Raw genomic sequence first — 60948 nt, 5'->3', positions numbered from 1 at the left:
TCCACACGCCTCGGCCTCTCAAAATGTTGGGATAACAGACATGAGCCACCGTGCCTGGCCTGCTCATTTTTTTTCTGCTGTCTTTGGCAACATATCTCACGTTTTTAAAGAGTAACCATTAAGAATTTGGAAAAACTTCAGTTTCAAAATATTATCTAAATTTCTGTAACAAAAATGATCAGATTTAAAATGGTAGTTAAAATTGAAATTTGTGTGTCAAAAATAAGTATTATTTATCTATAATTTAAAATCACACATACTGAGGACCTGTTATGCATCAATAGCTTAATCACCTTATTTAATCAATAAGTGAGATGCTACCTTTCTAAAGATGTGTTACCTTTCTTTACTCTTCACAGGATACCTGTGACGTGGACTTTATTTTTCCTGACTTGGATCTTATGATTCTGGCTCCTTACCTGCACGTGGCCAAATATGAACAATTAAGAGAGCTTTGTCTTTAGAAACACTACCACCTTCTAGCTAGGTTCTCTAGACTCGCACGGGAAATATTCAATGGAAATTTTACTGACCCAAGGTAACTTACACAGACTTTGGTGGTTCACAATCTAAAGTAAAATAATAATAATAATAAAGGTAAAGTTCTGGACCTTTCCAGGTTCTCTGTGCTTTCTTTCACCTGCTGTACCATCTTTTACCTTTATTAAAGCTCTAAATGAGAACACCCTGTGAGGTCTTATGCATCCTTTCAATTCTCCAATGCTCCCATTGCAGTGACTCCCTTGAATGTCGAACTTTTAGTCAACTAGCTTGTGTTGAAACCGACCATGTCCATCCTCACAACAGGTGTAAGAAAATGGCTGTCACTGTAGTCGGGTACCTCCTCAGATATCCTCATGTAGTCATGGTCTTCCAAGGCTAGCTCTATCCTGAGGCCCAAAGAGTAAGTCCAGATGAAGACCAGCTACAGAATTTGCAGGGTCCAGTGCAAAATAAAAATGTGGGCCCCGTGCTTGAAAGGTATTAAGAAGGTCAAGATAGTGACAGCAAAGTATTAAACCAAGTGCAAGATCCTTCTAAGCACGGGGCCTGTGTGACTGCATAGGTCATCAACACATGCTGCCAGTTCTGGGCCTGACTGACTGAAGCACCACCACAGCCTGTGCTGTTTTTTAAAGACAGATCTTGCTCTGTTGCCCAGGCTAGGGTGCAGTGGTGCAAGGTCGGCTCACTGCAGCCTCTGCCTCTCGGGTTCCAGAGATTCTCCTGCTGTAGCCTCCTAGGTAGCTGGGATTACAGGTACACACCACCACGCCCAGCTAATTTTTGTACTTTCAGTAGAGTTGGGGTTTTTCCATGTTGACCAGGCTGGTCTCAACCTTCTCACCTCAGGTGATCTGCTGGCCTTGGCTTCCCAAAGTACTGGAATGACAGGCATGGGCCACCATGCCCGGCTGGCTGTCATTCTTCATAAAGAGACAGGAAGAGGCCAGGTGCTGTGGCTCATGCCTGTAATCCCAGCACTTAGAGAGGCCAAGGTGGGTGGATCACCCGAGGTCAGGAGTTTGAGACCAGCCTGGCCAACATGGTGAAACGTCACCTCCATTAACAATACAAAAATTAGCTGGGCATGGTGGTGCATATCTGTAGTCCCAGCTACTCAGGAGGCCAAGGCAGGAGAATCACTGGAACCTGGGAGGTGGGAGTTTCGGGGAGCCGAGGTCACACCATTGTAGTCCAGCCTGGGTGGCAAAGCAAGACTCCATCTCAAAAAAACAAAAACAAAAAAACAAAAAAACAGAGACAGGAAAAGAAATCTTAAGCTTCTAGAACTTTCTCACTACACACAGGAAGTCAGGCTCTTTTCCCTTTGAGCGTCACACTGCCTGGAGGGTTGGGCTGCTGCCATTAGCCGGAGGGCAATAGTGTCCCACGCCAGGCAGCAGAGAGGAGAAGGACCTGAAGGAGCACAGACGGGAGGCCCGAAGTCTCTGATTAACCAATCCGGAGGTTTCCCTTTCCACTGGACCTCATGAAAGATGAGACCATACATGTCCTTAGTGTTTAAACCAATTTAAAGTTTTCTATTCATTAGAAGTTAAACCAAAAAAAAAAAAAGAAGTTAAACCATCCATTCCAACTTATACAAAAGCTTTGAAAATAGCTATGATTATTTTCCATTCTAGAGGTGTGGAGAGGAAGATACAGGGAGATTGCCTTGTTTCGAAGTCCTAAAGCATCCTTGATAAAGCTAGGAGTTGTCCCACCTCTGCCATGTAGTCCCCCTCATCCCATATGAATGGCAGTCACCCATTGGACTTGTGCAATGTAGCAGCCCTGCTCTGAACACTGTGGTTTCTAACTCCCGACACTTCATACTTCCAAGTATGAAGTCAGAGCCCAAATCTAATGCAGTATTAGAAGCTAAGCAAAGTAATTTCTTCAGTTGCAAGGGGGCCTAGACTTTTAAAAAATGATTTCACCATTAGAGGCTGAAGTTGCAGTAAGCTAAGATCATGCCACTGCACTCCAGCCTGGGCTACAGAGCAACAATCCATCTAAATTCAAAAAAAAAAAAAATTTCCCCATTGATACAGTTTTTTTTTTTTTTGTTTTTTTTTTTTTTTGAGAGGGAGTCTCACTCTGTTGCCCAGGCTGAATGCAGTGGCATAGTGTCGGCTCACCACAACCTCCACTTCCAGGGTTCAAGTAATTTTCCTGCCTCACTGAGTAGCTGGGATCACAGGTGCGTGCCATCACAGCTGGCTAATTGTTGTATTTTTGGTAGAGATGGGGTTTCACCGTGTTGGCCAGGATGGTCTTGAACTCCTGACCTCAACTGATCTGCCTGCGTTGGCCTCCCAAAGTGCTAAGATAACAGGCATGACACCAGGTGTGGTGGCATCTGGGTTGGAATATCTTAATAACAGAAAACTATAAGAAAAATAAAGCTATGCCCAAAATATGTTATCTTTAGGACTGAGTACACAAGTGACAGAGCCCCATTAAAAATGAATATGTAGGGCTGGGCATGGTGACTCATACCTGTAATCCCAGCATTTTGGGAGGCTGAGGCAGGTGGATCACCTGAGATTGGAGTTCAAGACCAGCCTGACCAACATGGAGAAACCCTGTCTCTAACACAAATATAAAATTAGCCAGGCATGGTGGCACATGCCTATAATCCCAACTACTTGAGAGGCTGAGGCAGGAGAATTGCTTGACGTGGAGAGGTGGAGGTTGCGGTGATCTGAGATTGTGCCACTGCATGCCAGCCTGGGCAATAAGAGCGAAACTCTGTCTTAAAAAAAAAAAAGAATATGTGGGGTTCCTTGTTAGAAATATCATTACTCATGTCAAGACAGTGACCACAGAGCATTAAACCGAGCATGGGGTCCCCCTAAGTGTGGGGACTTGTGCGACTACACAGGTCACAGGCCCTTGAAGCCAGCCATCTTCAGTCAAGTATTCTTATTGAAAAGCCAACTGCATTAATTTCCTGTGGCTGCTATAACAAATCGCCACAAATGGGATGGCTGCAAACAACACACAGTTATTACGTTACAGATCTGAAGGCCAGAAGTAAAAAGTGAGCTAAAATGAAGGTGTCAGAACCATTGGCTTCCTCTGGAGGCTCCAGAGATGACTCGGTTCCTTGTGCCTTCCAGGTTCCCAACAGAGCTGGCATTCCTCCCCTCCTGGCTCCACATCGAATAGCCTTCTTCCCTGTTTTTTCTTTGTCACATTGCCTTCTCTCTGACTCTAACTCCTGTGCTCCTCTGTGTTAGTCCATTCTTGCATTGCTGTAAGGGAATACCTGAGGCTCGGTAATTTATAAAGAAAATTGGTTTATTTGGCTCACAGTTCTGCAGGCTATAACAGAAAGCATGGCATCAGCATCTGCTTCTGGTGAGGACTCCCGAAGCTTCCAATCACAGTGGAAGGCAAAGGGGAGTCAGTATATCACATGGCAAAGCTGGGGCAAGAGAGAGAGGAATAGGTGCCAGCCTCCTTTAAACATCAGATCTCACATGAACTAACAGAGTGAGAACCCACTCATCCTGGAGAGGATGGCACTAAACCATTGCTGAGGGATCTGCCCCCATGCTCCAATACCACCCAACAGGACCCACCTTCTACACTGGGGATTACATTTCAATGTGAGATTTTGAGGAGACAAACATCTAAACTATGGAAAACTCTTGTGATTACCTTAGATCCACCTTATAATGCAAGTAATCTTCCCATTTTGACAACCTTAACTTGATTACATTTGCAAAGTTCTTTTTGCTACACAAAGTTCCAGAGGTTAGGGCATGGACTTCTTTGGAGTTTCATCATTCAGCCTATGATACGAATACAACCCACTTTTTAAATGTCCAGCAGGCTTTTGCTTACCAAAGCAGTCAAGATACACAGTGCCATGAAATCACAGAGTTGGAAAACACTTTAACTTCTCTAGCCACTGGAAATTTCCAACTGAATAGCTCATGGTCATATAAACTTGTTTCTAAAATGGAACTTTTTTTTTTCTGCCCACTCCAGTAATCCTCTGAATGCCCTGTATCAGGAGGTGGTTCAAAGATCTATTTATTTAGGCAAGGCAGAAACTTAGAGTCATCCTAAATTATTTCCTCTGCCTCATGTGCCACTTCCACTCTCACCCCCATTTCTGATTAATCACCAAGTCCTGCTGATGTATAACCTCAAAAAATTTCTATAATTTGTTTAAATCCACCATTGTCAAGTTTAAGTCTTCATTATGTCTTCTACCAGTGGCCCTGCCTCTATTATCTCTCCATTCATCTTCTACAGATTTGTAAAGGAATATTACTTACAGCACTGATCAAACACCAGAAAACTGGAAATACCTTAAACATCCAGGAACAGAGAACCATACACATAGCATAGTCATAAAATGGAATCTCATATAGCATGGAAATGAATTAGATTATGCACCTCAAAATAGATATCAAAAATATGATGTTGAATCAAACAGTTTGCAGAATGTGCATGCATTATAATTATTTTATCTTTTTTGTTTTTTTAAAAAAAATTTATTTTCTGCATGTATTATAATTACATATAGGTTGATAGATACAATTATATGTTGTTTGTTGTATTATATAATGTGCGTATATATTTTTTATGTGTTTAATTTATACACACGTGTATGTCTATAATCACATATATCTATGTATGTGATACATACTTATATAAGAGTACTATTTTCCTGTAATCCCAACACTTTGGGAGGCTGAGGCAGGTGGATCACTTGAGGTCAGGCGTTCAAGACCAGTCTGGCCAACAGGGTGAAACCCCATCTCTACTAAAAATACAAAAATTAGCCAGGCATGGTGGCACATGCCTGTAGTCCCACCTACTCGGGAGGCTGAGGAAGAAGAATTGCTTGAACCCAGGAGGCAGAGGTTGCATAAGTCAAGGTTGTGCTACTATACTCCAGCCCAGGTGACAGAACGAGAGTCTGTTTCAAAAAAAATAAAAATAAAAAGAGTACTATTTTATGTTTAAATATACATATATATCACATCATGCTTGAAATTAACCACATACAATAGTACTCTTAAGATAATATATATGTAGTAAAATACATAAATATTCATCAAAACAGTCATCACAAAATTTAGCATGATGGTGTTCTCTAGGAGAGAAGGAGTATAACGTGACATAGAAGAAAGACAGCTACCTTTAAGTATTTCTTCAATGTTTGTTTTATTTTAGAAGAAAAGGAGAAGATTTAAAGTGATACGGTAAGACGTTCATATTATCTAAAGCTAGGTGAAGGCTATGTGGATAATTGTTAAATGCTCTTACGATATTTTGAAGTGACTCATAATTAAAAGGGAAAAAGAGTGCTTTAAGAAGCATGAAATTCACCATGCAGACTTCCAAGGATCTCTCAACATAAATAATGGCTCCATTAAGTCAACCCAAAACAAAGCTTGCCAGTCATTGGGCCCTGCTGTGTACCTGAATCTCCCTTTGGCTTTTGATTATCTCATTATACGATGCAGAAGACAGGCAAGGATCACCAGAAATGTGAGGAAACACTCCCACTTGAAAGCTAGAGAACAAAGGACCTCAGATGAAAAAAAATCCTAAGTAGCATCCTCAGCGAGATTAGAGAATACAATGCATTCATAAAGTGCAAGATTCTATAGAAAAGGAGAAAACAGAAGACAATGAGATAAAGAGTCAAGGAAATTATGTAAATTTTGGAAGATAAAGCAATCTTCCAGAAAGTAAATGGAAATGGAAGAAAAGTAGAAAAAATGAGAGAAGAGATTGAATGATGGAGATCAATCCAGAAGTTTCAATATCTGAATAATAATATTGTCATGATTATAATGATGATAGAAACAGATAGTGTAAAAATAAAAATAAAAAAAGAACAAAAAGGTAAAAAAAACAAGTTCCAGAATTGAAGGGCATGAATCTCTACATTGAAAGCTGCATTAATTGCACAGAATAATAAATATGTATTTATCCATATCCAGATACAGCATCATAAATGATAAACACAAAACTCTGTAACAGTTTACCTACACAGGAAAGAGAAACAGGCATCAGAATTTTCACTCAAACTGAGCCAAGAAGACAACAGAGCTCTTTATTCAAAGGTTTGGAGAAATATTTTCAACCTAGAATAATCCACTGACCTAATGTGAGGAATGAAAAAGATATTTTCAGGCTGTAAGGCTTCAGACAGCTTATGTCCTACACTACTGTTTCTTAGTAAATTATTTGAGATATTTTCTGGCAAAAAGAAAGTAAGTAAATAAGCCAAGGGATTCTGGTATCCAGGATTTTAATACAGAAAAGAGAAAAGTCACGAGGGAAAATCAAAGGATGACCCCTGGGGAGCAGGTATAGCTACCCATGCAGATGACCACTGGAAGGAGAACACGTCTGCTGGTAATTTGTGGGTTGGGAGAGAACAAGGGGAGCTTTTTAGAATACTCCATTTAATAAAGACATTGGAAAATTTTGAAAATATATTTCTGTATAGTAATTTAAAAAAATACCTGCATACAGAAACTCCCCATGAAAGTTAGAAATTCAACAATAAATAGTTTCATATGTTTATGCTTATTTATTTTTGGAGATGGAGTCTCACTCTTGTCACTCAGGCTGGAGTGCAATGGCACCATCTCTGCTCACTGAAACCTTGGCCTCCCGAGTTTAAGTGATTCTCCTGCTTCAACCTCCTGAGTAGCTGGGATTACAGGCACCAGACACCACTCCCAGCTAATTTTTGTATTTTTAGTAGAAACGAAGTTTCACTATGTGGGCCAGGCTAGTCTTGAACTCCTGACCTCAGGTGATCAGCCCACCTTGGCCTTCCAAAATGCTGGAATTACAGGCCTGAGCCACCACAACCCGCCAGTCTCATATACTTATAATTACAATAATGTAACTACTTTGACTTCTACTTTTATAATCCACATAATGAAGAAAGAGGCAATGATTCAGTGACGCTAAAGAGCAGAATATGCATGTTCAGCCTTGAAGATGTAAAAGTAGAGAATACAGAAGCAAGAGATGGAAGAGAAGAGGACTGAAGGAAAGACACTGGGCTGGGGGATTCTCTTACAAAGATAGGAGCAAAAGATGCTGTGTCTATAATGAAAAAAAAGAAGTTTTAATATATTATTTCAACCTTCAAAGGAAACCAAAAGAGAAAAACAAAGAGAAATAATTATATAAAATAATTTCATGGAGGGGAAGTAATGATTAATATAAAAGAAGCAATTCTTTGTCTATCATAACAGAATAATTGCTAAAATTTATAAATCAAAAAAAGAACATTATACAAATATTATTTAGCCATATGGAGCTAATTCTCCTATGCAATAGCTTGAAGAATTAAAAGTGGAATTAAAGACCCTTCAATGATGTTTGCTTGGCATTGTAGCAATCTTCAATCAAAACTCATCAAATGAACGGATGCTTCAGAAGGGATTGAGTAGTAGACTATTACATTTTGTCTTCCCATTCCATTTAATTTTTTAACCACATGCATGGATGGCTTTGAAAAAAACTATTCATTATTATTTATCAATACTTTAAAAGAATTCGTTATGCTTAAAAAACAGATATGTTTTGGTTTGAGAATAAAATTTATATAAAATACAGATTAAAATGCAAATTACATTATGCAGCACTGAAAACACACTGTTTTCATGACTAGTTATTTAGAACTCTAGTATTTTTACACTTAAAATTAAGTGGTTTCTAATCTTTATGAATTTTCATGACTTTATTTCTAAATGATAAGAAAGAATTTCATGCAGGTATTTGCAAGCACTTCTCTGCAAATAAAACACTCTTGGTGTAGACGGTCTTTATTTCCAAAAACCTCAAAGCCAAATTGGATATAATTTCTCTTTATATTTTTTAATTGCTGGAAAAGTCTTCATCTTCTACATATGAATTTGGATCACATACCTGGAACTCAGGTACCTAGCAAAAAGTTCACCTTGAGGCATGAAAATGCTGAAAATTGTAATTGTTTACTCTCATTTTCTTGCATCAGTATTCTCTTTGCCTTTTTATTTTGTCTATTACTCAGTATGGATAGTCATTAAAAATGATGATAATGAAGTAGTTCAAAACTCCATGCTGATCACCATGATGGTAGGGAGTACACAGCACACCAGGTTAAGTGTTGGATTCTGAACATGCTTGTCTAATCACCATGAACCATAATATGCATGCAGAGCACTCAAAGCTCTCTTCTTTTTTTCTGTTTTTGAGACAAGAGTTTTGCTCCTGTTGCCCAAGCAGGAGTACAGTGGTGCGATCTTGGTTCATTGTAACCTCTGCCTCCTGGATTCAAGTGATTCTTCTGCCTCAGTCTTCTGAGTAGCTGAGATTACGGGTGCCTACCATCACACTTGGCTAATTTTTTGTATTTTTAGTAAAGACAGGGTTTCATTATATTGGCCAGGCTGGTCTCAAACTCCTGATCTCAGGTGATCCACCTGCCTTGGCCTACCAAAGTCCTGGGATATTAGGGATGAGCCCTTTGCCCAGACTCAAAGCTCTTTTAAAGACAGCGAGAGAAGATACATCACTCTTGATTCTGAGATTCAAATAAAAAATCGTGAGAGCATCTCTCTTGTAGTAGGAGATGCAATGGACATCACTTTATTTCTGGGAATTTATGAAGGAGTGGTGTTGGGAGAGAAAGATTAATTCTTTTTCTTCTGAAGACTTCTCTGAGTTTTTGCTTCTGCTAAATTATTTGAATTTGCAAACCATCCACTACATGCTGTTCATTTTTCTTTTTTTGAGACAGAGTCTCACTCTGTCACCCAGACTGGAGTGCAATGGCGTTATCTCTGCTCACTGCAACCTCCACCTCCTAGGTTCAGGCAATTCTCCTGTCTCAGCCTCCAGAGTAGCTGGTACTACACGTGATTGCCACCCACCTGGCTAATTTTTGTATTTTTAGTAGAGGCATGGTTTCACTATGTGGGCCACTACCTGCCTCAGCTTCCTGGGTAGTTACAGGCATGCAGCACCATACCTGGGTAATTATTGTATTTTTAGTAGAGTCAGGATTTTACCATATTGGCCTGGCTGGTCTCAAGTGATCTGCCTGTAATCCCAACACTTTGGAATTACAGGTATGAGCCACCCAGCCCAGCCCAGTCTTTCTTCCTGAGCAGCTATGGTGCCCAGTAAGAAATTGTAGGAAGGTCATGATTAAGGAGAAGAGAGGAGAGATAGATTTAGGGAAACAATTAGCAGACTATGCTACCACTGGAATCTTTTTTTTTTTTTTTATCCAACAAAGAAATGTTTAATTATTTGATGCTGATACAGGGTTTTTTTTTTTTTTAATTTAAAATGAGACAAATCCTTTTGTGCCTTTTAAGGTTTCCTTTTAAGCCACATGCCTATATTCTATTTAAAGAATAATTTTTTAAAAATAAAAAGAATAATTTAAGAACTGTATACATAGGGGCAAGCCATATGCTGCACCAACTGGATCATAGATCCTCTTTCCCCAAGGGCAGCCCATTCTTGGTTCTTACCACTGGAATCTTAAACTAATTATAGGTTTTGGTGGGTTGTCTAGCAACATTTCAGAGAGTATTTCAAAAAGAGAGGATTAAAGGGCCGCAGTGTCCATATATCTAGCTAAAGTAGGGTTCTATCAAGGAGAAAGAGAAAACACATTGGGTAAAACCTGGCAGCTTCCAACTTAACTACAAATACTACATTTTATATATCAGATTTTTCCTAAAGAATCAGGGAAACAGTGAAAAAACTATTATATTGCTCATTCTTAAAGGTCTGTTACCACTTAACTCCTGGAAATTTATCATAGAAAGCACCTTAGGGTGTTTTCTCCAGACCTCACCTCCTCTCTCTATGCTGAACTTTTCTCTCAAGTTTTCCTAACCTCAAATTCCTGGAAGCCAAAACTACAAAAACCGTAGAAGAAAATCTAGGCAATACCATTCAGGACACAGGCACAGGCATATACTTCATGACAAAAATGCCAAAAGCAATTGGAATGAAAGCAAAAATTGACAAATGGGATCTAATTTAATGAACTACATTAAACTAATTAAATTTCTTCTGCATAGCAAAAGAAACTACCATCAGAGAAAACAGACAACCTACAGAACAGGAAAAAATTTTTGAAGTCTATCTCTCTGACAAAGGTCTAGTATCCAGAATCTACAAGGAACTTAAACAAATTTATAAAAAGAAAACAACCTCATTTAAAAGTGGGCAAAGGACAAGAACAGATGCTTCTCAAAAGAAGACATACACTTAGCTAACAAACATAAAAAAAAGCATAACATCACTAATTATTAGAGAAATGCAAATCAAAACCACAGTGAGATATCATCTCACACCAGTCAGAAGGGCTATTAATCAAAAGTCAAAAAACAACAGATGCTGGTGAGAGAAATAGAAACACTTTTATACTGTCGGTGGGAGTGTAAATTGATTCAACCATTGTGGAAGACAGTGTGGTGATTCCTCAAAGACCTAGAGGCAGAAATATCATTTGACCCAGCAATCCCATTACTGGGTATATACCCAACGGAATATAAATCATTCTGTTATAAAGATACATGTACGTGCATGTTCATTACAATACTATTCACAATAGCAAAGACATAGAATCAACCCAAATGCTCATTGATGATAGACTGCATAAAGGAAATTTATATACACCATGGAATACTATATGTATTCCATATGGATGGAATTGGAAGGCATTACCTTCAGCAAACTAACACAGGAACAGAAAACCAAGCACTGCATGTTCTCACTTGTAAGTGGCTGAAGGATGAGAACACCTGGACACATGGTAGGGAACAATAAACACTGGGGTCAGTGGCGGGAGGGAGAGCATCAAGAAGAATAGTTAATGGATGCTGGGCTTAATACCTAGGTGATGGGATGATCTGTGCAGCAAACCACCATGGCACATGTTTACATATGCAACAAGCCTGCCCATCCTGAACATGTACCCCTGAACTTAAAATAAAAGTTGAAGAAAAGAAAAAAAAAATCCTGGGAGCTATGCTGCTCTCCTTATGCTGTTTTGAATAAGCAGTAAACTCTCTGCTTTAAGTATGGCAAGTAGAATCCCCAAGGCAGGGTATGGAATTTTATTTTCCTTAATGAAGATGGTTTCTCCCCAGGAGGAATTCTAGTGCCAGTTGTTGATGAAACAACATTCTCAAGCTACTTATTTGCTAAATATATGAATCATCCACATTTTTCTTTACAGTATTCCTGGATAAACTGGAAAGATAAATTATCAGGGCTGTCATCCCTTTACTAGTAAGATATACTTGTCAAATAGTCATTGATTTAGGAAGTGCTGTGCCAGCCATTTAAGTAGCATCTCAGTATACAAAAGCAGAGGAAAATAGATGATGTTTCTTCTAATGGCTCTTACCATCTAGTGCTATCCAGTGCTGTCTAGATTTTAAGAGAACAAGTGAACACCAAGAGACCTGTCACTGACACACTCCTTTGACATAAAGCAAGAATGTTGGGCTATGTCCAAGAATGGGAATAAAAAAATCCATGCTGAATATCTACATAAGCTCAGCCTTCCCTGAGTTTTGTCATTCATGATGTTCGTGGACATCACAGTATACTGGAAGTCTTCTAGAATAAATAGTAACAATAGCTGTTACCATCTAGAAAATATGTCCAGTTGTCCAAGGCACATGAACAGAGGATGGCACTCCCCTGTTCCTTGCAGTTAGGAGGGGTCATGTGACTTGCTTTGGCTAGTTAAATGAGAGTGGAAGTCACGTGCCATGTTTGGTTGGAAGTCTCAAGAGTCAGTGCTCAGTTAAGCCAAGCTCTTCTTCCCTCTGCCTTGACAAGTGGCCACACATCAGTTGGTGTCTGCTTGATCAGTCTGGTTTCTGGACTAAAGATACCAAGGAGTCCTCAAGCAATCCCTAATGGAGATCTACTGTCAGTGAAAAGAAACCTTTGTCTTTCTAAGCTACTGAGATTTGGGAGATTTTTTTACTACTGTAGTGTAACCCAGCCCATCCCAACTGATGGCAATCATAAATGTCTCTCAACATGAGAGTCTTCTACAAAAGGTAACCCATCTCATCCTCATGGAAACCTCATGAGACAGATACTATTATTTCCATGATTTTCTCTGACAAAATTTAGAGATAAAGGAGTAGATGAATAGTTAAGTGCTAATATCCAAACCCCTGACATTCCAAGTGGGCTTTCATGCTTTGGTGACCCAAGATTCTTGCTTTAATTAATAAATGGCAACTCAACTAAAATGGGTACCTAAAAGTGTCAGGCCTCTGCCTCAGGCTCTGGGAATCTAAGGGTGGACAAGACACAAAATAGCTTACTTCCAAGTGGAAGGAAACAAAAAGAAAGACTCAAGAAAGCATACAACAAACAGGTTCAGTTCATTATGAAGAACATAAAATACAGGGATGTGACAGAATGAGGAATAATGAAATGGTCAGAAAGGCCTCTGAGGAAGTGATTTTTTAGTTGAGAGGAGAAAGAGATATCCCAGGCAGGCCTAATAGTGCAAAGGTCTTTCCCTGGAGAAGCCCGGTGCATCAGCGGTGCAGAGCCGAGTCAGTGTTGCAAGACCATGCAGAGAGGGTATGAGACGACGTGGCAGGCAGGCAGGCAGGGGCGCATCCTGCAGGACTGGAGGCTGCAAGGACTCTGGAGCAGGGGAATGACTTCATTCAGTTTCCTTTGTGTAAGAACCACTCTGGTTGTCGCAGTGCGGGTGAGAGGCTAGTGGATGCAGGGAGATGAGCCAGGAGACCCCGGCAGCAGCCTAGATCTACCGGTGGTGAAGGACTAGGTCTTGACCCCCACGCCTATCCTTTTGGAACCTACTCCAGTCTACGCAGTTCTGCGCGCCAGCGACCACTCCCTGAGTTCGACCCCACCCGAATTCCTGTTGCTGATCCGGCTCTAGGACGCTGCAGCTTTGTCCGGTTGCAATGAGTTTCTAAATGCACCCTCTCTGGTTCTGATCTAACCCCTCCAGAACCGATCTGGGGCCGGCCCCTGTCCCCCTCTCCGCTTTCCAGAACTCTGTCTAGGCAAGGGACGCTGGCGGCTCCGCCCGGATGGGCCGTGGCAGCCAGACGTGTTCTCTGTCGGGAACTATGCTCCTGCTGTGTCCCCAAGGCTTTAATGATGAAACGAAGCCCAGGAGCCACGGCTCCTGGTGGCGCTTCCAGCCCAGGGGCGGCGGGGAACACAGCGGGACGGGCGAGGAGCCACTGTCATCAGGAACCCAACCCTCGGATCTCACGCCAGCCTCGGGAGGGAGCAAATGGGAATATAAGACAAAACATTACACTCCCGATTCTTGGAGGCGCCGGGCGGGCGGGAGCGAGGGCGGCCAGGCGCGCGCAGGGCTGCCCCACCCGCGCGCGGGGTAGAGCTCTACACGCGGAGTCGGCTCAGTCGGGTGCGCAGCGACGCCACAGGCCGCGGGCGGTACTGCAGCGCGGTGCGGCGCCGCGCCGCGCCTCTCCAGGCTCTACCGGCCGCGCATGCCCAGTGTGCCGCTCGTGGCCCCTCCGGTTCCACTGCGCGCTTCCGCGGCAGCACGGGCTGCTGAGCTGGGTGTGCGCGGCCGGGAGAGCCGAGGGAAGGTGCCCGCGCTGCGGGACGGGAAAGGGAGGCTGGGACGTGGTTCCTGCCTTAGCCACGCTCCAGCGCCTGACACCCCCTCCACGAAAGGTTGCTCCAGTTAACTCCTGATTTGCAGCTGAGAAAACGTCTCAGAGACTGGCAGTAACTTGGCCAAGATCACACAGCTGGAAGGAGGGCAAATGAGATCGGGATTCGGACTCGACATCCGTAACCTCCTGCGCCCCAGGGCTGAGGCGAGGTAAGCTTGAGAACCGGGGCTGTCTTCTCGGAGCTTGGGGGCCTTTATCCCTCCTTCACAGATGTGTAAACTAAGGCTCAACGAAGTTACTAGAAACTTCTGAAATGTGTTAGAAGAAAACAAAAAACCACTTTCTGGGATCTCCTGTCCATGCATAAAGTCTTGAAGGGTCTGAGATTGACATGTATGTGCTCTGACCTGGGTGTTAGAGACCCGGCCCTTTTCCAAGGGACACTGGTGTTTTTGTCAAGTAATTTAATATTCGGGGGTCCTAGAGGCCAGAGAGAATATAAACGTGGGCAATGCAGCGTGGAAGGAAGTTCGGAGCAAGAGAAAAGATGATCCTGGCAAGCCCATAGAGAGGCCTTCCTGTGATCCTCTAGCTCCCCACTGGCAGAATTTGATGAAGGGCTCCCCTAAGACTCTCGGTGCCTAGAATAATCTAAATCCACACTGCCTTTCCTTTTCTTCCTCAAAAGAGCCCACTTCGGGCCTTTGCGCATGCTCTTCTCTCCCCCGTCCTCCATCTTCTGTAGCAGCTTCCTACTCAAGGCTTAGAGCTCATCTCCCAAGTCCCATCATTCCATCTGTAAGGTTTGTGGTCTGGAAATGAATGCTCCCTGAGGGCTGAGCCTTATCTAGTTCCTCAATCCTCTAGCCTGAGCACTAGCCTGTGCCTGCCCTGAATGGGCACTCAAATACATGGTTTTTTTTTGGTTTTGTTTTTTAAGGCAGAGTCTCACTCTGTCGCCCAGGCTGTAGTGCAGTGGCTTGATCTTGGCTCACTACAACCTCCATCTCCTGGGCTCAAGAAATTCTCCTGCCTCAGCCTCCTAAGTAGCTGGGATTACAGGCGCCCACCACCATGCCCAGCTAATTTTTGTATTTTTAGTAGAGATGGGGTTTCACCATGTTGACCAGGCTGGTCTCAAACTCCTGACCTCAGGAAATGTGCCTGCCTCGGCCTCCCAAAGTTCTGGGATTACAGGTTTGAGCCACTGCGCCTAGCCCAATACTTGTTTTGTTGAATGAATGAGTGAATGAATGAACGCTGGCTCCAAGATCTTCTACTCGATAACTGGTTCACATCTTCCCTCTCCTCTCCTACATTTACGCAGTCATAACTAGGAGGGTGCATTGGTTTCTTGGGATGGCTGTACCAAACAAACACGTATTGTGTCGGCTTAGAAGTCTGAAATCAAGGTGTCCGCGCAGGGCCATGCTCCTGCTGAACCCTCTAGCGGAGGATCCTACCTTCCTTCTCCATCTTTCAAATAACCCTTGGCTCGTTGTGGTATACTCCAATCTCTGCCTCTGTTGTTGGCTTCTTCCTTGTGTGTCTGTGTCTTCTCATGGCATTCTCGTCTCTGTATCTCTTCTTATAAAGACATCAGTCACATTGGATAAGGGCCCACCCTAATGATCTTGCCTTACATCTGTCAAGTCCCTGTTTCATATAAGGTCACATTCATAAGTTGGTGGTGGGGGATATTAGCGCTTCAAGGTATTTTTCTGGGAAACATAATCCAATAAAAGTGATCCATGGAATTTAGGCAAACTAAGCTGGGGAATAGGGAAGAAGACATGAAAGGTAGACGTAGGTGTAGGGAATGTGTGATGATTCACATTTGCGAGCATCAAAAGACTTTTGGGGACATCAACCTTAAAAGTTTCTGCTGAAGTTGTTTCTATCCTTCCTTTGCCCTTTTCCAGGCTGTCAACATCCCATTCCCAGACCCTCCACAAAGCATTTCATCTCCCTGAATTTGGGCTCCTGAAGAATAAGTTAACAGTCACTTCCTATCTGCCAGGGACTGTGACAAGTCCTGACTTGCCTTCTCTTGTTTAACGTTAACAACCCCCTTGAGAGGAAAGACCTATTGTTCACTGAATTTTACATGAGAAACTGAGGTTCAGACAGGCTCACAACTTCTATGTGCCCGAACTGGGATTTATAACCAGTTCTAACTTCAGAGAAACTCCCAGGAGACCCACAGGTACCTTACATCAATTCTGTGTGACTTAAGAGGGCAGAACTGTGATGCATAGAAGCTCTAAGGAGAGGCAACATTTTGGGCTAAAGTTTAGGAACATTTTCTCTCATGTTTAGACCTGAGATTCTCCGATACTTGGAATAGTTTTTCCTCATGTGGTTCATTTTGCCACTAGAGATTTTCAGGCATTGGTTGCTGGTATGGATTCTCAGTGCCCTTCCCAACTTAACCCTACTCTCGAGGGAGACTGAGCTGGCATACTCTGACAGGCGCTTTCTGCACATAAATATGTTTTTCTGAGAAGAGTTCCATTAGCTTCTCTGAGCCCTAGGAGATAGAAAAGCAGGAGCTTAGCAGCTCAGCGAGGAAGCTTGATCAGGACCAAGGTTAGGAGCACTGCAGCCTAGGGCAGGGAGAAGGATTTGCTCTCTGGGCTGCTGTTTCCTCTGGCCAGCTCCTGGTATTTCAGTGGCAGAGGTTTTGCCCAGCTGTTGGACTTGCAGCTGAGCCTGTCGTCCTCAAGTCTGCTCCTCCATGTGGCAGGACTGCCCAGTTCCACATCTCCGTGCAGCATACGGGCCGCTGACCTCTGGTGCCAAGAGGAAGGTGGTGGAAATCAGCCTTGCCCCTCCCCATTTTAGAGCTTTGAAATCAGCTTTAGCTGTTCATCCTGAAGAAACTGTACTTCCCGGTGACTCTGCTCCCGTGCCTCGATCTGCCCCTGCTGAGAGAAGTTTCACTTTGTGGGGAGTCACTGATTATGGGGACCCTCGCAATATGGTCCTCTTCTTTCCTCTTAGCGGCTCTATTCTAAATATGTCTTCCAGATCGTAGATGCAGGTGTATCTAGAGGGCAGCTGGCTCGCCCAAAATAGCACTGAAGTCCAGGAGGCAGGAAAGAAACTCTGGCGTTAAATGAGCTTCCCACCCTCTCCAGACTCCCAGTCATTGTCCCCTCTGACCCTCACCACGCCCAACTGCTAGAGGAGGCTTTGCGTCTCACACACGACCTTCCCCATCTTCGGAGATGAAGACACTGAGACAGGTCAGGGGACTTCCTTGCCAAAGTCCAGCAGCTAGGATGTAAAGGAGTCGGGAGAATTGGGATTTGTACCTAGGACTTCAAGGCCATCTCCTCCACTGAAGCGCTCCAAGAAGGATGAGTTTGGAGGCTGAGGACCTGAGCTCCTTTTTCACTCACCCGCTGCAGGACTGCAAGTGGCACGGGGGCGGGGGCCGAGGCCTCCCTCCAAGGGGCCGGTACAGGCAGGCACCCCGCGTGGCGGGCTGGGCCAGGACCGAAGCCGAATCCTTCTTTTGCAGAGGAGGCTCTGAGCCTGCGGCATGGCTAAGTGTGAACCTTGCAGGCTGTCGTTGGGTCAAGCTCTAAGCCTAGAGGTCGGGCTCGGCTGGGTCTGAGGCTCCGGGCTCTGGACCGCGTAGAAGCCCGGCGGGGGAGGGTGCAGCCTTAGAGACCTCAGGCGCCGGCCTCGCTGGGACCACGCCGCTTCGCACTGCGCACGCGCAGAGCTGGCGCGGGCTCCGCCCCCCGGGTAGGGACCTACAGCGGGCGCGGCGCCGCGGTCTGCGGCCGGCGGTGTAGACGCCCCTTCGCCGGTACCTGGCACCCGGATCCGGCCTGCTGGGTAAGTAGCTGAGCGGGAGGGCGAGGGCCCCGGGTTCGTTCGCGTGCACGGGACGGAAGCGCTGGCTGCGGCCGGGTTGTGGGGCCGAGCGGGGCCGGGGCCTGACGGCGCCGGGCCGGGCCGAGCGCTCGCGGCTCCGCGTGCCCGAGTGAGGGCTGGCGTCGCGGCAGGGCGGCAGCGGGAAGGCCGAACGCGGGCTCCGGTCGGCCGGCGCGGGGCACCAGCCGGGCTGGGGGCTCGAGCCGCATCTCTGCGCGCTTTGGAGCAGGGACGCGGGCCGGGCCTGGGGTCGGGGTCAAGCCCGGTGCCCCGCGCTCGCCTTTGTGCGCCGCGCCCCAGCGGACTCGGCGGGGGCGGAGGCGGAGGCGGGGGCGTCCCGCGGGGCGTTTGGTGTGGGGACCCCGGAGCGGCCTGCGCTCCTCTCCCCCAGCGTTTTGAAAGATGCCTCCTCCGAGGTCTCCTACCGTCCGCGCCGGGCAGGAAGTGTCGTCAGGAGGCCATTTTTAAAGCCTCCTGCGGGCCTCGTAGCTGAGCGTTGACGGTTTTGGTTTTCTTGGGTTGGAAGAATCCCGGCCTTCCCTCCCGGCGGGCGGGACGCTCCCGCTCCCAGGAGGTGAGGATGCGCCCGCCACGCCAGGCCTCGCCCACCGAGCGCACGGGCTCGGGCGCACTCGCCTTGGATGCTCCCTGCCATCGGGGAGCGTGCCGACAATAAACTCGAAAACCAGCCTGGCATTGTCTTTTCTTGGGAGGGACAGGAGTGGGCCCGTCTATCGAGGACCTGCTCATCTTTTGCGGGGGGCGAGGACGTAGGTTGAACGAGAAGAGACGATGAAGGTTTGAATTGTTCCAAATGCTGATGTCATTGTGCGACCTCCCCATTCCGGCCTGCCCCTCTTATCTTGGTGCCTTCGGGGTTTGGGGTTGTGTAAAGCCAGGAAATTGCAGGGTTCGAAGGAATGAAAGTTAACCAGAAAGGAAAAGCCGAAAGAGAAATGGGAGAAAACACCTAAGTCTTTATATATAAGTTGGGTAGTTAACGTATACTGTTAAAATACCTCTGACTTTAAAAATTGGAATAATGAACGATTTATCGTAACATTTAAAAAAGTGAACTACTGAAGATTATGTCCAGTTTAAAAGTAGAAATCTACGTAGCTAAACTCTAATATTGTGTTAGAATTCTTAAACTATCCTAAGTTTAGACTTGAAATTACCAAGACAGGACAAACCTGGGTCTCCAGAAGCTTGCAGTGCTCTCCAACAGTAGAGCAGAAAGACAGAGAATGGAGATGCATCTCTCACTCTTGAGTCACATATGCAAAGTTTATGTCAGTACACAGCTAGTGTTCAGAAAATATTGTTTAGAAACCAGTGTTATAGACTGTTGTCTCTGAGTAGAATACAAATAATTCTTTTTTAAAATTGTGTGATACTGGTATCATACTTTAACGTAGGATACAATTTTTAAAAATTACTTTCATTTTGGATCAGATGAGCCTTGAAAACTAACACTTTTCTATGCAGACAGTTTTGTTATGCTGATAACATTCACTGCAAAAGCAATTTGAAAAGAGCATAGGATGGCCATTATTTATTGGGACTCCTCCCTGATGTATTATGCACAACCTTTGAGGATTTTAAAAATGCAAAATGGCAATTAAATAATCCATTTCGATCTCTAGAGATTTATTTGCCTTTAAGTAAGGGGATCTGGGCCAGTTTTTGTGCAAAAGGAAGGACAAAGAACATTTTTATTTTGTCTCTGTGAAGGCTGACCTTTCATTTATTCACTCATTCTTTCAACGAATACGAACTTTATTGAGTGCCTTCCTTGGCCAAGCCCTGTGCCATTGATTGTGATAAACAAGATCATTACCAGGGAGGGTTTTCCCAATCTTGATTGTTCTCAAACTGCCTGCTGTCTACTGCATTTTCTTTGTTATGCAAACCCAGCTGACTGCGATTTCCAAGATTCTTTCTTGAAGTAAAAGCAGCTACAGATCAGCCAGTCCAAACACTGTCATCAAGGGGTGAGAGTGGGGAGGCATCAGAATCACCTAGGGAGAAATTGAAATCATGTGCCTGAGCCCCACCCCAAGAAGTGGGAATCTGATTTGCTAGGTTGTATGTTTGTCCTGGGAATCCTTTTTTTAAGTTCCATGGGTGACTTTGCCATACACCCCTGCTTGAGCAGCACTTCTGGGGCTCATTCCCCTTATCTTCAGCACTCCTTGAGAAACCAAGGCTATGCTGGTTCGAGACTTAAACCCAAGTGTTTGGCTTCTGTTGCAGGCCTCTTTGTGCAGCGCCTTGCTGGGGCCCGGGGTTCTGATGTAGAAGCCTACGCCAGGGCCTGAAGTTGTGAAACTCGTGGCACTCCACGCCTGAGAAGAGAAGGCCTGAAAGAGAAGGAAGAGCCCATGGTACTTGCCACGTTTTTGACGTATATCTGCAACTCCAAGGCTCCAGGCAGGAAGTAAGAACAGTGCTCAAGTGGCAGCAGATACTGACTATATAGCTTCATCTCACAGCTTCACACAGCAAGGTAGCAAACAACAAGGAATGTAAGATTGGACACAGTTGCTGCTGTTCACCAAATCTGTGATCTTCAAAAAGCCATCTAGCTTCTCCAGACCTGTTACCAGAGAAAAAGCAGATAATTGAAGGCTGGCTTCAAGAAGTTTGGAGGTAACATAGGAACCTGCTTATGCAGGCATTCTTTCATCTGACTTAGTCCAAGGTGCTCCAGGAATGACAAGCAGCCAGCCACTGGGAGAGCATTCTCATTATATTCTTGATAGAACATTCACTACTTCACTAATAATACCCATTTACTTCTCTTTATCTTCTGTTACACTTCCTTAAAACCAGCAGGCCACAGCAACTGTGGGAATAAAACAGTCCTGGGCAGTGCTCCTGACAGGCACTGTGCCAGGAACATACACATTTCTAAGAATCTACAAAGTAGATACCTCATTATATACCTCACAGAGAGCATCATTGATGTTTCCAAGGTCACGGGGCTAGGGAAGGGTGGAACCTTGTCTGTTTGCCCCATTACAGCCCCGGAGTGGTGGCCTCACCCCACCTCCAGGCACCCACAAGTATATAAAATCTTGTACAGGGACATTGATATTGTTGTTGCCGTTCCAAAGTGCACCCGCACCCGCACCTGTGATATCAGGTGGTCTGCAGCCTTGGCTGCATGGCTGCATGTGAGAATTACCTGGGAAGCTTTTAAAAATCCCAGTATCCCCACCGCCTCAATTACAGTGGAGTGTTTGCAGGGGCCGTTATTTTTAAAACTCCCAAGTAAATTCTGGTGTGCACTGGGGTGACCAGCTGTCCCAGGGATCTCCTTTAAAAAATAAGATTAATATCCTGGGCACATGATAGGCCAATTGCCCTAATGCAGCCAATGTTAAGAACTACTGGTTTAATGGTAGATATATTTTCTGTGTTTAATTATCTTTTTAAACTCAATCCATTTTTTTTTCCAACTCTAAATCCATTTTTTTCTGCAATTTTAAGGCAAAAAAAAAAAAATGCAAAAATACATGTCTCATTAGAAACCCGAAGTCATTTGATGTGCTTCATGACATAAAACTTTGTATTTTCATGTAATACTACCTTGGTTTTAGCACATATATTTTTTAATGTTTACCAAGAGCATATTTGCTCTTTCACATTTTTTTTTTTTTTTTTTGCATACAAACATACGTTTTAGAAATCAAGCACTCTAATACTGGCTATATTCTTCTTTGGAAAGATTTTTTTCTTCTTAATATGCTAAGGGGAAAAAAAAGCCTATAATATTACTTCCTCTGTTTTCTGATGGAGGCTCAGTTGATGGTTGCAGCAGTGTTAAGTCAGTCTCCAGAGAACTCCCTGTAGACAGGGCAGGGAGAAGACCCCCACTTCCTGCCGACTCATGAACTGTTGATACAGACCTTTGCCTCATCAGACTCATTTGTTAAGCTAACCAGTGTCTGCTTCTCTGGACTTTACTGGACTCTTCTACCTGAGAAGGGATCTTAAAAAAAATATTGACTGATTTCTTAACAAAACATCTACTCTTGGCCAAGCTTAAAGTTACCATACACCCTTTTCTCATTTATCGTCACATCAGCTGTATAAATTAGAAATATTCCCATTTTATGAGTGAGAACATTCAGCCCCAGATAGTTTAACAAGTTTGAAATTATACACTAGTAAACCAAACACCTGGGTTTTGAACCTTGTTCTTGATGTCCCAAGGTCATTCATTATTCTCTACTTTGTTAAACTCAGCTGCTTTCACCTGGAAAGCAGAGGAATTGGGCTGTCTCCTGCAGCCGCCTTGCTCCATTCTGCTGCCCAAGCAGTACACTTGGTTTCAGATGGAAATCTAGGATCCCAAGGGTGGTACATTTATCAGCAGCATTTGGATATATTTTTCATTATCAAGATGGCAATCAATTTGCAATTAAGTATCTCAGGGCAAGGTAGTTTGGCATAAAGATTATAGCACTTAATGGATTTTTTTCCTCCTCTAAGTCTGTTTACCCAGCGGTTTGCTTCTGATTCTTATTAATGGTCTGAAAAAGCTCTGAGGCAACAGTTTCTTCCTCAATATTATCCTACTGGGGAAATTTTGGCAGTTGATGTCTAATGTTGAATTTTTTTTCTTGATCAAGTTTTGTTTACTAGGCACTTTGGGGTACAGTTGTTTTTAAAATTTTGGCTACTGGGAAAAGTTAGACAAGCCTTTGCTATGGTGAAACAGACAGAAGGAGTGTAGATACAATTTGTAAGTGGCTATGCCATTGGGCTAAGTGCTTTGCATCCATTATCTAGTTTGTGTTTCCAGATCATCCTTTATCTTTGCTGATGTAAAGTGTAATTCCTTGCCTGGCAATGCACAGAGAAAAATCCTTTGCTGAAAGACCATGCAAAAGAGAGACAGGAACAGAGTTTGAACTGTAAACTTTACGACTCCATTCCATGTGATCTTCATGCATATGGCAGCTATACCCTGCTGCAGTGATGGGTATGGTAGAAGCCACATTCAAAGGAGAACTTTTGGGTCAGAATTGCTGCAAAGAGCTGCTTAAGTTTGCTTCTCCATCCAAAAAGGATGCAGTCAGTCAACTAACACGGAGCTTGCTGGGCATCTCATGAACAGAGGTCCATGTGGCATGCATGCAATATAACTGGCCGTCCACCTTTCCTTTTCACACAGCATTTATCACAGAAACACATTCATTTGCTGCAGGCATATTTTCCACTTTGGCTGAGCCTTGAGAGAAGTGGGTGAGGAAAAGGTAGTTTAGTAACTAGTTTATATGTAATTCTAAGTTGTAGTGCATACTCTTGTAGTTGGAGCATCTTTTCTATTGTGATTATAAACAGCTGTTAGCTCTTGGCACTAAAGCTAGGTGGGTGGTTGTGCCACAGAGGTAAATTATCTTTTAGGCTGTATAACCAAACACACAGGATTAAAATTATAAAGTGATATTCAGGGCATGTTCTGAATAGAGGAGTTAATTAGGCAAAGAAGCCTGTAACTTAGCCCCTCTGACTATATGATTGGTATATTTTTTATTAAAAAATGGAAACTAATTTAACAGCATATGTCAGTAATTTAATCCTCACAGTAACTCTATAGAGTAGGTACTGTTGCTGTCTTATTTTAGAGGTGTAAAAAAAAAAACTGTCTTATTATACAAGACAGTTTGCATACCTACGTCGTGTATCTAGAAAGTGATAGAGCTGGGATTTTAAACCTTACAATATTATTCCAGAATCTCTAGCTTTAAACACAATTTCTCTTCTGATTCTATTGAGCATTAGATGCTTCCAATATTTAGAAGTCCAAATACTTCCTTTTTAATAGGAACTTACACAGTCTTTTATGTTTTTTTGTTTTGTTTTGTTTTGTTTTTTTTTAATAGCCCTCGTTGTCACTGATCTGGATTCTTCCAAACTCAATACCTTTTTTTTGGTCCCCATGAGAAGTCTTTTAAGAAAACAGGGCAAGTGAGCTCAAAATCAAAAGAAAACCCACCAACAGTGAATGCATTCAGATCTGTTTCCAGGTCTTTCCTTTGAAGAAAGACAAGACTGAGTCCAGAGAGCACATGTGTGACACTGTGCCACTTGTTTTTGCTGCATAGCAGTCTTGTTTGGCTCATGCTGTACATCATTCTGCATTAGAAAATTCACTGTATGTTGCTAAATAATTTTTTGAAAACAGGCAAATTACTAAATGGACATCTTATTTGTTATGCCATAAAGTTAATCTTACTATCTTCTGTGTTTTTGAGAGCTTTCCTAAGCTATCTGAATGTCCTAGGAGGTCAAATGCAGAGGCTTTTGAAACACATGTTGAGAGTTTTCAGGGTAGGTGAACACCGACCTTGATGTTAATAGTGATTTATTGAGTGCCCTTTTAGTGCCAGCATACCCATGCACAGCTTTGTCTTCAGTGTCTTTTGTACTGCTTGGTCATCCACCCAGAGGGCCATAACTTGCCAAGAGGACTCAGCTTCACAGGTGTGTGTACTTGGGTGTGAACCGTGGAGGACGTTGTGTTGAAGGGACAGGGGCTAAGAACCTTTTACAGATATGCCGGCTGTCCCTCAGGAGTGTCCATGTGTAAATACCAACATCAGAGCCATTTTCATTCTGCCGCGCGGCTGCGTCTGTTTACCTTTGTCTTGGAGTATTACATCTGAGGTGCATTTTCCCGTCAGTAGACACACAGGTTACAAAGGCTGAAGAGAACTCCCATCTGTTCATTTTGAAGAAACCTCACATCTATTTCACTTGAACAGTGGGATGTGTCAATGTAGTAACATTGCATTATTTTGAGCATAATTTAGAAGCCAAGCAGATACTTTCAAACTGGTGACATAGTTCAGTCATGGCCCAGATGTCCTGCCTTCCCCATCACACTGCATTTGCTAATAATCATGGCTGCATGCTTCATATTGGCACTTCCTCCTATGGATTCTTAATTCAAAGTAACTGCTGAGACAGTTTTGCAGAGGACCCTCCAGGAGGACTCTGCCTACCTCATGCACTCTGGCTGGCTTGGTGTATTCTCTAGGGACTTCTGTTGTCTGGAATGCTCTCCCTTCGTTGCTGATGGACGTGATCTTACTGTCTAATCTGTCTCAGGTTTTCAAGTATTCAGTTTTAGAATAAATGACACACACATACCCCTCAACATTTTAGAAGGACTGAGAGAGAAAAATGGCAAAAGTGCCTTCTGTGATTTTTGAAGACTCCTAGAGGCTGAGCAAGAGGCTGAAACACTGAAAATGAGCCACTGGAATCCTGGTTTGGAGAATTGTTCAAATAGAGGAATCTTGTCATCATGACTTAGTTGAGAATTTCTCAGGGCTAATACAGAGGGTGTTGTATTGAAATAGTTGGTAAGCAGATTGTGGCAGGCAGATTAAGTTTATCACACACATACTAATATTATGAGGTTGATAGATAAGAGCGTAAACATACCTGTCAACTTGCATGCAAATCTTCTGAACAGACTAGAGAACCGAGGATGAGAGAAGAGGTGTGCAGATTGGTAGCTGGTTGATCAAGAGGAATTAAGTTTATTTTTGTTGCTCCAGAGTCAAGGAAATTTACAGGAATGCTGATTTCTGTTTCATTTAAGGGTAAATTGTTGATAATGAGAACTATGTGAAAATAAAATTGGCTACCTATAGAGGGAAGTGGTTTTTTGTTTATGACAGTATTAAACCATCAACTGCATGGTCAATTGGAGAAGATGGTTAAGGATTTAAATATTGCCAGAAGCTTCAACCAGTAATTTGGAATGCTGCCTTTTCATCAGGATTACTTAAGGTGCCTTTACATGCCACAAAAAAAATCTCTTTTTCTTCCTTCTCTCCTGAGACTTAGATTCACTTGTTTCAAGATGAAGTCTGGGAATGTCCATTTTTGCTCTGATTCTGAGGCTTCTCCAGGTTAAGAACTGCTGGACCAGATCTCCCTTATAACTAGTCTTTAGCCTCTGCATTCCTTGGGCTTTTTTTGGGGGGTTCCGGTTGCTGTTTTTCTGTTTTACCTGGATAGCAATGCTGACATGACGGTGTTGAGGATAGTAGCATTCTTAGATGAACAATTGTATGATTTCAAGGATCAGCAGCATCAGACTGGGCATAGAAGTCATGGGCCTTTTTTTAATAGATCAGTAAGAGACGCAGGTGATTTCTTGCTTGAGGTCACCTGATGAACGGCAGAAAACCTGGGAGTTACTTCTGTCTTCCTTCACTAAAGCCCCTGCAAGTCTGAAAATTAAAGTGTATGCCAGCTTCTAATAAAGATTCCTCTGACAGTTCTGTTGTCTTTACCAGAAATGCAGTGGAATGTGAAAGTCCTTATCTTTGCCCATGTATGTGTTTGCCAGTTTGAGGCATTCATATGTCCTATCCAACACAGGTATGTGTTTGAACATTGAGGGGTTAGATGTTCCCCCAACTCACCGCTGCAGCCCTGGAGGCCTCTATCTGCTTAATGTCTTAAGTGTTGTATGCATACTTAACGATAGGGCAAGTCTGATTGAGGGCTTGATTTCATGTTGGAAAGTGCTTTTGAAGAAGGTGGCTATCTAGTCGCAAAAGTAGAGTAGGAAAAGAAAACACTGCCAAAGAAAATACAGCTTGTCATTAGATATCATGTGGTGTTTTGGTGCTTTCCAAAGCAGCTGCCTTTGAAAGGCAGGTTTTACACCATATCTGAGTGTGTCACTGTTGTATCTCTTGAGCCCCTGTGAAGGGGCCTTTTCACTCCCCCACGTCGGTCTTTCAGACTACCTTTATATGGCTCTTGGCATGTTAGCACTGTGCCAGAAGGAAGCTACCTGTGTTTCCGCCCATCGTCATTGAACAAAACACTGGCTGAGTCCCTATGGGTGCCCCTTGACACTTGGAGAAGGACTCAAAAATCTCAAAAGTCTTCCCTTATACTCTAGCATTCTAATCATCATGGCAGCTCTGGGAGAGATTGGATAATTGTTCCCAATTCTAGTTGCCACATGAAAAATTGAGGTTCAGAAGATCTAAGTTACTTTCTTAAGTCGTGAAATACGTTTTGCAGATTCCAAGCTAGAATGGATTTTGTTAGGCTCCTGGTGCTGCATATTCTGGGGCCAAAAAGTGCCTTTAAAGATTGTATAAAAGAGTCGCTCTGTGTACATTCGAGTGCTTACTCTTCTTGTGCCCCAGGCCATTGGTGATCTCCTTTCTGCCCTCCCTTTCCCTAGCCATGTCCATGCACTGCTGGGTTGTCTTTCCTGGACCATGTCCCCTGTTCCCCATCTCCCTTGGTGTTCCTCAGAAACAGCAGGCCCACTTCCCACAGAAGTTTGCCTTTTCTCTGCTTGAAATACCTGTTTTCCAGCAGCCACAGTGCTAACTCCGGGTTGCCCCCAGGTCTCTGCTCACACACGAACTTAGCATAAGGCCTTTCCTGACTGTCCTCATCTCCACACCCAGCCCTGCAACCTCATCACAGTGGCCTTCCCTGTCCTGTTGGCCTTGCTTTATCGTATTTCTTTTCCCAGTTACCTTACCATCATTGGCAAACATGTCATCTGTTTCCCCCTCTGCAGTGTGTGCATCACCAGGATAGGGACTAATTTGCTTTTGTTCCCTGCTTTACAGCACTTTAGAATAATCCCCAGCATGTAGTAGATTCTCAATAAGATGCTGAGGCAGGCTTCCTAACATTGTCAGTATTATGGGCTTTGTACCACTCATGAAAGCAAATTAAGCATGTGAGTTAGAGAGTTGATATCCATGCTGTTAATAAGCTATAATGTAGAAACAAATGTGAACACCCAGGGCCAAAGCCCTAGCTCTACCGTACGATAGCTAACTTGTTCAAAAACTGTACTGACATTGTCCTGTATAACATTTTTGTGAACCTAGTATGAAATTACACCTATGAAAGATATGTTCACTGACACTTAAAAATGACTTTCTCTTTCCTGAATGGTTGCTATGATGTCCTTTCTCCTGGTATATCTATCTTTATTCATGATTTGGCTAAAGTGGCAATTTATAAGGGGCTGAGTTTGAAAATGTTTTCAGTTTAGGCTTACTTGCCCAACTCTGTTGTGTTATTGTTATAACACATGTCTAAAATCATATGTTGAGATTTACCATAAAATGTCCAAGGCCATTAAAATATAAGTTTGTTAATAGCTTAGCCAAACTCTTACATTAATCACGCTTTATAATTTTGTCTTCCTTTAGTGTTACCTGGAATATCAGAGAATTGAAAGCAGTCATAATTTTGGGATCATGCGCCTACTGTGGCAGTATATAAAAAAAGATAAGTATGCACTCAAGAAGTAGCTGCTCCTCTACCTATCACAAACTGTATAGAAGGATGTCTCCTAAGGATTTTATCATGTGAAAGCTTTCTGAACTTGAGTCGGCTCTTTTTAGAAATGCAGATTAAGAAGATGAAGGATGTCGGACAGCAGCTATACACTACACATGTGAACAGCGGACATAATTCCTTGACCATGTCACCCAAACAGCCTGATGCTAATGGAGCACCTCGACCAGATAGACAAGAAACACCAACCCTTTTGTATCAAGGCTCGGAGGCAGAGGGTGCCATGATGACCATTGCTACATGTGCAAAGTGCAAAAGTGTTCACAAGGTCTCTCTTCAGGATTTGCAGAAGGGTACAGGAAAGGACGGTATGTATGTCTGCTTCCAGTGCAGTCTTGGTGCGGCTTCTCCCAGTTTTCATTTTGTGAGCAATAATCCCAGTGCCACTCATGTTGGAAATAGAACTGATACCTTCTCAAGTTCTGTTAATAACAAATTTAAGGTAAGGAACTTTAAGCCAGGCAAATACTATTGTGATAAATGTCGATTTTCCACAAAGGATCCGCTGCAGTACAAAAAGCACACCCTTCAACATGAGGAGATTAAATTCATTTGTTCTCACTGCAGCTACATTTCATATACAAAAGGGGAGTTTCAGAGGCATTTGGTGAAACACACAGGCATATTTCCTTATCAGTGTGAGTACTGTGACTATGGTGCTATTAGAAATGATTATATTGTCAAACACACGAAGAGAGTACATGAAAGGGCAGGTGCAAAACGGCCAGTCAAAGTTGTTGCCAAGCCGGAGCCAAAAAGAACCGGCACTTCAAAACAAAACCCAGACCTTTTAAAAGCATCCAGTCCACGGGCTGCAATTCAAAATAAGTGGTCAGATCAACTATCAGGTTTCTCTCTCCATGCAAATAAAGACAAAATGCACAATATCATGTTGTTACCTGAACCAAAGGAATACCAAAAAGATGTAGTTTGTATTCCAAATAAAATGACCCTTTCTGAGCCAACTGAAGTCAACCTGTTTGAGAACAAAAATGTTGAAGTAGAAGTGTTATCTCCTGCAAAAGAACCTGTTCAGCCAGGTATGCCGTTGACAGTTGTTGCACCAGCAGAACTAGTTGTCCCTGCAAACTGTTTAGCCCAGTTGATAGACGTGAAGGTTGTCAATGGTACACAGCAGGTTGTTCTGAAACTGTTTCCGCTGGAAGAAAATTGCCTTGAAGCTGGAAGGGGCACTGGAGGTAATTCTGAACATATGGCGAAAGAGAAGGGTTCAGATGAACAAGAAAAAATACTTTCTGCAGAAAAAACAAAGTCACTGACAATTGATGAGAATGCTGGAAAACTTGTAGGCATTGATAGTTTTCAATCTTCCGTTCAAAAACAACTTAAAAATATGAAATGGGTAAGGTCTTATGATTTTATTATGCCAGATTCTAGTGTGCACCACCATGGAAAATCCTTCATTCATTCTGAAACAATTGAGGATTTTCAGAAAAAAAATAATTTGTATCAACACAGAACTGCTTTTCCTTCCGTTGCCTTAAAAGGTCATTCTCTAGCATCTGTATTGAAAAACAGTGTTTTACGTAGTCTTGGAGCTGCATCAAACCCTTTTCCATATAAAGCTGTTTGTTTTGCTGAAAATGGAAGAAATTTACACAGTAACTCATTCCCTTTTGCTGCATCACCTGCAACCTTTTCCTTTTCTGGAGAAAAGGGTTTATTGCCTATAAGTGAAAATGACTTGGAATCTAGAAGAAAGATGAGTATTCCTGTAAAAATGATTTCCTCTAATAGGAAGCAGGAAGATAACCAGACAGAGGAACACAAGGTGGTTTCAAATGTAGGCCAGATTTCCTCTCAACATAAAAATGAGTATTTACATATTAACATAACTGGAGAAGATAGACCTCAACAGCCTGGGGATAAGCCTTTGGAATTAAATAATTCTGAAAGGACTAATAACACTAATGATGGCCCAGTCATCTCATCAGTATTTTCTCTGAGCTCTGGATCTGAAAATGTCCCCGAGGGCATCAGGTGGAATAGCTCAACGTCTAAAATAAAGTCAATCGAACTGTTGCGCAGAAAGATAGCTCAGTTAATTGAGTCCTGTGGCAAGCCTTCATCTTTGGCTTCAAATAGTGCACATCGTCGCTCTGCAGGGCAGGCATCAAAGGTAACTTCAAAAGCTACTTCTGAAGGTATTCAAGAAATCAATGTGTCACTCACTGGCTCTGACCATCCCACAGGTACTCTTCAGAAACCTCCAAATGATGGTGGTGTTACTAGTAATAGACAACTTACTCATCAACAAATATATCCACAGTTTGCAGATGGCAGTGTTAGGAAAACCAAAAGGAGAGTGGCCAGGAAGGCTCATGTTGCCACACCAGTGTTAATCCCCAAAGGGGCTGTGCTGAGGGTTCTTAATTCCTCTGAGGATGCCCACATCATAGAGGCTACGTGTGAAGCACCTGTCAGCATACCTTGCAGTGAAACCCAGTTAAAACCAGCTCCATTTTGCCCTGTGAAACAGGCAGACTCAGACTTACAGCCTTTAGGAAGTGAAAGGGGGCCAATAGATATGTCCCAAAATCTTGAGACACCTCCGAGACCTAAACTGAGAAAAGAGAGTGCTGTCTGTAGCACCATCCCTAAAAAAACTGGCACCCTGCATGGACAGCAAGGAAGCAGTGAATTAAATAAGCAAGGGAGACTGCTTTCCAGAAATCTTTCTATAAGTAGAAATAAAACCAAACAAGTACACTTAGCCAAGAAGAAGAACAAAATTCAGGCTGAACCCAGCCGCTCTCTCAAGGATCCTTCAATTTTTCAAGTTGCAAGACAACTTCGGCTGATAGCAGCTAAGCCAGATCAGCTGATTAAGTGTCCCCGTCGGAACCAGCCAGTCATTGTGTTAAACCACCCGGATGTGGACTCACCAGAAGTGACCAATGTGATGAAGGTAATAAATAAATACAAAGGCAATGTCCTCAAAGTTGTTTTATCAGAGAGGACTAGGTGTCAGCTAGGCATCAGACGGCATCATGTACGCCTGACCTACCAGAATGCAGAAGAAGCCAGTCATGTTAAAAGGCAAATGATGTTGAAAATGAAACTCAAAAAAGTTCATAAAAACAACTACCAGGTAGTGGATTCCTTGCCTGATGACTCCTCACAGTGTGTGTTTAAGTGCTGGTTTTGTGGGCGGCTGTATGAAGACCAGGAAGAGTGGATGAGTCATGGCCAGCGGCATTTGATAGAAGCAACTAGAGACTGGGATGTGCTTTCCTCCAAGGGCAAATAAGTAAACAGTTACTCTTTGAAGCAAGTTAATCTTTTAGTTTATTCTGGTTTGGAGTCCCTCCACCAGAATAAGTAGAAGAAATGTAGACTGTAGAAATGAGAGGACTGCTAATTCTTCATTCAGAACTGTAAGTATATTGGGAGCCAGAGGTCTGAACATGAAGTATGTGATTGGACCCCAGAATGTATTTGAGGTCCCTGAAATTGTACACACACATTGATACATACGCATTTTTCTGGAGACAGCCTGTGAAACTGAACAGATTTTCAGTGGGATTTGAGAGTTTTCTTTGTTTAGCACCTGCTTTTCTAAGTACATACAGATTTTTCATAACCCATTCAGAGGGGCAGACTGAAAATGTTTTACACATGCTCTTCATATAAATGCTACTGAAGAATTAAACCTATGTTTTGGTGTGCACATCCATTCTGTTTTTCATTAACTTGCATTCTGAGTATTTGGTGCACAATGGGAATTACATTTTCTACTCTACTATCTTAAATTTGGTTGTAGAGAAATGTCCATTCTTTTACTCCCTTCCTGGTTTTGTAATACTCCCAAGTGTTCCCTATAGCACAAAGAGTTTTGCTTTTATTGGCCATTTTAAAGAATGTTTTCAGCTGTTTGCCTGAATTTACTCCTTTCACAGCAAGTGTTAGAAGAAAAATAACATTTTCAAATATTTAGCGTTTACTTTAAAATACATTGATTTATGACAATTGGGAAGGGAATGTACCTTTTTGCAAAGAAAAAAAATTACAGAAGGAAAATACCTAGAACTGTTTTCTCTTGGCCCTTACCACTCCCAGAAACATAACTTAAGTGACCAATTTAAAATGCAAGGGAACAGGCTTACTCATAGATAAAACTTGCAAAGAAGGCTTTTAAAGTTATGAAAGGGGTTGCATATGCCTTTTAGTTTTCATTTGGGATTCATGCAGAGACCTTGGGTGGATGGATGCTGTCTATTCTCTCTTCTTGAACCCTTTTGAGTCATGGACAGTAGCCTCCCTTTGCCATTTCTTAACAGGCCTAGCACAACTTCCTTGCCCACTTCTGTTTCTTCTGTGCCTTTGAGTAAGGTTTTCCGTCATGAAATTACTAGAAAATGGCAGGAGTCAACAAAATAAAGATCTCCCACTATTTTTGCTAAAGTTGTAGGAACATGATCCCTAATTTTCATTGATAGTAACTCTGACCCTGTTTCTAATTTGTCTTAACCCCATTCATTCATGCTTACCCTGCTGCTCAGCTGTCTGGGAGAAGCAACACGGGGAACACTCCTTCCACTCCCACTCTACCAGCAGATGTCAGGACTGTCGCTTATCTACACATTTGTGTTCTTTAGAAAACGGCCCACCCCCTGCACAAGCACAGCTTCTTGGGCAGATAGATGGCTTGGCATATGCTCAAGACTGGATTTTCATCTTCGCTTGACTGTGCAGCGGGGCACTGACCTTCAGGTAGAGCACAGATGGCACAGCCACGAGGCAGCCCCAAATTGCATTTTCCTCCCTCCAGGAGCTATTCCTGCCTTAGGCGATTTATGGGGTGCAGTGAATGAAACTGAGGGGTTACATCTGAAAAAGACACCAATGATTTCTATCTTACTGGGTAGTCAATTGAAGACTTTGAAGACTTTGATTTTTTTTTTTTCATATGGGAAAGTCTTAGATTCCTGTAGATGGGATTGCAATCCTTTGCAGTTTGTTCTCATTACAGATAATCAGCATTTCTTTTGTATAGTTCAATACATGATCAAGTTAATTAGTTAATTTTTATTGAAATTTAAAACTTGCATTTTTATATATGTGTATATATGTGTGTGTACACAAAATATTTTTTACCATATGAAAATTGCAGTACCTAATTTTCTGATTTCCTATTTTCTAATGATAACAAGGGCTGGAAAAATGTAGAATGTTTTTATATTCTAGAAGTTTATTTTGAAAGTACATTTTTATAAGGGTCTAATCTCACTTTTAGAAAATAAAAGCACAGGAATGATGGGGTCTGGTTTATATGAACAAGTGAGTAGAAACCCCTGTGGATCATTTTATTACTACATTTAGTCCTTGTGCATTTTTATTTGGTGATTTTGCGGAAGTAGATTTTTGGTACCATTTTACTACATAAAGGAGAGCATTCAGAGTTTTATCCATGTTACGTACTTGTACTCCTACGGCATGAAAAAAAGCTCCTGGGATGGGGAAAGGAGTGAAGAAGAAAAGCCTGTTTTTTTTTTTTTTCCTACTTTCTTTCTCTCCTATTCCTCACCACATAGTGCTTTTTACTGAAAAGCTAAACTGAGAATTGGCCTTGAATCAGGTCAGAGTGTTAACTGTCAACATGAAGTATTTGCAGTTTGCCATATCAGCTGTTTTTCAAACATCTAAAAACACAACTTGGATACTTTGATGGAGCTTAATTGCGTGAGTAGAGTAATATGTAGCAAAGCTTTTCAGGATTTTCAGAACTAGCGTACCTTTTAAGGAGTAAAAGGGTTTCTGGAAGTCAAAAATGGGAAAGCAAAAAGTAGCTGTCCTCCCTATATAAAGAGCTTTAGAAAACAGCTTAACCTGTAGGTACATGTCATGAAATAAACACATTTCTAAAAAAATGAGGGAGTAGGGGCAGACCTGTGTTGGGTATTCGTGGGTTCTTACCTTAATTTTGAAGGACCTCCAGTCACTACATTTTGTTAATACTACCAATAAAATCATTTTAAATTTATCTTTTAAAGTAGGTTTTCTTTGGGGGACCAGAAATTTTGTTATATTTACGATATTGACAAATAGAGTAAAAGCTAAAAAAAAAAACTTGACTCAAAGTGTACTTTAATAGACTATTCAAATTTTTATCCCCAGTCCAGAACATCTCATAAGCCTTCCTTAAGGGCCAAGTGCTGTCTGTTGAACTGGACTGAACACAACACATTGTTTCAAAAGTTCCAGCTTTCTTTAGGACATGCTATATAATCCATCCCAGAAATTGAAGATGTGATGCTGCACGGCCTTTGGAATAATTTTTAAATCTAAATGTCTATATGAGCAGAAATGAAACATTGTGTAACATGTTTTAAGCATTATTGTAATTCCTGTGTTAAGAGTTTGTGTGTCTGCTGCTCTGGTTTTGAAACATGTTTGTATATAGATATAGGAGTTGGCATAAATTTTGTTAAATAAAGCAACAAAAATTTTCTTTGCCCTTTCATTTCAGATATTGTGCAGATGACTGTTTATTACATAGCGTATTTGTATTAGACATTTCTGAATCAGAGGCATCATTCTACACAACAGGTGTTTTGAATTCTACCGGGGTGTGTTTAGAACTAGATGCACTGATGGGATGGTTAACCTTGCACACCGTAATATGAGGAGGCCAGGTTATGTTTCTGTTTTTGTTTTGCTTGTAAATTCACAAGAGGTGCTGGTTTGGACAGCAGTGGCAATTTTTCTGGCATGGTTAGTGGCCTCAGCAGAGAATGTATCTGGGCCTTTCACCTGCCTTCCATGTCTCAGGTGGAAGAGTTCCCAGGCAGTGATGAGCCCCTGGACCACGTGAGTGTACTTGCACTGTTGATGTCATTTCTCCAGTGATCTCTTCCACCTGAGTCCACATAACGTTTGGAATGCAAGAGTATGAGGTTATTTAAAGAGGCACTTAATTTCCTCATCTTATTCCCAAGGCCCAAGGAGTCATAAAGGGAAAGGAAGAGAATTGGACTTAGGACAAATACTGGCAGATCTGAGGAAAATGGAGATGAGTTGCTTAAGTTCAGCATTTTGACCTATTGGTTTCTGGGTTAAAATGAGTCGTCATCTTTGAATCCCATACTGTCATTTAATACCTTTGGCAGTAGTTATTTCGGGGAGAGTGGAGGTTAAATAAGGGAGCAGGAAACTGAAGAGGATCTGCATTATGCATGGAGTACCAGGGATAGCTGTAGTGTGGTGAGTCAAATAGGGAACATGGGTGGAAATTGACTTCAAGCATGTAAAGCTAAGAAGTGGCCATCACTAACACACACTGCTACAGAAAACATGTTAAAACTAAAGCTCAAGAAAATAACATCTGATTCACCAGGTTTATATGATGCCCTTTGATTTCAGTGAGACTTCATTTATCACATTACTTCATTTAGAAAATAGCTTAACTTGTAGGTACATGTCATGCAATAAATACATTTTTAACAAAACTGGGGGGAGTAGGGGGGCAGAACTGTGTTGTGTGTTCTTACCTTGATTTTGAAGGACCTCCAATTACCACATTTTGTTAATAAATGACAGGATACATTAAGCGGTATTTAGGATAGTGTTTTGGCAAGAGTGGCATTAGTAACCCCTGGTATCTGCAAAGCCCTTTGCTTTGCAATATGTAGACTCATTTGCTGTCACAGCTACACTCAGTATGAGTTGCTTTTTAAGGTTTCCACATCCATCAAATGTGAGCCAATTTGTAGCCACATTTTAAGAGAGTAAAACGAACAGATGAACTTAAAACATTTAATTTGGCCCAATACATCTAGAATATTATTTAAATATCTGCAATCAGCAAAATATTTACCGTGACATTATACACTTAAAAAAAAAATGAGGTTCAGAAATCTGGTATGTATTTTACATATACAGCATGTTTCAATTTTAATGCTAAATTTTCAGTTATAATCACAAGTAACCCTACCAAAACACAAGTTTTTAATGGAAAGATATTTTACACTACTTCAATTTTTAAAATTAAAAATATAGTCACCTTAGCCACACTCCAAGCTCTCACATGCCTAGTGGCTGCTCCACTGAACAGCGCAGAAGGGTCGATATGCTGTATTGTGAATATTTGTGTGCTTCTCTGAGCTCCTTGATGGGAAGCTTTGGATTTTATTTTCTATGTATCTGAAACTGGGGTAAGCTAGGCTAGACTTCACTCACCAACATTTAGGGAATGCCAATTCTGTGCCAGGTTCTTTATTAATGTCTAGCAGTTCTATTTCTATGTCTATACCCTGGAGAAACTGTTCACCTGGGACTTTTTGAGGTTAGCATTCATTTATTTGGCAGTTCTAGTTGTTCAACCAAAGAAATATTTATCATTCACACTACATGTCCACCATGAGTCAATAAGGGGCTCAGCTCCCCACAGTCTGTTAGAGACCTAGGCCAATGGAGGGTCCCATCTTGTAGGTGCCCCCTTGGGATCACTTGAGTGTCTCCATCACTGAGACAGGAAAGGAGTAAGAGGAGAGGATCTTGTACCTATGAGAAACACCACACAGCACTCCACTCAAAACCGGCTGCCCAGAACTAGTCATTAACCTGCCATGGTTATTGAGCACCATCTTTGCACATAGGAAAAACAAGAGAACCAGTGTATTGATAAACACCAATGATATCTAACACACTGGGTCATACGGTGCATGCTGGAGGAGTATAAAGGTCAATTGCCTATGTAGAAACCAACTTGCCACTCTGATAGTTGTGAAATGGTTACATCCTGATAAGAGCTGAAGATCTGCAGAAATGAGAATTTCAACATAATATTTGGCAATACTAAACTTGAAACAATGTATTGTTTTCATTTTCCTAATTAAGCTAGTACCCCTTTGCAAATATTTATTGGACATTTAAATTTTCTATGAATATCTTTGTTTATTGAACATTTGAATTTTCTCTGTATAATCTATATTCTTTCTCTACTCTTGAGCTATTCATTTTAAACTTGTAGAAGAAAATGTGGGCACTCTTAAAAATTGATGAAAACATCTTTAGGATTGGGCTTCTTGTACTATTTTTATTTTTTTTAAAGAAGTCTTTACCCTGAGTTTAAAAAAATAGTCTTTCTTGTTAAATTTAATATTAAAAATAAAAAAAGCTTTCACACAACAGTGCACTCCATATTGTTATACAAGTGGTCAGTTAGGGGCTTTGTAAAATCTTTTTCAAAAGGATCTAAATCCAGATTTTTTTTAATATGAAAAAATATCAAAGTCTTTTTAAGTCCTCACTCTCACAAAAGTTAATTCCACGTGGATTATTTACTCACTAGTCATAAAACCCATTATTAAAGAGTCCAAGCTTTTCCTTCTCTATGTCACACTATATCTGTACATCCAGGTTTTGTATTTGTGTGGATCTATGTCGGGTCTCTGTGCTGTGGCATTATGCTGTTTGTTGTGACTCATCTTCAAAATTATTTCTAATATAGTTTACTGGTATATAAAAAGTGGAAATACTTTTCATAGTGGATACTATAAAGATACAGTTACAGTCTTGGCTATCCTTGATTCTTTGCTCTTCCATATGCATTTAAAAAATTTTTATTATTTTTTTTCCAAGACGGAGTTTCACTCTGTCACCCAGGTTGGAGTGGAGTGGTGTAATCTCAGCTCACTGCAACCTCTGCCTTCCTCGTTCAAGTGATTCTCCTGCCTTAGCCTCCCGAGTAGCTGGGATTGCAGGTGCTAGCCACCATGCCTGGCTAATTTTTGTATTTTCAGTGGCGATGGGATTTCACTATATTGGCTGGTCTGGTCTCGAACTCCTGACCTCAAGTTATCTATCCCTGTCGGCCTCCCAAAGTCCTGGAATTATAAGCATGAGCTACCACGCCCAGCCCATATGCATTTTAAAATGCTTTTCAAACCCTGCTGAGATTTTTATTGGAATACCATTGAAATTTTAGTTGCATTTGATGAAAATCGTCATCAATGGGAACATGCTATCACCATTTAGTCTAGTAAATGTAATAAAGTTACACCAGACCAATAACATTTCACAATTTATTTCCTATATTTTGGAGAAAAGATCTCATTTGCAATAAACATTAAAACCAGATTGCAAAATCAATTTTAGTTGATTCCATCAAGAAAGTTTGATAATTTGCAAATAAGAGAGGTGAGCAACATTTCCAAGTGTAAATTCAATATATATATAAAAAAATCAGTTGGGTTTCTATGCATGAGAAATGGAAATAGCTCTAGTAGGAACGTTTCCATCACCTCTTCTCTTGAACACTTTAAGCCCTAACCAATGTAATATGAAATTAAGAATAGGTATCTCTGTATTTTCTAGGTAGACAAAAGATTAGGGCTTAAAAGAAATCAGTATTGCAAGAGGCAAAAGGGTCCTAAGATTTTTTGCCATTTCATTTAAGCGTAATTTTTGTCATAGGTTTTTGGAAGATGCTCAGTTTAAGGCATTTTTCTTTATTCCCAAATGGCTTTTTTTTACATAAAATTTTAACATTGGCCGGGCGCGGTGGCTTACTCTTGTAATCCCAGCACTTTGGGAGGCCGAGGTGGGTGGATCAGGAGGTCAAGAGATCGAGACCATCCTGGTCAACATGGTGAAACCCTGTCTCTACTAAAAATTAAAAGAAAATTAGCTGGGCATGGTGGCGCGTGCCTGTAATCCCAGCTACTCAGGAGGCTGAGGCGGGAGAATTGCCTGAACCCAGGAGGCGGAGGTTGTGGTGAGCCGAGATCGCGCCATTGCACTCCAGCCTGGGTAACAAGAGCGAAACCCCGCCTCAAAAAAAAAAAATTAACATTACATTTATGTGACTTTTGTCTCTTTTAAGAGTTCCTTTTGTTTCTTTTAAAAATATTGAATAGATTCTTCTCATGCTTCTCCTTGCATTCCTGGAATGAACCCTACTTTGTCATGATCTGTATGTATAGATGGTACTGCTAACTTTGCGGATCTAATAGAAATCTTTATGTAAGTGATATTGCTCTGTAATTTCCTCTTTCAGTACTATCCTTACAGTGTTTCATTATCAAGATCATAAGTGAGCTGGGTCACTTTCTGTATTTCTCTATTGGATGTAAATTGTTTCAGACACTAGAAATTAACTGGTCCTTGAAGTGGTAAGCCATCTCACCAATGGAAACATCTTGGGTAAGTGTCTTTAACAGAGAAGGAGAAACATGAATGGGATCAGGAAGGAGGGTTTGGAAAGTCTCAAATTCTGACTTGATTACTATACTGATTATTTTTGTTCAGGTTTTCTCTTCTTAATTTTTCTACTCTATTCAGTTATCACTAGAAACATAAATAACAGTTCTTTTGGCATATAAATGCAAGTCAGATGATGCACCTTTTATTATTGTGTGGGACACACAGATCTATATGCCATTACCTTAGCCTCATGCTCCAGCAACAAAATACTATAGTCTGGGTAGCTTATACAATAGAAATTTATTTCTCGCAGCTCTGAAGACTGGTAATTCTAAAATCAAGGTGTAGGTAGATTTAGTGTCTAGTAAGGGCTCACTTCCTGGTTCATAGAAGGCACCTTCTCACTGAGTCCTCACATGATAGAAGGAATGAATGAACTCTCTAAAGTCTCTTTATAAGGGCACTAATCCCATTCATGAAGGCTTTACCCTCATGACTTAATCACTGCCTGGAGGCATCCCCAGTTAATACCACATTGGAGATTAAGTTTCAACATAAAAATTTTGAAAGGACACAAACATTCAAACCACAGCAGCCATTGTGTATATAACCTACATCCTCCATCTATTATGAGTAAATATAGGTTGTAAAGTGAAATGTTTGGTAGATATGTGTTAACACTGTTCCAAAAATAGTGTTTTACTCAGTTCATGAATGCAGCTCATGAAATCTCTAAGAGCATGGTTGTCATCACCCTAACCGTGCTTAGAAACATGCCCTTATGTAAAAAATACAACTAGAAAGCAAATGGTGCTTGTTGTAGAATGCACCCTGACCAAGTTGTAAAGAACGGTGTCTGCTGCTGCTATTGCTAAACCTTACAAGTTTTCAAATATTCCTCAGAGCACTGGCTATTCATTGTTCACAGTGGCAGCGCCTGAAATTATCTGGGATTGGCTGACTGGCCATTGGCAATACTGGAGCATGTCTAATCCAGATTGTACTTGGGATATGCTCACATTTAGGGGATGTCGATTTCCAGAAAAACGCCCATTATACAAATAGCTGCCTGATGTCAACACTAAGCCCATATTAGTCCAAATAATAAGACTAAAATTTGAAGTGCTTTAAATATAGCAAAGGGTTATGCATACCCATGTGAAGTCTGCTACAGGTTGGACAGCACTCTGCCGACATCACCCTGGGGGCCACATGCTTCACATGGCAGAATATAAAACAGAGAAGAGAGGGCAGGAGAAAGGAACACTAGCTCTATAATGCCTTAGCCAGGAGGTGACATGTGACATGTCCCCAACATTCCATTAGCTGGAATTAGTTCAACAGCTCCAACCATCTGCAAGAGAAATCAGGAAATGTAGGGGAGCATGTGAAATATTTGCTAAATAACTTGCCACATTAACTGTCTGACTTTGCCCAAGTAACTCAGCCTTCCTGTGCCCCAATACATGTAGTATTGGCTCTAATTTTACAGCCAAAATTAGCATATTTTATGTCTCAAAGGATTATTATGAGAATTCAAACACTCAACATGGTATCTTAGATAGTGTTGGTTCAATAAGCACTAACGAACATCTTTTCTGGAGCAGGCACAGACCATCTTGACTAACAGTGAGTATGCTAGCAAAATCCTTGTCCTCATGTTGCCTAGAATTTGCTACTCAAAATGTTGTTCTTGGTCTGATAGCATCAGTGTTACCTGAATCTTGGAAGAACTATAGAATTTCTGGCCCCATTCCAACCGACTGGATCAGAATCTGCAGATGCCTGGATGGCTTGCATGCAGATGAGAGTGTGAGAAACACTGACTAAAACACTGCTGTGAAAGGAAATAAAAAGTGCTTACGGTCCAGTGGGGAAGACAACATCTTTATGTTATTAGAGGAAGCAGTGCCATAGGCAGTAATTAATGGTAGTGTGAACCAGAGGCATAAGGGGAAGGCGTAAGCAGGGAGGAAGAAGTGGGGGACTGAAAGACAGTGTCCTTGCACTGTGCACATGGGACAAAACCCCAAAATCCAGGGTTGAAGGGACGTGAACAAGATTCTGTTGCTGTCCAGTTCAGTTAAGAACTTGTTGAGCACTAGTCTCTCCAAAGTAGAATACCTGCCTACTATGGCTTTTTGTTCCTAGTTTACTGTATTGCTGGGACTGAGAGCAAGGCTTCCCAGGGCCTTGTGCATAATAAGCCTGTGATTTCAAGTCTCAGTGGAATTTGAGAAGCACCCGCTTATTGTGCATGCAAATTACTAAGAATCCCATTAAAAAGCAGATTCTGAGTCAGTGTGTCTGAAGATGTCGATGCTGCTGTTCCAGGGACCACACTTGCAAATCATAAAGTTCTCTTTTATTAAAACAGAATAAGCAACAACTTTCGGGGAAAGTAGCTTACAGCCTTGCTATTCAAACATTTTTACGTATTTCTATAAACTGACACCAAAAGCAATCATATCCTTAACTTGGCGATTTACCCTTTTGAGCCTAATATACTAAAAAATAAATTTCTTAATTTTCCCTTAAACACTAGAGAGCAAATTGTGCATCAGATTACAGGGTAGTCTGCCCATCAGCATCTCAGCAACTCAGATAAGGCTGATCCTAAGACAGCTATACCTCACCCCTCTACAGCCCTCCTCTCCAAGGCCATCTTTGAGGATTTGGCCCTTAAAGCTCTTGATGAGGTAATTTGAACCATGGACATCTACCACCTAAGAATTCTGAATACTGCTTTGTAATGACCTCCTATAACTAGCCATTGTGTGGGTGGGCCCTTGGAGATCTCTAAGCTGGTCCCCTGGTTTAAAAATCACTTGGGAAACTGAGCAGGTGCTTCAGGGCTAAGCAGGTGGCACTGGAGTCTTCATCCCCCACCCACATTCCAGCCAGAACAGCTTCAATTTTACCTATTACTGTGGCTCTTGTTTTTAATTTGTCTGCAAATGTTTTGAGGAAAAGCAGCAATTTGACCTTTTGGTGTACTCCTAATTTATCCTATAATCTTACCCCAGTTAGAATGACTATTATCAAAAAGGCAAAACATAGCAGATGTTGGCAAGGATGCAGACAAAAGGACTTTATACACTGTTGCTGGGGGGAATGTAAATTCATGCATTCATTATGGAAAACATTAGAGATTTTTCAAGAAACTGAAAATAGAACTACCATACAATCTAGAAATCTCATTACTAAGTATTTATCCAAAGGAAAGGAAATTAGTATAGGAAAGGGATACCTGCAACTCTTAAGTTTATTGCAGCACTGTTCACATAGGAAAGAAATCAACCTAAACTTCCATGAATGGATGAGTGAAGAAAATGTGGTGTATATGTATACAATGAACAGTATATTCAGCCATAAAAAGAATGAAATCCTGACATTTGCAACAACATAAATGGAACTGCAGGTCATTATGATAAGAGAAATAATCCAAGCAAAGAAAAATACCACATGTTCTCACTCATATGTGGGAGCTAAAACAGCTAATTTCATAGAGGTAGAGAGATCAGTGATGGTCACCAGAGGCTGGAACTTTGTGTGTGTGAAATGGTGGGTAGGGATAGGGAATAGAGAGAGATTGGTTAATTGGTACAAACAGATGGAAGGGATACATTCTAATGTTTGATAGTAGAGTAGGGTGACTTTGGTTAGTGACATGTTGTACATTTTAAAATACATAGAAAGGGTCAGGTGCCATGGCTCATACCTATAACCCCAGAACTTCGGGAGACCAAGACGGGTAGATTACCTGAGGTCAGGAGTTCGAGACCAACCTGACCAACATGGTGAAACCCTGCCACTACTAAAAAGACAAAATTAGCCAGGTGTGGTGGCACATGTCTCTAATCTTAGCTACTTGGGAGGCTGAGGCAGGAGAATTGCTTGACCCAGCAGGCAGAGGTTGTAGTGAGCTGAGATCACACCATGGCACTCCAGCCTGGGCAACAAGAGCAAAACTCCATCACTCCATCTCTCTCTCTCTCTCTCTCTCTCTCTCTCTCTCTCTCTCTCTCTGTGTGTGTATATATATATATATATATATATATATGTGTGTGTGTGTGTGTGTGTGTGTGTGTGTATGTGTGTGTGTGTGTATGTATATGTGTGTATATATATATATATATATATATATATATATATATATATGAGAGAACTTGAAATGATCCCAACATATAGAACTGGTAAACACTCAAGGTGATAGAAACCCTAACTACTCTCACTTGCTCATTACACATTGTATGCATGTAACAAAACATCACATGTACCCTATAAATATGTACAAATGCTATGTATCAAAAAACTTTAAAGAATTAAAACACTGGATGAGTCAATTCATTTCATCTAGCTTCAATATTATACAAATCACCATCTTTTAAAGGATTATGTATTATATTTAGCAGGAAAAAGTGTTCTTTCCAGTCTATATTTATTTTGGTAAAAATTTCACTAGGAAAGCCATAGAAAAGTATAATTTAGAACTCAGGCTTCTCAAGTAAAATGAGAGAAGATCATTATTATCAGTTGTATTTGCTAGTAATTTACACAAATGCTTTCTAAAACTGGATGTTATCCATATGTTCAATGACAGTAAGAATTAAGACTTGTAAAAAAAAAAGAGCTAAAAATAGCAATAAATATTTAAATGAAGAATTTTTAAAAGCAAAGTAAATTTTTAACCTGTAGAATGTAGGGGCAAGACTAGATCATAAAAATAATGGTGTTTGTTATTACTATCATTATTGCTGCCACCAAGTAGAGCTGGAAGGGACCCTCCTATTTCAGTCCATCTAAACCAGGTTCTCAAGTGGGCTTTCTTCTGTTTTGGCCCCAGATTGGCAGACAAAATCCCATTTGCTGGTACAGCTGGAGAACTACAAGCCATATGGCCTGAGCACACACAGGACAGGCCCTTTCTGCAGGTAGGCAGGCAGGCTGGCACCAATAGAAGAGAGCTTAGAAGCAACTAACCTTTCCATGCTCACTTCTTTCTCCCAGAGGCAGTAATTGCATGTCATTCCATTTCCAGTGGAGAAGAATGAGTGGGGATGGGCACAGCTAGGGTGTCCCTGGGTGTCATTCTAGTGGAAGACCCATCATGGAAACCACTGCAGTTCCCATGGCAACCATTGTGGTTCTCATGGCAACCACTGAGGTTCTCCACAATGCTGGATATGTTCTGCTTGTCCCATCACCACCCTGCTTATGTCCAGAGGGGCTGAACTCTATGGACTGAAATACATGGGCCCCCTTAATCTCTGGCTTCTGTTTGGGTTTGAAGGTCAGAAGGTGGCAGGAGAAAAAGATCAGGGTATGTATTCCTCCAGTTTCCCCATTGCCAAATCTCCTTGAGAAGTACTTATATTTCTCGAGCTAAGACCACAGCCAAGGGCAGAACTAGTTTTGTGAGGTAAGGTGGACACTTACACAAATTTTGAACCCTCCTTTAAATATTAAAAAATTGGACAGGTACAGTGGCTCACTCCTGTAATCCCAGCATTTTGGGAGGCTGTAGCGGGTGGATTGCTTGCTCAGGAGTTCAAGACCAGCCTGGGCAAATGGCAAAACCTTGTCTCTAAAAAAAAAAATTAAAAAATAGAAAAAATTAGCAGGGCATGGTGCTGCATGCCAGTGGTCCCACCTACTCAGAAGGCTGAGGTGGGAGGATTGCTTGAGCCTAGGTGGGTCTGCAGTGAGCCATGGTTGTGCCACTGTACTCCAGCCTGGGTGACAGAGCAAGAACCTGTCTCAAAAATAATAATACAGGATGGCAAGATGGCAGAATAGGAACAGCTCTGGTCTACAGCTACCAGCGAGATCAACGCAGAAGGTGGGTAATTTCTGCATTTCCAACTGAGGTACCTGGCTCATCTTATTTGGACTGGTTAGACAATGGGTACAGCCCTCAGAAGGTGAGCTGAAGCAGAGTGGGGCATAACCTCACCTGGGAAGTGCAAGGGGTCAGGGAACTCTCTCCCCTGGCCAAGGGAAGCCATAAGGGACTGTGCCATGAGGAATGGTGCACTCTGGCCCAGATACTATGGTTTTCTCATGGTCTTCACAACCTGCAGACCAGGAGATTCTGTCGGGTACCTGTGCCAGCAGGTCCTGGGTTTTGACCACAAAACTAGATGGCCATTTGTGCAGACACTGAGCTAGCTGCAGGAGATTTTCTCTATACCCTAGTGGCGCCTGGAACACTAGTGAGACAGAACTGTTTACTCCCCTGGAAAGGGGGCTGAAGCCAGGGAGCCAAATGGATCCCACCTCCACAGATCCCCCAGCAAGCTAAGATCCACTGGCTTGAAATTCTCACTTTCAGCACAGCAGTCTGAAATCGACCTGGGATGCTGGAGGTTTGTGGGGGGAGGGGCATCTGCCATTGCTGAGGCTTGAGTAGGTGTTTTTCTCTTCACAGTGTAAACAAAGCCACAGGGAAGTTCCAGCTGGGCTGAGCCCTCTCTAGCTCAACAAAGAGGGAGTCAGACTGCCTCTCTAGATTCCCCCTCTCTGGGGTGGGTATCTTTTAAAGAAAGGCAGTGGCCCCAGTCAGAGGCTTATAGATAAAGCTCCCATCTCCCTGTGACAGAGCATTTGGGGCAAAGGACAGCTGTGGGCACAACTTCAGCAGGCTTAAACAATCCTGCCTGCTGGCTCTGAAGAGAGCAGCAGATCTCCCAGCATAGTGCTCGATCTCTGCTAAGGGCAGACTGCCTCCTGAAGTGGGTCCCTAATCCCTGTGCCTCCTGACTGAGAGACACCTCCCAGCAGGGGTCAGTCAATAAGACACCTCATAAAGGAGAGCTCTAGCCAGTATCTGGTGGGTGCCCCTCTGGGCCAAAGCTTACAGAGAAGGAACAGCCAGCAATCTTTGCTGTTCTGCACACTCCACTGATGATACTCAGGCAAACAGAGTCTGTAGTGGACCTCCAGCAAACTGCAGCAGACCTGCAGCAGAGTGGCCTGACTGTTAGAAGAAAAACAAACAGAAAGAAATAGCATCAACAATCAACAAAAAGGACATTCACACAGAAACTCCATCCGAAGGTCACCAACATCAAAGACCAAAGGTAGATAAATCCACAAATATGAGGAAAAAGTAGCACAAAAAGGCTGAAAATTCCAAAAACTGGAATGCCTCTTCTCCTCCACAGGATCACAACTCCTTGCAAGCAAGGGAACAAAACAGGACCGAGAATGAGTTTGATGAATTGACAGAAGTAGGCCTCAGAAGGTGGATAATAGCAAATTCTTCCGAGCTAAAGAAGTGTGATCTAACCCAATGCAAGGAAGTTAAGGACCTTGAAAAAAAAAAAGTTAGTGAAAATGCTAACTAGAATAATCAGTTTAGAGAAGAACATAAATGACCTGATGGAACTGAAACACGAGAACTTAATGAAGTATACACAAGTATCAATGGCCAAATCAATCAAGTGGAAGAAAGAGTATCAGAGAGTCAAGATCAACTTAATGAAATAAAGCATGAAAACAAGATTAGAGAAAAAAGAATAAAAAGGAATGAACAAAGCCTCTAAGACATATGGGATTATGTGAAAAGACCAAACCTGCATTTGATTGGTATATCTGAAAGTGACAGAGAGAATGGAACAAAGTTAGAAAACACTCTTCAGGATATTCTCCAGGAGAACTTCCCTAACCTACCAAGACAGACCAACATTCAAATTCAGGAAATACAGAGAATACCACAAAGACACTCCTCGAGAAAAGCAAACCCAAGACACATAATTATCAGATTCACCAAGGTTGAAACAAAGGAAAAACTGTTAAGTACAAACAGAGAGAAAGGTTCAGTTACCCATCTTCTGGTGGGGAAGCCCATCAGACTAATAGCGGATCTCACTGCAGAAACCCTATAAGCCAGAAGAGAGTGGTGGCCAATATTCAACATTCTTAAAGATAAGAATTTTCAATCCAGAAATTCATATCCAACCAAACTAAGCTTTATAAGTGAAGGAGAAATGAAATTCTTTACAGACCAGCAAATGCCAAGAGATTTTGTCACCACCAGGCATGCCTTACAAGAGCTCCTGAAGGAAGCACTAAATATGGAAAGGAAAAACCCGGTACCAGCCACTGCAAAAACATACCAAACTGCGAAGATCATCAGCACTATGAAGGAACTGTATCAACTAATGGGCAAAGTAACCAGCCAGCATCATAATGACGGATCAGATTCACACAAAACAATATTAACCTTAAATATAAATGGGTTAAATGCCCCAATTGAAAGACACAGAATGACACAGTCAAGACCCATCGGTGTGATGTATTCAGGAGACCCATCTCACATGCAAAGACACACATAGGCTCAAAATAAAGGGATGGTAGAATAATTACCAAACTAATGGAAAGAAAAAAAAAATCAGAGGTTACAATTTTAGTCTCTGATAAAATGGACTTTAAACCAACAAAGAGCAAAGAAGACAAAGAAGGGCATTACATAATGGTAAAGCAATCAATGCAACAAGAAGAGCTAACTATCCTAAATATATATGCACCCAATACAGGAGCACCTAGATTCATAAAGCAAGTTCTTAGAGACTTACAAAGATACTTAGATTCCTACACAATAATAATGGGAGACTTTAACAAACCACTGTCCATATTAGACAGATCAACGAGACAGAAAATTAATAAGGATATTCAGGACTTGAACTCAGCTCTGGACCAAGTGGACCTAATAGATATCTACAGAAATCTCCACTCCAAATCAACAGAACATATTCTTTTCAGCACCACATCGCACTTATTCTAAAATTGGCCACATAATTGGAAGTAAAACACTCCTAAGCAAATGCAAAAGAATGGAAATCATAACAAACAGCCTTTCACACCACAGTGCAATCAAATTAGAACTTAGGATTTAAAAACACACTCAAAACCACACAACTACTTGGAAACTGAACAACCTGCTCTTGAATTTACTACTGGGTAAATAATGAAATTAAGGCAGAAATAAATAAGTTCTTTGAAACCAATGAGAACAAAGACACAATGTACCAGAATCTCTAAGACATAGGTAAAGCAGTGTTTGGAGGGAAATTTATAGCACTAAATGCCCACAGGAGAAAGTAGGAAAGATCTAAAATTGACACCCTAACATCATAATTAAAAGAACTAGAGAAGCAAGAGCAAACAAATTCAAAAGCTAGCAGAAGACAAGAAATGACTAAAGTCAGAGCAGAACTGAAGGAGATAGAGACATGAAAAGCCCTTCAAAAAATCAATGAATCCAGTAGCTGCATTTTTGAAAAGATCAACAAAATAGTTAGACCACTAGCCAGACAAATAAAGAAGAGAGACGAATCAAATAGACACAATAAAAAGTGCTAAAAGGGATATCACCGCTGATCCCACAGAAATAAAAACTACCATCAGAAAATACTATAAACACATCTATGCAAATCTAGAAAATCTAGAAGAAATGGATAAATTCCTGGACACATAAACCCTCCCAAGATTAAACCAGGAAAAAGTCGAATCCCTGAATATAGTCCAATAACAATTTCTGAATTTGAGGCAGTAATAGCCTATCAAAAAAAAAAAAAAAAAAAAAAAAAAAGCCCAAGACCAGATGGATTCACAACTGAATTCTTCCAGATGTACAAAGAAGAACTGGTTCTATTCCCTCTAAAACATTTCCAGACAATGGGAAAAAAAAAAGGGCTCCTCCCTAACTAATTTTATGAGGCCAGCATGATCCTGATACCAAAACGTGGCAGAGACACAACAAAAAAAGAAAATTTCAGGCCAATATCCTTGACGAACATCGATGTGAAAATCCTCAATAAAACACTGGCAAACTGAATCCAGCAGCACATCAAAAGCCACGATCAAGTTGGCTTCATCCCTGGATGCAAGGCTGGTTCAACATATGAAAATAATTAAGCATGATTCATCACATATACAGAACCAAAGACAAAAATCACATAATTAACTCAATAAATGCAGAAAAAGCCTTCAACAGAATTCAATAGCCCTTTATGCTAAAAACTCTCAATAAACTAGGTATTGGTGGAACATATCTCAAAATAATAAGAGCTATTTATGACAAAACTGGAAGTATTCTCTTTGAAAACTGGCACAAGACAAAGATGCCTTCTCTCACTACTCCTATTGAACATAGTATTGGAAGTTCTGACCAGGGCAATCAGGCAAGAAAAACAAATAAAGGATATTCAATTAGGAAAAGTGGAAGTCAAATTGTCTCTATTTGCAGATGACATGATTGTATATTTAGAAGATCCCATCATCTCAGCCCAAAATTTCCTTAAGCTGATAAGCAACTTCAGCAAAGTCTAGGATACAAAATCAATGTGCAGAAATCACAAGCATTCCTATACACCAATAATGGACAGAGAGCCAAGTCATGAGTGAACTCCCATTCACAATTGCTACAAAGAGAATAAAATGCCTAAGGATAAAACTAACAAGGGATGTGAAGGATCTTTTCCAGGAGAACTACAAACCACTGCTGAAGGATAAAACAGAGGACACAGACAGACAGAAAAACATTCCATGCTAATGGATAGGAAGAATCAATGTCAGGAAAATGGCCATACTGCCCAAAGTAATTTATAGATATAGTGCTATCCCCAACAAGCTACTATTGACTTTCTTTACAGAATTAGAAAAACACTACTTTAAATTTCATATGTAACCAAAAAAGAGCTCATATAGCCATGACAATTCTAAGCATAAAGAACAAAGTTGGAGGCATCATGCTACCTGACTTCAAACTATACTAACAGGCTACAGTAACCAAAACAGCATGGTACTGGTACCAAAACAGACATATAGACCAATGGGACAGAACAGAGGTCTTAGAAATAATGACACATGTCTACAACCATCTGATCTTTGACACACTTGACAAAAACAAGCAATGGGGAAAGGATTTCCTATTTAATAAATGATATTGTGAAAACTGGCTGGCTATAGGCAGAAAACTGAAACTGGATCCTTTCTTCACATCTTATACAAAAATTACCTCAAGATGGATTAGAGACTTAAATGTAAGACCTAAAACCATAAAAACCCTGGAAGAAAACCTAGGCTATACTATTCAGGACATAGGCATGGGCAAAGACTTCATGACTAAAACACCAACAGCAATGGCAACAAAAGCCAAAATTTGCAAATGGGATCTAATTAAACTAAAGAGCTTCTGCACAGCAAAAGAATCTATTATTAGAGTGAACAAGCAACCTACAGAATGGCAGAAAAATTTTCCAATCTATCTATCTGACAAAGGGCAATACCCAGGCTCTACAAGAAACTTAAATAAATTTAAAAGAGAAAACAACCCCATCACAAAGTGGGTGAAGGGTGTGAACAGACACTTCTCAAAAGAAGACATTTATGAGGCCAAGAAACACATGAAAAAAAGCTCATCATCACTAGTCATTACAGAAATGCAAATGAAAGCCACAATAAGATACCATCTCATGCCAGTTAGAATGCTGATCATTGAAAAGTCAGAAAACAACAGATGCTGGAGAGGACATGGAGAAATAGGACCACTTTTACACTGTTGGTGGGAGTGTAAATTAGTTCAAGCATTGTGGAAGACAGTGTGGTGATTTTTCAAGGATCTAGAAACAGAAATACCATTTGACCCAGCAATCCTATTACTGGGTATATACCCAAAGGATTATAAATCATTTTACTATAAAGACACATGCACAAGTATGTGTATTGCAGTGCTGTTCACAGTAGCAAAGATTAGGAACCAACCCAACTGCCCATCAATGATAGACTGGATAAAGAAAATTATATACAATGGAATACTATGCAGTCATAAAAAAGGATGAGTTCATGTCCTTTGCAGGGACATGGATAAAGCTGGAAACCATCATTCTCAGCAAAGTAACAGGAACATAAAACCAAACACTGCATGTTCTCACTCATAAGTAGGAGTAGAACAATGAGAATACATGGACACAGGGAGGGGAATATCACACACCAGGGCCTGCCACAGGGTAGGGTGCTAGTGGAGGGATAGCATTAGGAGAAATACGTAATGTAGATGATGGGTTGATGGATACAGCAAATCACCATGGCACGTGTATAACTATGTAACAAACCTGCATGTTCTGTACATGTGTCCCAGAATTTAAAGTATGATAAAAGTCAAAACAGTCAAAAAGAATGATACAATAAGTTTTTAAGGAATACATAATATAAAAACATGTAAATAGTAAAATAAGTGATAAAGATTGTGTGGGGAAGAGGTACAAGCCTAATGTTTCTGTATGCAACAGAATTTAAGTTATCAGTGTAAGATAGTCTATTATACTTATGAGATGTTTTATTTCAGTCCTAGGTAAGTACAAAAGAAAAAACTATAGCAGATACACAAACAATAAAGAAAAGCATTACAAAAAAAATAATAATAATAAATGCCCCCTCTGTGGGTGAGCATCAGCTCAATTTGATCTGGATTTCCTTTCTGCTCTAACAGGACAGCACTGAGATCAAGGCCTAACAATTGCTGTGTTCTGCCTCCCTCAGTGCCCAGAGATGCCCTCTGCACCATGCTGCTGTGTCTGCTGCTACCAATGAGGGAGGGAGAGGTGGTATGGCGATTCAGGACTGTTTTTTCTATTGCTTTTGTACCTCTTTTAGCTATATGAAGTTAAAACCAGGTACTGTGTGTACTCACATGATTTTTAGTTCTTATGAAGGTGTTTTCTTTCTGTGTAGGTAGGTGTTAACTTGGTCTTCTTGTTGGGGAGAGGGGACAATCAGTGGAGCTTTCTATTCCATAATCTTGCTCTGCCTTTCCCCTCTGTGCCTTTGTATCCAAGTTTCCCTCTTCTAAGGACACCAGTCATATTGGATTCAGAGTCCACTGTAATCTAACAAGCCTTCACCTAACTATATCCGCAGATATCCTATTTGTATATATGGTCACATTGATAACATTTAGGATTTTGTACTTGAGGGAACAAAATTCAATCCACAACAGTGTACATGTGCGAAGTTTCTATGGTTTCTTTAACCTTTAGTCTGCAATCTAGACTTTAAGACAATCAGACAGAACAATATGCGTCCCTTTGCCTCAATTTGGCAATGTTCGTCATCTAGGCTTCTGCGCAGGTTGTCTTATTTAGCTTTTAGTAAACTACTTTAAGATTTGCATTTTAATTTTAGTGTTACTCAGAAGCATTTGAAAATTAATCATTCCAGTTTTCTTAAACCTTTCTTTCTCTAGCATTTCCAAATCTGTGTTTCTTCTCAAGTTGCCTTCTGTCTTTCCAATCATCTCCTTCAAGTCTCCATCTCTCAGGGTTCCCCCCAAGACCACCCGAGTTTTCATGACCCACTACAAGTGCTCACAGGACCCATCATATAGTCCTACTTGTAGCTAAGATTTATCATAGTGAAGGGATACAAAGTACAGTCAGCAAAATGGGAGGGTACTTAGAGATGAGTCCAGAGGAAACCAAGCAACCTTCTAATTATGGAGTCACACAGGGCACACTTAATTCCTACTGTAAGGAATTGTGACAACATATATGTAGTATCACCTATCAGGGAAGCTCATCAGAGTTTTAAATTAGGGCCTGGTTTTATAGACAACCTCTGCCTGGCATGCATTCAGCAAAAACCACATCTTCTGCACACAATAGGCACAGTGAGCCACTCTTACTGAGAGGAAATTTCCTATAAGTGTGAGTAACTGTTTACCAGCCTGGGGCCAACCTTCAAGCAGACCCTTCTAAGGATCAGACGAGCTGTGTTAGCTCTCTTCTTCTCCCCTTCACCATTTCCCTTCTCTTCTTGCCATTCCATTGGTCTCTTCCTAAATGTTTATTTCTCCAGATGAATTAAATAATTCATTAACAGTTAAGTAACATTTAAAGTAAACTTTTATTGAATGATGGGCATTACTTGAGATAATAATTTGTTTATGCTATATAAGATATATTTTCATTTTTTACATAGTGAGAAAATTGCCAGACAACAGAGGCACATCCTGTGTTTGATATGTAGGAAGTTTTGATATTATCCAAATAGAAAAAGAGGAAGTCAAACTATCTCCTTGCTGATAATATGTTTCTATCTAGAAAACCCCATAGTCTCTGCCCAAAGGCTCCTAGAACTGATAAACAATTTCAGTGAAGTTTCAGAGTGCACAAAAATTAGAAGCACATCTATACACCAGTAACATCCAAGCTGAGGGCAAAATCAAGAATGCAATTATATTCATAGCAGAAAAAAAAAAAAAAAAAAAAAAAAAAAACACATACCTAGGAACACAGCTAATCAGAAAGGTAAAACATCTCTGCAAAAAGGATTACAAAACACTGCTCAAAGAAATCAGAGATGACAGCTGGGTGTGGTGGGGCTCACGCCTGTATTACCAGCACTTTGGGAGGCTAAGATGGGTGGATGCCCTGAGGGCAGGAGTTCGAGACCAGCCTGGCCAACATGATAAAACCCGTCTCTACTAAAAATACAAAAATTAGCCTGGTGTGGTGGTGCACACCTGTGAACCCAGCTGCTCACGAGGCTGAGGCAGGAGAATTGCTTGAACCTGGAAGATGGAGGTTACAGTAATCCAACATTGCACCACTGCACACTCCAGCCTGGGAGACAGAGTGAGACTCGAAAGAAAAGAAAGAAAAGAAAGAAAAGGGAGAAAGGAAGACAGGAAGACAGGAAGACAGGAAGACAGAAAGACAGAAAGACAGAAAGACAGAAAGACAGAAAGACAGAAAGACAGAAAGACAGAAAGACAGAAAGACAGAGAGAAAGAGAGAAAGAGAGAAAGAGAGAAAGAAAGAAAGAAAGAAAGAAAGAAAGAAAGAAAGAAAGAAAGAAAGAAAAAGAAAAAGAGAAAAAGAGAGAAAGAAAAGGGGAGAAAAAGAGAAAGAAAGAAGAAAGGAAGGAAGAAAGGAAGAAAGGAAGGAAGGAATCAGCGATGACACAAAAAATCAAACAAATGTAAAAACATTCCTTGCTCACGGATAGGAAGACTCAACATTGTTAAAATGAACATGTTACCCAAAGCAATTTACAGATTTAGTGCTATTTCTCTCAGATCAGCAAGGTCATTTTTCACAGAATTAGAAAAAAAAAAAAGATTCTAAAATTCATGTGGATCCAAAAAGGAAACTGAATAGCTAAAGGAATCCTAAGCAAAAAGAACAAAGCCGGAGACATCACATTACTGGACTTCAAACTATACTGCAAGGCTACAGTAACCCAAACAATCTGATACTGATACAAAAGCAGACACAGACCAATGGAATAGGTTAGGAAACCCAGAAATACAGCCACATACCTACAACCATCTGGTCTTTGGCAAAAATGACAAAAACAAGAACAGAGAAAGGACTCCTTAAATCAATAAATAGTGCTGAGATTACAGGCTAGCTGTATGCACAAGATTAAAACTGGGCCCCTTCCTTTCACCACATACAGAACTCAATTTAAGATGGATTAAAGACTTACATGTAAGACCTAAAACGATAAAAACCTTAGAAGAAAACCTAGAAAATACCATTCAGGACATAGGTCTTGGAAAAGATTTCAGTGGAAAGTTTCCAAAAGCAATTGCAATTAAAAAAAATTTATAGATAAATAGGACCCAATTAAATGACTTCTGCAGAGCAAAAGAAACTATCAACAGAGTAAACAGACAACTTCCGGAATGGGAGAAAATATGGACAAACTATGCACCTGACAAAGTTCCAATATCCAGAATCTATAGAGAACTTAAACAAATCAGCAAGCAAGAAGATCCAAAATGTCCAAATAGGAATAGCTCTGGATTGCAGTTCCTAGCATAAATGCAGAGGGTGAGTGATCATTGCATTTCCAAACAAATTTTTACTGCCCACACACCACGAGATTCCCGGGCAGAAAAGTGCCACAAGTCTCCAGCACAGCTGTATCAGCTGGTGCAGTGGGTCTCCCCACAAAAACTCACACAAATCCGGGTACCATTTCAGCTGGTGACTGGAACCCCTAAGAGACAGAGTCACCCATTCAACTGACAGAAAGGGGGCTGAAACAGCAAACCAGGTGATCTGGCTCAGCTGGTCCAACCCCCACAAGACCAGCAATCTGAAATCCTCTGGATTGAGAGTTTCACAGCAAGCAAAGCTGGACCAGGGATGGTCCAGCTCTGCGGGAGGGTGTCCACCATTACCAAGGCAGTCTGCTTATTGAGGCAATCTGCCATTACAGAGACAGTCCGCCATTACTGAGGCAGACCGCCATTACTGAGGCAGACCGCCATTACTGAGGCAGACCGCCATTACTGAGGCAGACCACCATTACTGAGGCAGTTCTAACTACATCCCTATAAACAAAACTGCAAGGAAGTTCACACAGCAGCTGGGCAGAGCCCAGGGCAACTCAGCAACACCTCTGCTGGCAGACTGTGACTAGGCTACCTCTTCGCTGGGCAGGGCATCTATGAAAAAAGGCAGCAGCATGTCAGGAATTTATAAAGCCCCACCTTCCTGGGACAGAGCACCTGGGAAAAAAAGGTGTTTATGAGTTCCACTGCAGAAGTCTTAATTGTACCTGCCCAGTTGCTCTGAACAGAACAACGGAGCTCACAGCTCAGCACTTGAGCTCCTATAAGGGTCAGACTGTCTCTTCAAGCAGCTCCCCAATCCCTGTATAACCAAAGAGACACCTCATAAAGGAGAGCTAAGGCTGACCTCTGCCGGGTATCCTTCTTGGACAAAGATAACAGAAGAAGAAACTGATAGCAACTCTTACTGTTCTGCAGCTACTGCAGGTGATCCCCAGGGAAGCAGGGTATGGAGTGGACCTCCAGCAGTCCTACAAGAGGGGGGCCTGTTAGAAGGAAAACTAAGAAAGAAAGAAATAACTTCATCAGCAACAAAAAGGACGTCCACTCAGAGACTCCATCTGAAAGCCACCAACCACAAAACCACAGGTAGATAAATCCACAAAGATGGGAAGAAACCAGTGCAAAAAGGATGAAAATACCCAAAACCAGAACGCCTTTCCTCCTCCAAGGGATCACAACTCCTCACCAGCAAGGGAACAAGGCTGGATGGAGAATGAGTCTGATGAATTGACAGAAACAAGCTTCAGAAGGTGGGTAAAAACAAACTTCTCTGAACTAAAAGATCATGTTCTAACCCAATGCAAAGAAACGAAGAACCTTGAAAAAAGGTTTGACAAAATGCTAACGAGAATAAACAGCTTAGAGAGGAATATAAATGAATTGATGGAGCTGAAAAACACAACACAAGAACTTCACAAAACATAAACAAGTTTCAATAGCTGAATCAACCAAGAAGAAGAAAGGTTATCAGACTGAAGATCAACTCAATGAAATAAAATGAGAAGGCAAGATTAGAGAGAAAAGAATAAAAGGAAATGAATAATGCCTCCAAGAAATATGGGATTAAGTGGAAAGGCCTAATCTACATTTGATAGGTGTACCTGAATGTGACAGAAAGAATGAATCCAAGCTGGAAAACACTTTTCAGGATATTATCTAGGAGAACTTCCCCAACCTAGCAAGGCAGGCCAACATTCAAGTCCAGGAAATACAGAGAACACTACAAAGGTACTCCTCAAGAAGAGCAACACCAAGGCATATAATCATCAGATTCACTAGGGTTGAAATGAAGGGAAAAATGCTAAAGGCAGCCAGAGAGAAAGTTCGGGTTACCCACAAAGGGAAGCCCATCAGACTCACAGCAGATCTCTCAGCAGAAACCCTACAAGCCAGAAGAGAGTGGGGACCAATATTCAACATCCTTAAAGAAAAGAACTTTCAACCTAGAATTTCATATCCAGCCAAACTAAGCTTCATAAGCGAAGGAGAAATAAAATCCTTTATGAACAAGCAATTGCTCAGAGATTTCATCACCACCAGGCCTGTTTTACAAGAGCTCCTGAAAGAAGCACTAAACATAGAAAGGAACAACCAGTACCAGCCACTCTAAAAATGTACCAAATGATAAAAAGTATCAACACAATGAAGAAACTGCATCAACCAATGGGCGAAACAACCATGCTAGCATCAAAATGGCAGGATCAAATTCACACATAACAATATTAACCTTAAATGTAAATGGGCTAAATGCCCCAATCAAAAGACACAGACTGGCAAATTGGACAAAAAGCCAAAACCCATCAGCGTGCTGTATTCAGGAAACCCATCTCACATGCAAGGACATACATAGGCTCAAAATAAAGGGAAGGAGGAAGATCTACCAAGCAAATGGAGAGCAAAAAAAAAGCAGGATTTGCAATCCTAGTCTCTGATAAAATAGACTTTAAACCAACAAAGATCAAAAGAGACAAAGAAGGGCAAAACATAATGATAAAAGTATCAATGCAACAAAAAGACCTAATGATCCTAAATATATAGGCGCCCCATACAGGAGCACCCAGATACATAAAGCAACTTCATAATGACCTACAAATAGGTTTAGACTTCCACACAATAACAGTGGGAGACTTTAACACTCCACCGTCAATATTAGAAAGATCAACAAGACAGAAAATAAACAAGGATATCCAGGACTTGAACTCAGTCCTGGACCAAACAAACCTAATAGACATTTACAGAACTCTCCACCCCAAATCCACAGAATATACATTCATCTCAGCACTGCATGGCACCTACTCTACAAGTGATCACATAATTGGAAGTAAATCGCTCGTCAGCAAATGCAAAAGAATGGAAATCATAACAGTCTCAGACCACAGTGCAATCAAATTAGAACTCAGAATTCTGAAATCAACTCAGAACTGCACAACTTCATGGAAACTGAACAACTGGCTCTTGAATGTTGACAGAATAAACAATGAAATGAAGGCAAAAATAAAGATGTTCTTCAAAACCAATGAGAATGAAGACACAACGTACCAGAATCTCTGGCACATATAAAGCAGTGTCTAGAGGAAAATTTATAGCAATAAATGCCCACATGAGAAGCAAGGAAAGATCTAAAATTGACACCCTATGGTCAAAATTGAAAGAGATAGAGGATCAACATCAAAGAAACTCAAAAGCTAGCAGAAGACAAGAAATAATTAAGATCAGAGCAGAACTGAAGAAGATAGAGACACAAAAACACTTTAAAAAAATCAATAAATCCAGGAGCTGGTTTTTTGAAAAGATCAACAAAATAGACAGACCACTAGACAGATTAATAAAAAAGAAAAGAGAGAAGAATCAAATAGAGGCAATAAAAAATGATAAAGGGGATTTCACCACAGATTCCACAGAAATACAAACCACCATCAGAGATTACTACAAACAACCCTCTGCACATAAACCAGTAAACCTGGAATAAATGGATAAATTCCTGGACACTTACACCCTCCCAAGCTTAAACCAAGAAGAAGTAGAAACCCTGAATAGACCAATAACAAGGGTAAAGTTGAGGCAGCAATTAATAGCTTAACAACCAAAAAAAGCCCAGGTCCAGATGGGTTCCCAGCCAAATTCTACCAGACATACAAAGAGGAGCTGGTACACTACTTCTGAAACTATTCCAAACAATCCAAAAAGTGGTAATCCTCCCCCAATCTTTTTATGAGACCAACATCATCCTGATACCAAAACCCAGCAGAGACTTAACACGAAAAGAAAACTTCAGGCCAATATTCATGCTGAACACAGATGCAAAAATCTTCAATAAAATACTGGCAAACTGATTGCAACAGCACATCAAAAAGCTTATCTATCACAATCAAGTAGGTTTCATCCCAGGGATGCAAGACTGGCTCAATATATAAAAGTCTATAAATGTAATTCACCACATAAATAGAACCAAAGACAAAAAACACACGATTATCTCAGTGGATGCAGGGAAGTTCTTCAACAAAATTCAACAGCCCTGTATGCTAAAAACTCTCAATAAACTAGGTATCAACGGATATCTCAAAATAATAAAAGCTATATACAACAAGCCCACAGCCAATATCATACTGAATGGGCAAAAACTGGAAGCATTCTCTTTGAAACCTGGCACTAGACAAGGATGCCCTCTCTCACCACTCCTATTCAATATAGTATTGGAAGTTCTAGCCAGAGCAATCAGGCAAGAAAAAGAAATAAAGGGTATCCAATGAGGAAAGAAGGAAGTCAAAGTGTCTCTATTTGCAGATGACATGATTGTATATTTAGAAGACCCTATTGTCTCAGCCCAAAATCTCCTTAAACTGATAAGCAACTTCAGCAAAGTCTCAGGATACAAAATCAATGTGTAAAAATCACAAGCATTCCTATACACCAATAACAGACTTAAAGAGAGCCAAATCAAGAACAAACTGCCATTCACAATTGCTACAAAGAAAATAAAATACCTGGAAATATAACTAACAAAGGATGTAAAGTACCTCTTCAAGAACTACAAACCACTGCTCAATGAAATAAGAGAGGATACAGAGAAACTTTCCATGCTCATAGTTAGGAAGAATCAATATCATGAAAATGACCATACTGCCCAAAGTAATTTACAGATCCAATGCTATCCCCATCAAGCTACTAATGACCATCTTCTCAGAACTGGGAAAAAAATCACCTTAAACTTCATATGGAACCACAAGAGAGCCCCCATAGCCAAGTCAATTCTAATCGAAAAGAACAAAGCTGGAGGCATCATGCTACCTGACTTCAAACTATACTACAAGGCTGCAGTAATCAAAACAGCTTGGAAGTGGTACCAAAACAGAGATATAGACTAATGGTACAGAACAGAGGCCTCATAGGTAACGCTACACATCTACAACCATCTGATCTTTGACAAACCTGAAAAAAACAAGCAATGGGAAAAAGGTTCCCTGTTTAATAAATGATATTGGGAGAACTGGCTAGCCATGTGCAGAAAGCAGAAACTGGACCCCTTCCTGACACCTTACACTAAAATTAACTCCAGATGGATTAAAGACTCAAACATAAGACCTAACACCATAAAAACCTTAGAAGGAAACCTAGGCAAAAACATTCAGGACATAGGCATAGGCAAGGACTTTATAACTAAAACACCAAAAGCACTGGCAACAAAAGCCAAAAGAGATAAATGGGATCTAATTAAATTCCAGAGCTTCTGCACAGCAAAAGAAACAATCACTAAAGGGAGCTGTCAGTCAACAGAATGGGAAAAATGTTTGCAATCTACCCATCTGACAAAGGACTTATATCCAAAATCTACAAAGAACTAAAAGATTTACAAGAAAAAAGCAAACAGACTCATTCAAAAGTGGGCAAAGGATGTGAAGAGTCACTTTTCAAAAGAAGACATATATGAGGCCAATAAACATATGAAAACACACTCATCATCACTGGTCATTAGATAAA

General features: G+C 41.2%; 1 protein-coding gene across 2 annotated transcripts; it reads left to right on the top strand.

The window, feature by feature from the left end:
* Positions 1-14136: 14136 nt before the first annotated feature.
* ZNF518B (zinc finger protein 518B) lies at positions 14137-34922 on the top strand. 2 transcript variants are annotated; one of them, XM_074395893.1, is made up of 3 exons: positions 14137-14377; positions 20313-20708; positions 28286-34922. In XM_074395893.1, exon 3 carries the CDS (start codon positions 28483-28485, stop codon positions 31702-31704), a length of 3222 nt encoding a protein of 1073 aa, XP_074251994.1. In that variant the 5' UTR covers positions 14137-14377; positions 20313-20708; positions 28286-28482; the 3' UTR covers positions 31705-34922. The 2 variants fall into 2 exon arrangements, with proteins under 2 accessions (XP_074251994.1, XP_010343593.2); XM_010345291.3 differs by lacking the exon at positions 14137-14377 and adding an exon at positions 17908-18017.
* Positions 34923-60948: the final 26026 nt, after the last annotated feature.

Source organism: Saimiri boliviensis, chromosome 3 (assembly GCF_048565385.1).
Source record: "Saimiri boliviensis isolate mSaiBol1 chromosome 3, mSaiBol1.pri, whole genome shotgun sequence".
Lineage (NCBI taxonomy): Eukaryota > Metazoa > Chordata > Mammalia > Primates > Cebidae > Saimiri > Saimiri boliviensis.
This window is presented reverse-complemented; position numbering and strand designations above follow the sequence as displayed.

Bases quoted from the DNA above. Each gene is read 5' to 3' on its own strand.
- ZNF518B (XM_074395893.1), top strand. From the start codon at position 28,483: ATGCAGATTAAGAAGATGAAGGATGTCGGACAGCAGCTATACACTACA.